This window comes from Oncorhynchus mykiss, chromosome 2 (genome assembly GCF_013265735.2).
Source record: "Oncorhynchus mykiss isolate Arlee chromosome 2, USDA_OmykA_1.1, whole genome shotgun sequence".
Lineage (NCBI taxonomy): Eukaryota > Metazoa > Chordata > Actinopteri > Salmoniformes > Salmonidae > Oncorhynchus > Oncorhynchus mykiss.
This window is the reverse complement of record NC_048566.1, coordinates 15093047-15164600: the sequence shown is the minus strand read 5'-3', so window position 1 is coordinate 15164600 and position 71554 is coordinate 15093047. Positions and strand designations below refer to the sequence as shown.

Sequence of the window (71554 nt, the reverse complement as noted above, 5' to 3'; positions counted from 1 at the left end):
CTGAATGTCTGTAGCTCAATGTCTGTATCTGAATGTCTGTAGCTCAATGTCTGTATCTGAATGTCTGTAGCTCAATGTCTGTATCTGAATGTCTGTAGCTCAATGTCTGTATCTGAATGTCTGTAGCTCAATGTCTGTAGCTCAATGTCTGTATCTGAATGTCTGTAGCTCAATGTCTGTATCTGAATGTCTGTAGCTCAATGTCTGTATCTGAATGTCTGTAGCTCAATGTCTGTATCTGAATGTCTGTAGCTCAATGTCTGTATCTGAATGTCTGTAGCTCAATGTCTGTAGCTCAATGTCTGTAGCTCAATGTCTGTAACTCAATGTCTGTAGCTCAATGTCTGTATCTCAATGTCTGTAGCTCAATGTCTGTAGCTCAATGTCTGTAGCTCAATGTCTGTATCTGAATGTCTGTAGCTCAATGTCTGTATCTGAATGTCTGTAGCTCAATGTCTGTATCTGAATGTCTGTAGCTCAATGTCTGTATCTGAATGTCTGTAGCTCAATGTCTGTATCTGAATGTCTGTATCTGAATGTCTGTAGCTCAATGTCTGTAGCTCAATGTCTGTATCTGAATGTCTGTAGCTCAATGTCTGTAGCTCAATGTCTGTATCTGAATGTCTGTAGCTCAATGTCTGTATCTGAATGTATGTAGCTCAATGTCTGTAGCTCAATGTCTGTAGCTCAATGTCTGTATCTGAATGTCTGTAGCTCAATGTCTGTATCTGAATGTCTGTAGCTCAATGTCTGTATCTGAATGTCTGTAGCTCAATGTCTGTATCTGAATGTCTGTAGCTCAATGTCTGTAGCTCAATGTCTGTAGCTCAATGTCTGTATCTGAATGTCTGTAGCTCAATGTCTGTATCTGAATGTCTGTAGCTCAATGTCTGTATCTGAATGTCTGTAGCTCAATGTCTGTATCTGAATGTCTGTAGCTCAATGTCTGTATCTGAATGTCTGTAGCTCAATGTCTGTATCTCAATGTCTGTAGCTCAATGTCTGTAGCTCAATGTCTGTAGCTCAATGTCTGTATCTCAATGTCTGTAGCTCAATGTCTGTAGCTCAATGTCTGTATCTCAATGTCTGTATCCAGATAGACGTGTAATGACAGAACAGAAAATACTGTCAGCTTGAGACCTAAATATCCCTGGATAAGCACTCACAATAATGTTAGTATTTACTAAATACAGTCATATAGGCCAATAAGTTACTTACTCAATGGGAGCTGGATGTGATTTTGATGCGCAGGCAGTCATCGATTGACTTATATGAAATATTTTTCCTGTCGTGAATCTATATTGCGTTCATAGAGGAAAATGAGGACTCACAGGTGTAAATCGATCCAAACATTGTTAGCAAATAAAATGCAAGTTACTTTATTGTGCTGTATTCCTCTGAGCATGCCACCCAAAACGCTACAAGGCCTCCGCACTCCTGAGCACATCCCTGCGAGGGTATTGTTTTCTTAACAAGGGAGGAGAATTCTCCACCTGTGCGGACTGTGAGAGGATCACGTAAAAACGCAATGATATCCGTGGGCATGGTGCAGTCTTCAAATCCCAGCCAAATCTGGTGGAGAAGTTGTCCCTCAGCTGGTTGATGAAATCTTGAAATCACATCTGTGACCATGCTGGGCATGGTCACTCTCCCTGTCGTTTATTCACTGTGCTGAAGTGCAGTAGCCTTCCAGATTATTAATCCAAATCGAACAACTCAATCTTCCTAGTAAAGGCCTCAAGTTTTTACACCATTTTCTACGACTGTTTTCCCTTTTACTTATAACTGCACTTTTAACCTGTTTAAGTGACAGAATATATCAGCTTGCCGTTAATGCTTCAGTGTTTCTACCTGGGCCTCTGTCTCGGGCGGGAAGGCCACTTTGAAAGTTACATGCTTAGATCCATAATGATCTCTGAGATTTAATTATTTCCAAACAGGGACATTTTCATCTCTCTGTACATTCTTCCTTGAAATTTCGATTTTCATTATCCAACTTTCTTTTGATACTTTTTAAGAGCAACATTTTGTCTTGATTTAAAGCTAATTGTTCTGAACGAATGTTGACTTAAAAGATTAGTGTAGCCTACAGTAGTCTATGTAGACCTGTTTTCCCCCACCAATCAACGCACCGAGAAATAGACAAAAATAACATGGTGATTTTTTTATTTTTATGTTATTTGTTGTTGTTTGGTTTGCAGAATACCCCTTTAAGAAACACCACCAATCTGAAAATACACTTTTCTTATATGTGGGGGAAAAGGGCACCCCTAGACCCCTATCTGTGTGTGCCTGAATAGGGGCCCTTATCCTTCCACAGTGTTACATTGAGCCTGATTAAAGTGTTTTCCACGCCATCTTGAGCTGTTGTCATCTGATCATAATTATAAGTAAACACAAAACATTGTGTGGGACCAAACACTTTACTTGCAGGTCAACAGGAATTTATGGACGTGTTGAAGTCAGTTGCAGGTCAAGTGGTTCTCTCTCAGGCCATGCATAGCTGACCTGGCTAGCATAGATAACGGTCCTCATAATAATATAGCACCATCTGCTCTGGTAGTTTTCCATCGTGAAAGGTTGGTTCTGAGTTCTGTTCTCAGTAAAAACCAGCACAAATCCTCTGTAGGTCAAATATTCCCAATCTCTGAATGGAGGGTGTCCTCTGATCACTTTTAAAAAATCTACAAAAAACTATTGTTGTCAATATCCTATTTGAATGAACACTGCACTATATTTCCTTGGATTGATCATTTCCAACAGACCCTAACACTCTGCTGCGTTAAGCCATTGGTTCATTATCCTTTGAGTAGGAGTCACCATATATATGGCTCTATATTTCAGAAAAGACAATGTGTCTAAATATGACAAAAACTAACAGTATCACCCTGAATGAATTATGACCTACTGCACTACTTACTGTAAGATACACATCACCCTGCCAAACAAACTGACTTCCTACATTTACATTTTGAGGATAACATTCCTTGTTTGCCCATCCCACCGTGGGTATCACTTAAAACGGTCTGAAACTAGAGAGGATTAGCCGAGTTCATGTCAGTCTGTTGATATTAAATACAACATTAAAGATAATGCAAAGAGCATTGTGATGAAGGATTGCCATAAGCTGAATTGAGAGACTGGGCTGTGTAGTTTAGTTATTATCTAGAATATGGATTTTCTCCTACATTTTCAAAAGTAAGTACAGTGCACTGGTCGACAATGCGCTTTTGACTCAATCCCGGCTGTTGTACTGTCTGGCTTTGACATCAGAAGAGGTATTTTATTAAAATGGCCACTGGTTGATTATCAAGGGGCCCAAGTAGGCTAGGGGGGGTGTTATACGAATTTCCAGGTGAACAAAAGGGAGAGCAGTGGTAGGTAAAGTCAATCAACAATCAATCCGGTTTATTTCAAGTTTCAAAAGGGAAACACCACCCAGCACAGAAACTTTCTCTGATTGCAGTGGTAGAAAAAGTACTACATTCTCAAGTAAAGCTCCCTTAATAGAAAATGACTCAAGTAAAGCTCCCTTAATAGAAAATGACTCAAGTAAAAGTGAAAGTCACCCAGTAAAATACTACTTGAGTAAAAGTATTTGGTTTTAAAAAAAATAATGTAGTTGCTAAAATATAATTAAGTATAAAAAGTTAAAGTTATATTATGAATAATTAAAAATTCCTTATATTAAGCAAACCAGACATCACAATGTTCTTGTTTTTTTTTATTTACGGATATCCAGGGTCACACTCCAACACTCAGACATCATTTACAAACAAAGCATTTGTGTTTAGTGAGACTGCCAGATCAGAGGCAGTTGGGATGGCGAGTGATGTTCTCTTGATAAGTGTACGAATTACCATTTTATGTCATGATACGCATTCAAAATGTAACGGGTACATTTGGGTTTCAGGGAAAATGTATGGAGTCAAATGTACATAATTTTCTTTAGGAATGTAGTGAAGTAAAATTAAAAGTTGTCAAAAAATATAAATAGTAAAGCAAAGTACAGATACCCCCAAAAAACTACATTTGTAGTACTTTAAAGTATTTTTACTTAAGTACTTTACACCATTGCTTGATTGATGGTGCTGCTGTCTGCATTAGGGCAAATAAGTCAGGCTGAGTTTCACCAGCCTGTGCGACAGGTCTAGGAGTGTTTTATACATGGCATGGAACATTAATAATAAAGTACTTACGGTCAAGTTGAAGACTGCTAAACACTGCTAAGCTTTACTTGACGCAGGATCACTGTTGAAGCAGGACCAGTGTCTTGAAAAGCAGGCTCACTTTGTCTTATTCTTTTCCTGTTCTTTTGTGTTTATTTTTTCCTCCGCACCACTCTGAACAGCATCAATAGTTAGGCTCAACTTTCGTTTCTTTCAACGCTGATCTTTCAGGGGGTTTCCAGTCCGCAAGCTGCAGTAGCCAATCACGTTCAGTATCTACATACCGTTACCGTGTTACCCTCACTGGCCAATGACAAGCTCATTGGCATTTCCTTTTGTCTACTTCAAACTTGCAGACGCTTTAACCGACTCCAAAACTATTTATACACCATGTTTTCAGCTTTACAAGGCCTGATGAAGACAATGCACAGTTGTGAATGCTACAGTAATTTTGTGAAAATGTATTATTTGTCTAAAAACATGTTTTTCTCGATGGGTACTCAGACTACTATAGGCTGTAGATATGCCATACCAGATCCCACATATGCTATACCAGCTCGCACTGAGGTAATATCAAGACGGCTATTTGGCCTTAGGTACTCAGACAAGGCTGTAGTAGAGTTGTGAATGCTACACTATTTTTGTGAACATTTTTCGCTTTTTGAAGAAAATTTAGAGTTTAGAATGCTTTTTTTGTGTGAAACGGATTGTGTGTCTGAAAGCATGCATTTTTCTAGCTCTGGGTACTCAGACAAGGCTGGAGATCAGGGTTCATCTACTAGGTTTGGCCTCGAGACAAAATATTTCTGAGCTAATATTCGGTGGGCCAGAACATAATTATTATATAATATTAGCACAATGAATTGCCCTACACTACAAATTCAACAACAATTTTAACACATCTGATTAGTACATAATACATTCAGTGGCAATAATATAATAATTTCGATCCGATAACGCTCATAAAATCACCATGTCTCTATTAAATAATTATTTGTGTCTATTTCTCTGTGAGTTGATTGCTGGGGGAAAACAGGTCTACATAGACTACTGTAGGCTACACTAATCTCTTTTAAGTCAACATTCGTTCAGAACAATTAGCTTGATAGAAAGATAAATTGTCCTCTTAAAAAGTATTAAAAGAAAGAAGGATAATGGAAAGTTTCAGGGAAAAATATACAGAGAGATATGCGTTCATCTTACCATATTATTTTCTCACTGCCAAGCCGGTGTGACTAATTTCTTTGCAATGAAAATGTCGCTGTTGTCAAATAATTCAATCTCAGACGTTATTATGAATCCAAGCATGGAACTTTCAAAGTGGCCTTCCCGCCCCAGAGGCCCGACGCAGAAACATTGAAGCATTAACTGCAAGCTAGACACACAGCTTTTTTGGCTGACATATTCTGTCACTTAAACGGGTTAAATCTGCAGTTACAAGTAAGAGGGAAAACAGTCGTGGGCATGGTGTAAAAACTTGAGGCCTTTACTAGGCAGCTTGAGTTGTTCGATTTGGACTTGTAATGTGGAAGGCTGCTGCACTTCTGCACACTGAAGAAACGACAGGGAGAGTGACCAGGCCCAGCATTGCCACAGATGTGACGCAAGATTTCGTCAAGCAGCTGAGGGACAACTTCTCCACCAGATTTGAAGACGACAGCAGGCCCAAGGATATCATTGCGTTTTACGTGATCCTCTCACAGTCCACCTTGGTAGAGAATTCCCCTCCCTTGCTAAGACGACCCTCGCTGGAAGAGGCCGCAATTCAAACTGAGCTGATTGAATTCCAGACATTGAGCCACATCAATGAGGTGCATTCGGAAAGTATTCAGACCCCTTGACTTTTTCCACATTTTGTTACTTTACAGCCTTATTCCAAAATTGATAAAAAAAATGTTTTCCCCTTATCAATCTACACACAATACCCCATTATGACAAAGCAAAAACAGGATTTTAGAAATGTTTGCAAATGTATTACAAATAAAAACTGAAATATCACATTTACATAAGTATTCAAACCATTTACTCAGTACTTTGTTGAAGCACCTTTGGCAGCTATTACAGCCTCAAGTCTTCTTGGGTATGACGCTATAAGCTTGGCACACCTGTATTTGGGGAGTTTCTCCCAGTCTTCTTTGCAGATCTTCTCAAGCTCTGTCAGGTTGGATGGGGAGCATCGCTGCACAGCTACTTTCAGGTCTCTCCAGAGATGTTCGATCGGGTTCAAGTCCGGGCTCTGGTTGGGCCACTCAAGAACATTCAGAGACTTGTCCTGAAGCCACTCCAGTGTTGTCTTGGCTGTGTGCTTAGGGTTGTTGTCCTGTTCGAAGGTGAACCTTCGCCACAGTCTGAGGTCCTCTGGAGCAGGTTTTCATCAAAGATCACTCTGTACATTGCTCCGTTAATCTTTCCGTCGATCGTGACTAGTCTCCCAGTCCCTGCCGCTGAAAAACATCCCCACAGGTGACGCTGCCACCACCGTGCTTCACCGTAGGAATGGTGCCAGGTTTCCTCCAGATGTGATGCTTGGTGTTCAGGCCAAAAAGTTAAATATTGGTTTCATCAGACCAGAATCTTGTTACTCATGGTCTGAATGTGCTTTAGGTGTCTTTTGGCAAACTCCAAACGAGCTGTCATGTGCCTTTTACTGAGGAGTGGCTTCCGTCTGGCCACCACTCTACCATAAAGGCCTTATAGGTGGAGTGCAGCAAAGAAGGTTGTCCTTCTGGAAGGTTCTCCCATCTCCACAGAGGAACTCTGGAGCTCTGTCAGAGTGATCATCGGGTTCTTGGTCACCTCCCTAACCAAGGCCCTTCTCGCCCGATTGCTCAGTAAGGCTGGGTGGCCAGCTCAAGGAAGAGTCTTTGTGGTTCTAAACTTCTTCCATTTAAGAATGATGGAGTCCGCTGTGTTCAATGCTGCAGAAATGTTTTGGTACCGTTTGCCTCGACACAATCCTGTCTCGGAGCTCTACGGAAAATTCCTTCGGCATCATGGCTTGGTTTTTTGCTCTGACATGCACTGTCAACTGTGGGACCTTATGTACATTTGTGTGCCTTTCCAAATCAAGTTGTAGAAACAGGAAGCACCTAAGCTAAATTTCGAGTCTCAATACTTAATACTTAAGGTATTTCTTAAAAAAAAATATATATTTTACCCCTTTTTTCTCCCCAATTTCATGGTATCCAATTGTTTTAGTAGCTACTATCTTGTCTCATCGCTACAACTCCCGTACTGGCTCGGAAGAGACGAAGGTTGAAAGTCATGCGTCCTCCGATACACAACCCAACCAAGCCGCACTGCTTCTTAACACAGCACGCATCCAACCTGGAAGCCAGCCGCACCAATGTGTCGGAGAAAACACTGTGCACCCGGCAACCTTGGTTAGCACACACTGCGCCCAGCCCGCCACAGGAGTCGCTGGTGTGCGATGAGACAACGATATCCCTAGGCCAAGCCCTCCCTAACCCGGACGACGCTAGGCCAATTGTGCATCGCCCCACAGACGCCCCACGGTCGCGGCCGGTTACGACAGAGCGTGGGCGCGAACCCGGGGTCTCTGGTGGCACAGCTGGCGCTGCAGTACAGCGCCCTTAACAACTGCGCCACCCGGGAGGCCTAAATAAGGTATTTCTGTTTCTATTTAATAAATTAGCTACACTTTCTAAAAACCTGCTTTTGCTTTGTCATTACGGGGTATTGTGTGTAGAGTGATGAGATTTTTTCTTTATTTAATCCATTTTAGAATAAGGCTCTAGCGTAACAAAATCTGGAAAAAGTCAAGCGGTCGGAATACTCTCCGAATGCACAATATACCGTGTTCTGCATTTTAAACAGTGGGAGGGCAGGTACCCTGTACACTGGTGTGGTAGCAATTATTTATTATTTTCCAACTGGTGTTTACCTGGTATTTAATAGGACATTATGTGGTACCAGTGTGTACTCTGGTGCTATATAACTACCTGGTGCCAAATGCTGCTTGGTGGTGCATGTTTTCAGTAATCCCAAAGAAACAACTGAGTAATTCCTATGTTATTACTGTGTAATTACATGTAATTTCTTAGTAAATAGCTGGTTGTTTTGTACCTTAGAATAAAGTGCTAGCCTGGATTTACAAAGACTATATGCCATTTAGCAGACACTTTCATCCAACACTACTTACAATCACGCGTGGACACATTTTACATATGGGTAGTCTTTGGACTCAAACCCAATACCCTAGCATTACAAGCACCATGCTCTACCATCTGAGCAACAGAGGACCACAACCAGTGTGTTCAACTAAGTGAGGCCCATAGAAGGCCCATGAGGAGCTTTGGCTGAAGTTTGTCCGCTCTCCTTCACTGAGAAGATATCCATATGGTTGGATAAAATACATTCAGATCTGACTGTATGCATTAGAACGTTACCAACAATGATGTATATAAACAATGATGTTATATAACATCATCATGTATATAACATCATTGGTTACCACTAGTTGAGTTCTGTACTCCAAACCTCCATTATCCTGAACGACTAGAGGGGGCCATACACTAACTTGCTGGCACCAAAACCCTCCCTGCAGAAAAAGATCAACACAAAGTTATATGGTGAATTTTTTAACCATTGCCCCCACCCACATAGTGTATAACCAACAACAATAAATAAGAATAAAATAAGATAATAGATACAAAACAAAACCGTGAAGAACATAAATCAATCAACTCTAATTAGCACATGAGGGACAGTATGCAAATGTATGTGTCAGGTGCGTGAATGAGGACCCAAAAGCGAATTAACAAACAGAGTTTCTTTAATGATGAACATACGTGGGCTCAGATGGACAGGTAGATTCCGACAGGACAGGACAAGGTTGCAGCAAACACGATGATAGTCTGGTTCAGGCATGAGACACACAAACAAGAATCCGACAAGGACAGGAACAAAAACAGAGAGGGATATAGAGGACCTAATCAGAGGGAAAAAGGGAACAGGTGGGAAAAGGGGTGAATGAGGTAGTTAGGAGGAGACAGGGAACAGCTGGGGGAAAGAGGAGAAAAGGTAACCTAACACGACCAGCAGAGGGAGACAGGGTGAAAGGAAAGGACAGAAACAAGACACAACATGACAATACATGACAGTACCCCCCCACTCACCGAGCGCCTCCTGGCGCACTCGAGGAGGAAACCTGGCGGCAACGGAGGAAATCCTCGATCAGCGCACGGTCCAGCACGTCCCGAGAGGGAACCCAACTCCTCTCCTCAGGACCGTACCCCTCCCAATCTACGAGGTATTGGTGACCACGGCCCCGAGGACGCATGTCCAAAATCCTACGGACCCTGTAGATGGGTGCGCCCTCGACAAGGATGGGGGGGGGGGGGGGGGAAGACGAGCGGGGGCGCGAAGAACGGGCTTGATACAGGAGACATGGAAGACCGGGTGGACGCGACGAAGGTATCGCGGAAGAAGAAGTCGAACTGCGACAGGATTAATGACCCGAGAAATACGGAACGGACCAATGAACCGCGGGGTCAACTTGCGAGAAGCCGTCTTAAGGGGAAGGTTCTGAGTGGAGAGCCAAACTCTCTGACCGCGACAATATCTAGGACTCTTAGTTCTACGCTTATTAGCAGCCCTCACAGTCTGCGTCCTATATCGGCAAAGTGCAGACCTGACCCTCTTCCAGGTGCGCTCGCAACGTTGGACAAAAGCCTGAGCGGAGGGGACGCTGGACTCGGCGAACTGAGATGAGAACAGCGGAGGCTGGTACCCGAGGCTACTCTGAAAAGGAGATAGCCCGGTCGCAGACGAAGGAAGCGAGTTGTGGGCGTATTCTGCCCAGGGGAGCTGTTCTGACCAAGACGCAGGGTTGCGAAAAGAAAGACTGCGTAAGATGCGACCAATAGTCTGATTGGCCCGTTCTGCTTGACCGTTAGACTGGGGGTGAAAGCCGGAAGAGAGACTGACGGAAGCCCCAATCAAACGGCAAAACTCCCTCCAAAATTGAGACGTGAATTGCGGACCTCTGTCCGAAACGACGTCTGACGGAAGGCCATGAATTCTGAAAACATTCTCGATGATGATTTGTGCCGTCTCTTTAGCAGAAGGAAGCTTAGCAAGGGGAATGAAATGAGCCGCCTTAGAGAACCTATCGACAACCGTAAGAATAACAGTCTTCCCCGCTGACGAAGGCAGTCCGGTGACAAAATCTAAGGCGATGTGAGACCACGGTCGAGAGGGAATGGGAAGCGGCCTGAGACGGCCGGCAGGAGGGGAGTTACCGGACTTAGTCTGCGCGCAGACCGAACAAGCAGCCACGAAACGACGCGTGTCATGCTCCCGGGTGGGCCACCAAAAACGCTGGCGAATGGAAGCAAGCGTACCCCGAACGCCAGGGTGGCCGGCTAACTTGGCAGAGTGAGCCCACTGAAGAACGGCCAGACGAGTAGGAACGGGAACGAAAAGAAGGTTCCTAGGACAAGCGCGCGGCGACGGAGTGTGAGTGAGCGCTTGCTTTACCTGCCTCTCAATTCCCCAGACAGTCAACCCGACAACACGCCCCTCAGGGAGAATCCCCTCGGGGTCAGTGGAGGCTACTGAAGAACTGAAGAGACGAGATAAAGCATCAGGCTTGGTGTTCTTAGAGCCCGGACGATAAGAAATCACGAACTCGAAACGAGCGAAAAACAGCGCCCAACGCGCCTGACGCGCATTAAGTCGTTTGGCAGAACGGATGTACTCAAGGTTCCTATGGTCAGTCCAAACGACAAAAGGAACGGTCGCCCCCTCCAACCACTGTCGCCATTCGCCTAGGGCTAACCGGATGGCGAGCAGTTCGCGGTTTCCCACATCATAGTTACGTTCCGACGGCGACAGGCGATGAGAAAAATACGCGCATGGGTGGACCTTGTCGTCAGAGAGGGAGCGCTGAGAAAGAATGGCTCCCACGCCCACCTCTGACGCGTCAACCTCGACAACGAACTGTCTAGAGACGTCAGGTGTAACAAGGATAGGAGCGGATGTAAAACGATTCTTGAGGAGATCAAAAGCTCCCTGGGCGGAAACGGACCACTTAAAGCACGTCTTGACAGAAGTAAGGGCTGTGAGAGGAGCTGCCACCTGACCGAAATTACGGATGAAACGACGATAGAAGTTCGCGAAGCCGAGAAAGCGCTGCAGCTCGACGCGTGACTTAGGGACGGGCCAATCAATGACAGCTTGGACCTTAGCGGGATCCATCTTAATGCCTTCAGCGGAAATAACAGAACCGAGAAATGTGACGGAGGAGGCATGAAAAGTGCACTTCTCAGCCTTCACAAAAAGACAATTCTCTAAAAGGCGCTGGAGGACACGTCGAACGTGCTGAACATGAATCTGGAGTGACGGTGAAAAAATCAGGATATCGTCAAGGTAAACGAAAACAAAGATGTTCAGCATGTCTCTCAGGACATCATTGACTAATGCCTGAAAGACAGCTGGAGCGTTAGCGAGGCCGAAAGGAAGAACCCGGTATTCAAAGTGCCCTAACGGAGTGTTAAACGCCGTCTTCCACTCGTCCCCCTCCCTGATGCGCACGAGATGGTAAGCGTTACGAAGGTCCAACTTAGTGAAAAACCTGGCTCCCTGCAGGATCTCGAAGGCTGAAGACATAAGAGGAAGCGGATAACGATTCTTCACTGTTATGTCATTCAGCCCTCGATAATCTATGCAGGGGCGCAGAGACCCGTCCTTCTTCTTGACAAAAAAAACCCCCGCTCCGGCGGGAGAGGAGGAGGGGACTATGGTACCGGCGTCAAGAGCTACAGACAAATAATCTTCGAGAGCCTTACGTTCGGGAGCCGACAGAGAGTATAGTCTACCCCGGGGGGGAGTGGTTCCCGGAAGGAGATCAATACTACAATCATACGACCGGTGTGGAGGAAGAGAGGTGGCCCTGGACCGACTGAACACCGTGCGCAGATCGTGATATTCCTCCGGCACCCCTGTCAAATCACCAGGCTCCTCCTGTGAAGAAGAGACAGAGGAAACAGGAGGGATAGCAGACATTAAACATTTCACATGACAAGAGACGTTCCAGGAGAGGATAGAATTACTAGACCAATTAATGGAAGGATTATGACAAACTAGCCAGGGATGGCCCAAAACAACAGGTGTAAAAGGTGAACGAAAAATTAAAAAAGAAATGGTTTCGCTATGATTACCAGAAACAGTGAGGGTTAAAGGTAGCGTCTCACGCTGAATCCTGGGGAGAGGACTACCATCCAGGGCGAACAAGGCCGTGGGCTCCCTTAACTGTCTGAGAGGAATGTCATGTTCCCGAGCCCAGGTCTCGTCCATAAAACAGCCCTCCGCCCCAGAGTCTATTAAGGCACTGCAGGAAGCTGACGAACCGGTCCAGCGTAGATGGACCGACAAGGTAGTGCAGGATCTTGAAGGAGAGACAGGAGTAGTAGCGCTCACCAGTAGCCCTCCGCTTACTGATGAGCTCTGGCTTTTACTGGACATGAAGTGACAAAATGACCAGCAGAACCGCAATAGAGACAGAGGCGGTTGGTGATTCTCCGTTCCCTCTCCTTAGTCGAGATGCGGATACCTCCCAGCTGCATAGGCTCAGCTCCCGAGCCGGCAGAGGAAGATGGTAGTGATGCGGAGAGGGGGGCAACGGAGAACGCGAGCTCCTTTCCACGAGCTCGGTGACGAAGATCAACCCGTCGCTCAATGCGACTAGCGAGTTCAATCAAGGAATCCACGCTGGAAGGAACCTCCCGGGAGAGAATCTCATCCTTTACCTCTGCGCGGAGACCCTCCAGAAAATGAGCGAGCAAAGCCGGCTCGTTCCAGCCACTGGAGGCAGCAAGAGTGCGAAACTCAATAGAGTAGTCTGTTATGGATCGATTACCTTGACATAGGGAAGACAGGGCCCTGGAAGCCTCCTCCCCAAAAACAGATCGATCAAAAACCCGTATCATCTCCTCCTTAAAGTCCTGATACTGGTTAGTACACTCAGCCCTTGCCTCCCAGATTGCCGTGCCCCACTCACGAGCCCGTCCAGTAAGGAGAGATATGACGTAGGCGACACGAGCAGTGCTCCTGGCGTAAGTGTTGGGCTGGAGAGAAAACACAATATCACACTGGGTGAGGAACGAGCGGCATTCAGTGGGCTCCCCAGAGTAACACGGCGGGTTATTGATTCTGGGCTCCGGAGATTCGAAAGCCCTGGAAGTGGCCGGTGGATCGAGGCGGAGATGGTGAACCTGTTCTGTGAGGTTGGAGACTTGGGTGGCCAGGGTCTCAACGGCATGTCGAGCAGCAGACAATTCCTGCTCGTGTCTGCCTAGCATCGCTCCCTGGATCTCGACGGCTGAGTGGAGAGGATCCGAAGTCGCTGGGTCCATTCTTGGTCGGATTCTTCTGTCAGGTGCGTGAATGAGGACCCAAAAGCGAATTAACAAACAGAGTTTCTTTAATGATGAACATACGTGGGCTCAGATGGACAGGTAGATTCCGACAGGACAGGACAAGGTTGCAGCAAACACGATGATAGTCTGGTTCAGGCATGAGACACACAAACAAGAATCCGACAAGGACAGGAACAAAAACAGAGAGGGATATAGAGGACCTAATCAGAGGGAAAAAGGGAACAGGTGGGAAAAGGGGTGAATGAGGTAGTTAGGAGGAGACAGGGAACAGCTGGGGGAAAGAGGAGAAAAGGTAACCTAACACGACCAGCAGAGGGAGACAGGGTGAAAGGAAAGGACAGAAACAAGACACAACATGACAATACATGACAGTACCCCCCCACTCACCGAGCGCCTCCTGGCGCACTCGAGGAGGAAACCTGGCGGCAACGGAGGAAATCCTCGATCAGCGCACGGTCCAGCACGTCCCGAGAGGGAACCCAACTCCTCTCCTCAGGACCGTACCCCTCCCAATCTACGAGGTATTGGTGACCACGGCCCCGAGGACGCATGTCCAAAATCCTACGGACCCTGTAGATGGGTGCGCCCTCGACAAGGATGGGGGGGGGGGGGGGGGAAGACGAGCGGGGGCGCGAAGAACGGGCTTGATACAGGAGACATGGAAGACCGGGTGGACGCGACGAAGGTATCGCGGAAGAAGAAGTCGAACTGCGACAGGATTAATGACCCGAGAAATACGGAACGGACCAATGAACCGCGGGGTCAACTTGCGAGAAGCCGTCTTAAGGGGAAGGTTCTGAGTGGAGAGCCAAACTCTCTGACCGCGACAATATCTAGGACTCTTAGTTCTACGCTTATTAGCAGCCCTCACAGTCTGCGTCCTATATCGGCAAAGTGCAGACCTGACCCTCTTCCAGGTGCGCTCGCAACGTTGGACAAAAGCCTGAGCGGAGGGGACGCTGGACTCGGCGAACTGAGATGAGAACAGCGGAGGCTGGTACCCGAGGCTACTCTGAAAAGGAGATAGCCCGGTCGCAGACGAAGGAAGCGAGTTGTGGGCGTATTCTGCCCAGGGGAGCTGTTCTGACCAAGACGCAGGGTTGCGAAAAGAAAGACTGCGTAAGATGCGACCAATAGTCTGATTGGCCCGTTCTGCTTGACCGTTAGACTGGGGGTGAAAGCCGGAAGAGAGACTGACGGAAGCCCCAATCAAACGGCAAAACTCCCTCCAAAATTGAGACGTGAATTGCGGACCTCTGTCCGAAACGACGTCTGACGGAAGGCCATGAATTCTGAAAACATTCTCGATGATGATTTGTGCCGTCTCTTTAGCAGAAGGAAGCTTAGCAAGGGGAATGAAATGAGCCGCCTTAGAGAACCTATCGACAACCGTAAGAATAACAGTCTTCCCCGCTGACGAAGGCAGTCCGGTGACAAAATCTAAGGCGATGTGAGACCACGGTCGAGAGGGAATGGGAAGCGGCCTGAGACGGCCGGCAGGAGGGGAGTTACCGGACTTAGTCTGCGCGCAGACCGAACAAGCAGCCACGAAACGACGCGTGTCATGCTCCCGGGTGGGCCACCAAAAACGCTGGCGAATGGAAGCAAGCGTACCCCGAACGCCAGGGTGGCCGGCTAACTTGGCAGAGTGAGCCCACTGAAGAACGGCCAGACGAGTAGGAACGGGAACGAAAAGAAGGTTCCTAGGACAAGCGCGCGGCGACGGAGTGTGAGTGAGCGCTTGCTTTACCTGCCTCTCAATTCCCCAGACAGTCAACCCGACAACACGCCCCTCAGGGAGAATCCCCTCGGGGTCAGTGGAGGCTACTGAAGAACTGAAGAGACGAGATAAAGCATCAGGCTTGGTGTTCTTAGAGCCCGGACGATAAGAAATCACGAACTCGAAACGAGCGAAAAACAGCGCCCAACGCGCCTGACGCGCATTAAGTCGTTTGGCAGAACGGATGTACTCAAGGTTCCTATGGTCAGTCCAAACGACAAAAGGAACGGTCGCCCCCTCCAACCACTGTCGCCATTCGCCTAGGGCTAACCGGATGGCGAGCAGTTCGCGGTTTCCCACATCATAGTTACGTTCCGACGGCGACAGGCGATGAGAAAAATACGCGCATGGGTGGACCTTGTCGTCAGAGAGGGAGCGCTGAGAAAGAATGGCTCCCACGCCCACCTCTGACGCGTCAACCTCGACAACGAACTGTCTAGAGACGTCAGGTGTAACAAGGATAGGAGCGGATGTAAAACGATTCTTGAGGAGATCAAAAGCTCCCTGGGCGGAAACGGACCACTTAAAGCACGTCTTGACAGAAGTAAGGGCTGTGAGAGGAGCTGCCACCTGACCGAAATTACGGATGAAACGACGATAGAAGTTCGCGAAGCCGAGAAAGCGCTGCAGCTCGACGCGTGACTTAGGGACGGGCCAATCAATGACAGCTTGGACCTTAGCGGGATCCATCTTAATGCCTTCAGCGGAAATAACAGAACCGAGAAATGTGACGGAGGAGGCATGAAAAGTGCACTTCTCAGCCTTCACAAAAAGACAATTCTCTAAAAGGCGCTGGAGGACACGTCGAACGTGCTGAACATGAATCTGGAGTGACGGTGAAAAAATCAGGATATCGTCAAGGTAAACGAAAACAAAGATGTTCAGCATGTCTCTCAGGACATCATTGACTAATGCCTGAAAGACAGCTGGAGCGTTAGCGAGGCCGAAAGGAAGAACCCGGTATTCAAAGTGCCCTAACGGAGTGTTAAACGCCGTCTTCCACTCGTCCCCCTCCCTGATGCGCACGAGATGGTAAGCGTTACGAAGGTCCAACTTAGTGAAAAACCTGGCTCCCTGCAGGATCTCGAAGGCTGAAGACATAAGAGGAAGCGGATAACGATTCTTCACTGTTATGTCATTCAGCCCTCGATAATCTATGCAGGGGCGCAGAGACCCGTCCTTCTTCTTGACAAAAAAAAACCCCCGCTCCGGCGGGAGAGGAGGAGGGGACTATGGTACCGGCGTCAAGAGCTACAGACAAATAATCTTCGAGAGCCTTACGTTCGGGAGCCGACAGAGAGTATAGTCTACCCCGGGGGGGAGTGGTTCCCGGAAGGAGATCAATACTACAATCATACGACCGGTGTGGAGGAAGAGAGGTGGCCCTGGACCGACTGAACACCGTGCGCAGATCGTGATATTCCTCCGGCACCCCTGTCAAATCACCAGGCTCCTCCTGTGAAGAAGAGACAGAGGAAACAGGAGGGATAGCAGACATTAAACATTTCACATGACAAGAGACGTTCCAGGAGAGGATAGAATTACTAGACCAATTAATGGAAGGATTATGACAAACTAGCCAGGGATGGCCCAAAACAACAGGTGTAAAAGGTGAACGAAAAATTAAAAAAGAAATGGTTTCGCTATGATTACCAGAAACAGTGAGGGTTAAAGGTAGCGTCTCACGCTGAATCCTGGGGAGAGGACTACCATCCAGGGCGAACAAGGCCGTGGGCTCCCTTAACTGTCTGAGAGGAATGTCATGTTCCCGAGCCCAGGTCTCGTCCATAAAACAGCCCTCCGCCCCAGAGTCTATTAAGGCACTGCAGGAAGCTGACGAACCGGTCCAGCGTAGATGGACCGACAAGGTAGTGCAGGATCTTGAAGGAGAGACAGGAGTAGTAGCGCTCACCAGTAGCCCTCCGCTTACTGATGAGCTCTGGCTTTTACTGGACATGAAGTGACAAAATGACCAGCAGAACCGCAATAGAGACAGAGGCGGTTGGTGATTCTCCGTTCCCTCTCCTTAGTCGAGATGCGGATACCTCCCAGCTGCATAGGCTCAGCTCCCGAGCCGGCAGAGGAAGATGGTAGTGATGCGGAGAGGGGGGCAACGGAGAACGCGAGCTCCTTTCCACGAGCTCGGTGACGAAGATCAACCCGTCGCTCAATGCGACTAGCGAGTTCAATCAAGGAATCCACGCTGGAAGGAACCTCCCGGGAGAGAATCTCATCCTTTACCTCTGCGCGGAGACCCTCCAGAAAATGAGCGAGCAAAGCCGGCTCGTTCCAGCCACTGGAGGCAGCAAGAGTGCGAAACTCAATAGAGTAGTCTGTTATGGATCGATTACCTTGACATAGGGAAGACAGGGCCCTGGAAGCCTCCTCCCCAAAAACAGATCGATCAAAAACCCGTATCATCTCCTCCTTAAAGTCCTGATACTGGTTAGTACACTCAGCCCTTGCCTCCCAGATTGCCGTGCCCCACTCACGAGCCCGTCCAGTAAGGAGAGATATGACGTAGGCGACACGAGCAGTGCTCCTGGCGTAAGTGTTGGGCTGGAGAGAAAACACAATATCACACTGGGTGAGGAACGAGCGGCATTCAGTGGGCTCCCCAGAGTAACACGGCGGGTTATTGATTCTGGGCTCCGGAGATTCGAAAGCCCTGGAAGTGGCCGGTGGATCGAGGCGGAGATGGTGAACCTGTTCTGTGAGGTTGGAGACTTGGGTGGCCAGGGTCTCAACGGCATGTCGAGCAGCAGACAATTCCTGCTCGTGTCTGCCTAGCATCGCTCCCTGGATCTCGACGGCTGAGTGGAGAGGATCCGAAGTCGCTGGGTCCATTCTTGGTCGGATTCTTCTGTCAGGTGCGTGAATGAGGACCCAAAAGCGAATTAACAAACAGAGTTTCTTTAATGATGAACATACGTGGGCTCAGATGGACAGGTAGATTCCGACAGGACAGGACAAGGTTGCAGCAAACACGATGATAGTCTGGTTCAGGCATGAGACACACAAACAAGAATCCGACAAGGACAGGAACAAAAACAGAGAGGGATATAGAGGACCTAATCAGAGGGAAAAAGGGAACAGGTGGGAAAAGGGGTGAATGAGGTAGTTAGGAGGAGACAGGGAACAGCTGGGGGAAAGAGGAGAAAAGGTAACCTAACACGACCAGCAGAGGGAGACAGGGTGAAAGGAAAGGACAGAAACAAGACACAACATGACAATACATGACAGTACCCCCCCACTCACCGAGCGCCTCCTGGCGCACTCGAGGAGGAAACCTGGCGGCAACGGAGGAAATCCTCGATCAGCGCACGGTCCAGCACGTCCCGAGAGGGAACCCAACTCCTCTCCTCAGGACCGTACCCCTCCCAATCTACGAGGTATTGGTGACCACGGCCCCGAGGACGCATGTCCAAAATCCTACGGACCCTGTAGATGGGTGCGCCCTCGACAAGGATGGGGGGGGGGGGGGGGGAAGACGAGCGGGGGCGCGAAGAACGGGCTTGATACAGGAGACATGGAAGACCGGGTGGACGCGACGAAGGTATCGCGGAAGAAGAAGTCGAACTGCGACAGGATTAATGACCCGAGAAATACGGAACGGACCAATGAACCGCGGGGTCAACTTGCGAGAAGCCGTCTTAAGGGGAAGGTTCTGAGTGGAGAGCCAAACTCTCTGACCGCGACAATATCTAGGACTCTTAGTTCTACGCTTATTAGCAGCCCTCACAGTCTGCGTCCTATATCGGCAAAGTGCAGACCTGACCCTCTTCCAGGTGCGCTCGCAACGTTGGACAAAAGCCTGAGCGGAGGGGACGCTGGACTCGGCGAACTGAGATGAGAACAGCGGAGGCTGGTACCCGAGGCTACTCTGAAAAGGAGATAGCCCGGTCGCAGACGAAGGAAGCGAGTTGTGGGCGTATTCTGCCCAGGGGAGCTGTTCTGACCAAGACGCAGGGTTGCGAAAAGAAAGACTGCGTAAGATGCGACCAATAGTCTGATTGGCCCGTTCTGCTTGACCGTTAGACTGGGGGTGAAAGCCGGAAGAGAGACTGACGGAAGCCCCAATCAAACGGCAAAACTCCCTCCAAAATTGAGACGTGAATTGCGGACCTCTGTCCGAAACGACGTCTGACGGAAGGCCATGAATTCTGAAAACATTCTCGATGATGATTTGTGCCGTCTCTTTAGCAGAAGGAAGCTTAGCAAGGGGAATGAAATGAGCCGCCTTAGAGAACCTATCGACAACCGTAAGAATAACAGTCTTCCCCGCTGACGAAGGCAGTCCGGTGACAAAATCTAAGGCGATGTGAGACCACGGTCGAGAGGGAATGGGAAGCGGCCTGAGACGGCCGGCAGGAGGGGAGTTACCGGACTTAGTCTGCGCGCAGACCGAACAAGCAGCCACGAAACGACGCGTGTCATGCTCCCGGGTGGGCCACCAAAAACGCTGGCGAATGGAAGCAAGCGTACCCCGAACGCCAGGGTGGCCGGCTAACTTGGCAGAGTGAGCCCACTGAAGAACGGCCAGACGAGTAGGAACGGGAACGAAAAGAAGGTTCCTAGGACAAGCGCGCGGCGACGGAGTGTGAGTGAGCGCTTGCTTTACCTGCCTCTCAATTCCCCAGACAGTCAACCCGACAACACGCCCCTCAGGGAGAATCCCCTCGGGGTCAGTGGAGGCTACTGAAGAACTGAAGAGACGAGATAAAGCATCAGGCTTGGTGTTCTTAGAGCCCGGACGATAAGAAATCACGAACTCGAAACGAGCGAAAAACAGCGCCCAACGCGCCTGACGCGCATTAAGTCGTTTGGCAGAACGGATGTACTCAAGGTTCCTATGGTCAGTCCAAACGACAAAAGGAACGGTCGCCCCCTCCAACCACTGTCGCCATTCGCCTAGGGCTAACCGGATGGCGAGCAGTTCGCGGTTTCCCACATCATAGTTACGTTCCGACGGCGACAGGCGATGAGAAAAATACGCGCATGGGTGGACCTTGTCGTCAGAGAGGGAGCGCTGAGAAAGAATGGCTCCCACGCCCACCTCTGACGCGTCAACCTCGACAACGAACTGTCTAGAGACGTCAGGTGTAACAAGGATAGGAGCGGATGTAAAACGATTCTTGAGGAGATCAAAAGCTCCCTGGGCGGAAACGGACCACTTAAAGCACGTCTTGACAGAAGTAAGGGCTGTGAGAGGAGCTGCCACCTGACCGAAATTACGGATGAAACGACGATAGAAGTTCGCGAAGCCGAGAAAGCGCTGCAGCTCGACGCGTGACTTAGGGACGGGCCAATCAATGACAGCTTGGACCTTAGCGGGATCCATCTTAATGCCTTCAGCGGAAATAACAGAACCGAGAAATGTGACGGAGGAGGCATGAAAAGTGCACTTCTCAGCCTTCACAAAAAGACAATTCTCTAAAAGGCGCTGGAGGACACGTCGAACGTGCTGAACATGAATCTGGAGTGACGGTGAAAAAATCAGGATATCGTCAAGGTAAACGAAAACAAAGATGTTCAGCATGTCTCTCAGGACATCATTGACTAATGCCTGAAAGACAGCTGGAGCGTTAGCGAGGCCGAAAGGAAGAACCCGGTATTCAAAGTGCCCTAACGGAGTGTTAAACGCCGTCTTCCACTCGTCCCCCTCCCTGATGCGCACGAGATGGTAAGCGTTACGAAGGTCCAACTTAGTGAAAAACCTGGCTCCCTGCAGGATCTCGAAGGCTGAAGACATAAGAGGAAGCGGATAACGATTCTTCACTGTTATGTCATTCAGCCCTCGATAATCTATGCAGGGGCGCAGAGACCCGTCCTTCTTCTTGACAAAAAAAACCCCCGCTCCGGCGGGAGAGGAGGAGGGGACTATGGTACCGGCGTCAAGAGCTACAGACAAATAATCTTCGAGAGCCTTACGTTCGGGAGCCGACAGAGAGTATAGTCTACCCCGGGGGGGAGTGGTTCCCGGAAGGAGATCAATACTACAATCATACGACCGGTGTGGAGGAAGAGAGGTGGCCCTGGACCGACTGAACACCGTGCGCAGATCGTGATATTCCTCCGGCACCCCTGTCAAATCACCAGGCTCCTCCTGTGAAGAAGAGACAGAGGAAACAGGAGGGATAGCAGACATTAAACATTTCACATGACAAGAGACGTTCCAGGAGAGGATAGAATTACTAGACCAATTAATGGAAGGATTATGACAAACTAGCCAGGGATGGCCCAAAACAACAGGTGTAAAAGGTGAACGAAAAATTAAAAAAGAAATGGTTTCGCTATGATTACCAGAAACAGTGAGGGTTAAAGGTAGCGTCTCACGCTGAATCCTGGGGAGAGGACTACCATCCAGGGCGAACAAGGCCGTGGGCTCCCTTAACTGTCTGAGAGGAATGTCATGTTCCCGAGCCCAGGTCTCGTCCATAAAACAGCCCTCCGCCCCAGAGTCTATTAAGGCACTGCAGGAAGCTGACGAACCGGTCCAGCGTAGATGGACCGACAAGGTAGTGCAGGATCTTGAAGGAGAGACAGGAGTAGTAGCGCTCACCAGTAGCCCTCCGCTTACTGATGAGCTCTGGCTTTTACTGGACATGAAGTGACAAAATGACCAGCAGAACCGCAATAGAGACAGAGGCGGTTGGTGATTCTCCGTTCCCTCTCCTTAGTCGAGATGCGGATACCTCCCAGCTGCATAGGCTCAGCTCCCGAGCCGGCAGAGGAAGATGGTAGTGATGCGGAGAGGGGGGCAACGGAGAACGCGAGCTCCTTTCCACGAGCTCGGTGACGAAGATCAACCCGTCGCTCAATGCGACTAGCGAGTTCAATCAAGGAATCCACGCTGGAAGGAACCTCCCGGGAGAGAATCTCATCCTTTACCTCTGCGCGGAGACCCTCCAGAAAATGAGCGAGCAAAGCCGGCTCGTTCCAGCCACTGGAGGCAGCAAGAGTGCGAAACTCAATAGAGTAGTCTGTTATGGATCGATTACCTTGACATAGGGAAGACAGGGCCCTGGAAGCCTCCTCCCCAAAAACAGATCGATCAAAAACCCGTATCATCTCCTCCTTAAAGTCCTGATACTGGTTAGTACACTCAGCCCTTGCCTCCCAGATTGCCGTGCCCCACTCACGAGCCCGTCCAGTAAGGAGAGATATGACGTAGGCGACACGAGCAGTGCTCCTGGCGTAAGTGTTGGGCTGGAGAGAAAACACAATATCACACTGGGTGAGGAACGAGCGGCATTCAGTGGGCTCCCCAGAGTAACACGGCGGGTTATTGATTCTGGGCTCCGGAGATTCGAAAGCCCTGGAAGTGGCCGGTGGATCGAGGCGGAGATGGTGAACCTGTTCTGTGAGGTTGGAGACTTGGGTGGCCAGGGTCTCAACGGCATGTCGAGCAGCAGACAATTCCTGCTCGTGTCTGCCTAGCATCGCTCCCTGGATCTCGACGGCTGAGTGGAGAGGATCCGAAGTCGCTGGGTCCATTCTTGGTCGGATTCTTCTGTCAGGTGCGTGAATGAGGACCCAAAAGCGAATTAACAAACAGAGTTTCTTTAATGATGAACATACGTGGGCTCAGATGGACAGGTAGATTCCGACAGGACAGGACAAGGTTGCAGCAAACACGATGATAGTCTGGTTCAGGCATGAGACACACAAACAAGAATCCGACAAGGACAGGAACAAAAACAGAGAGGGATATAGAGGACCTAATCAGAGGGAAAAAGGGAACAGGTGGGAAAAGGGGTGAATGAGGTAGTTAGGAGGAGACAGGGAACAGCTGGGGGAAAGAGGAGAAAAGGTAACCTAACACGACCAGCAGAGGGAGACAGGGTGAAAGGAAAGGACAGAAACAAGACACAACATGACAATACATGACAGTATGTGCATGGACGTTGCAGATGTATTTCTCACATGTGCAGCACATATTATTTATTTTACAGTCCTTTGGGTGGCAGAATTGGCATCTCCTCTTGCCTGCCCCAGCTGCAGCCTCAGGTGGATCAGGACAAGAATCAGAACAAGATTCAGCCCCCTGAACAGCTTTCACAAGCGCTGCAGAGGCTGTTGTCTTTTTTTGAATGTGTAGGGTTACAAGTGCCTTTCCGAGCTGCTCCAGGAACACCCTCCTCTTGTTCCGCTTATCAGGCATCCAGGTAGGGTTGATCTTGTTCCATATCATGAAGGCATTGTATGAGGACACATCAATGATGTTATGGAAGATGACCAGGGGCCAGCGGGCAGTCATCTTCCTGCAGCTGTAAGTTCCAATCACTTTATCCAGGTCGTCTATGGCTCCTTTGTTGTGGTTGTAGTCCAAGATGATGACTGGCTTCCTGTCCTCCCGATCACTGATCTCAGCCGTCTTGTGCAGTGTGCTCAGAAGGACCACATTCTTGTTGCTGTTTGGGAGGTAAGAAACTAGAGTGGTGGTGAAGACAAACTTTGATGAGAAGGCCTCTCTCACCCTTGTTGCGAGGAGTGCAGGGGGGAGCTTAGGCTTGTTCTTTCTAACTGTACCAATCATGGTGATCTTCCTCTTCAGGAGCTGCTGGCTGAGTTCATAAGAGGTGAAGAAATTGTCACACGTGACATTGTGCCCTCTCAGTCCATCTGTCACATCAACCGCAACCCTCATCTCCTGGTTCTTCTCCGGGCCTCCACTGGTCGGCTTCCCTGTGAAGACTTGCATCTTCCAAGCTGGATTGTGTGTCACAGGCCACCCATATCTTGATGCCATACTTTGCTGGCTTGCTGGGCATATACTGCCGGAAAAGACAGCGACCTTTTGACAAAAGAGATTACTATCAGTAATTAGTATCAGTGTCACAGAAAACAATCAAATAAATCAATGATATTACAACAAAACATAATAAAGTTAACAGTGAAAATCACTTACATTACAGAGATGAAAATAAAATGTACCTCTGAAGGGAACCAATTGCTCATCCACTGTTACTTCAGGCCCAGGATTGTAGAGGTACAGTACGGCAGACGCTCCACCCATTTCTCCCAGACCTCTCTGGACCATGTTATTTTGCTGTTATTTGACAAAAATTTCTCTCTTTCAGCTTGGGGGATTTCTTCTTCATCTGAAGATGATGCATTGTGCTCTGGGTTATATTCTTCTTCAGATACCTCCTCCTCTTCTAAATTATTGTTCTCTTGTTCCTCCTGGACATCTGAAAAAATCAGATCTACGACCTGTTCTGCACTGAAACATGCACTCATGGCTTCAGCAGAGAGAGAACTGGGAGGACTGTCATCTGCAGCACCTTTATAGCCTCTGACTGCATTCCCCATTAGTAAACAACGCTTTCAAATTTTATTCATTTTGTCAGAAATTTGTTTATTTTGTCTGAAATGGTTTCTCATTATGTCTGTGAACTTGGGTCATGTGTGGGGTCGTGGAGGGGAGATGCTGCACAAGCACAAGAAAGTTTTGTCTGAGTTCAATCAGTAGCACACATAATCTCAATTTCTAATTTTGTGTGTGTGTGTGTGTGTGTGTGTGTGTGTGTGTGTGTGTGTGTGTGTGTGTGTGTGTGTGTGTGTGTGTGTGTGTGTGTGTGTGTGTGTGTGTGTGTGTGAGTGAGTGTGTGTGTGTCTTTGTGGTTTTCGTGGTGTGTAAATTATTTTATAACTGCCAGGTCAGAAATGACCTTAAGACAATCTTTGTACCCTGGTGGTGTACAGCTTTCATGTAAATTTGAACAAAGGCAATGTTTCACTTTTTCTAATGTTGGGGTCACTCTAGGAAAAGTCATCAAATTTTCTCTGCTGTTAAACATAGTGGCGGGTCATTTCTGACCCTTAAGACAACACAAGGGTCAATACATGACTCTGCTATGCCATTGTGCTGTATAATTTCTGAATTTTGTGGCCTATATCAAATAAAATGTATTTATATAGCCCTGCGTACATCAGCTGATATCTCAAAGTGCTGTACAGAAACCCAGCCTAAAACCCCAAACAGCAAGCAATGCAGGTGTAGAAGCACGGTGGCTAGGAAAAACTCCCTAGAAAGGCCAAAACCTAGGAAGAAACCTAGAGAGGAACCAGGCTATGTGGGGTGGCCAGTCCTCTTCTGGCTGTGCCGGGTGGAGATTATAACAGAACATGGCAAAGATGTTCAAATGTTCATAAATGACCAGCATGGACAAATAATAATAAGGCAGAACAGTTGAAACTGGAGCAGCAGCACGGTCAGGTGGACTGGGGACAGCAAGGAGTCATCATGTCAGGTAGTCCTGGGGCATGGTCCTAGGGCTCAGGTCCTCCGAGAGAGAGAAAGAAAGAGAGAAGGAGAGAATTAGAGAACGCACACTTAGATTCACACAGGACACAGAATAGGACAGGAGAAGTACTCCAGATATAACAAACTGACCCTAGCCCCCCGACACATAAACTACTGCAGCATAAATACTGGAGGCTGAGACAGGAGGGGTCAGGAGACACTGTGGCCCCATCCGAGGACACCCCCAGACAGGGCCAAACAGGAAGGATATAACCCCACCCACTTTGCCAAAGCACAGCCCCCACACCACTAGAGGGATATCTTCAACCACCAACTAACCACCAACCAACTATATGTGATTCACTTTACAAATATGCATAGTCACTTTACAAATTACCTCGACTAACCTGTACCCCAGCACATTGACTAGGTACCGGTGCCCCCTGTATATAGCCTTGTTATTGTTATGTAATTGTCTTGTATTACTTTTGGATTTGATCTTTTTACTTTAGATTATTTAGTAAATATCTTCTTAACTCTATTTCTTGAACTGCATTGTTGGTTAAGGGCTTGTAAGTTAGCATTTCACTGTAAAGTCTACACTTGTTGTATTCAGCGCATGTGACAAATGAAATTGATTTGATAATAAATTCTAGACATTTGTTTATACTGGACTAAGCATACTGTCATGACGTTGGTCTGAGGGGGAGGTTTATGACCAACCATAAATACCTTTCCCCTTTTTCCTCTCTCTACTCCACCAATGTGACTATTGAAAATCCCTTTGTTAACATTGAGAGAGTCTGGTGATATCAAAAGATGGGAAACGGAACCATATTTCGGTAATCCAACCAGTTGAAAATATGCTTTGGGACTTAATGAATATGATGTCAGTTCAGTTGGCAACTGAGACATGATTACTGATGATAGGACGACATAAACTGTATCTTGGAAAATCTACACATTCTAGTTATCAGATTCACATGGAATTGTTGTGCAATTTAAATGTTTAAATATTGAACTATTTGTGAAAAGATTAAATTAAATTTTTAGCTCCTAAATGAGAGAATTGGTTTTCATGAGTAAACTATGCTCAACTCAGTGGCCCCGCCCATGTGTACAAACACTGGTTGTAAAACTATGAAACACGGCCCTCTCTCCCAATCCTACAGTGCCTTGCGAAAGTATTCGGCCCCCTTGAACTTTGCGATCTTTTGTCACATTTCAGGCTTCAAACATAAAGATATAAAACTGTATTTTTTTGTGAAGAATCAACAACAAGTGGGACACAATCATGAAGTGGAACGACATTTATTGGATATTTCAAACTTTTTTAACAAATCAAAAACTGAAAAATTGGGCGTGCAAAATTATTCAGCCCCCTTAAGTTAATACTTTGTAGCGCCACCTTTTGCTGCGATTACAGCTGTAAGTCGCTTGGGGTATGTCTCTATCAGTTTTGCACATCGAGAGACTTACATTTTTTTCCCATTCCTCCTTGCAAAACAGCTCGAGCTCAGTGAGGTTGGATGGAGAGCATTTGTGAACAGCAGTTTTCAGTTCTTTCCACAGATTCTCGATTGGATTCAGGTCTGGACTTTGACTTGGCCATTCTAACACCTGGATATGTTTATTTTTGAACCATTCCATTGTAGATTTTGCTTTATGTTTTGGATCATTGTCTTGTTGGAAGACAAATCTCAATCCCAGTCTCAGGTCTTTTGCAGACTCCATCAGGTTTTCTTCCAGAATGGTCCTGTATTTGGCTCCATCCATCTTCCCATCAATTTTAACCATCTTCCCTGTCCCTGCTGAAGAAAAGCAGGCCCAAACCATGATGCTGCCACCACCATGTTTGACAGTGGGGATGGTGTGTTCAAGGTGATGAGCTGTGTTGCTTTTACGCCATTGCATTGTTGCCAAAAAGTTCAATTTTGGTTTCATCTGACCAGAGCACCTTCTTCCACATGTTTGGTGTGTCTCCCAGGTGGCTTGTGGCAAACTTTAACCGACACTTTTTATGGATATCTTTAAGAAATGGCTTTCTTCTTGCCACTCTTCCATAAAGGCCAGATTTGTGCAATATACGACTGATTGTTGTCCTATGGACAGAGTCTCCCACCTCAGCTGTAGATCTCTGCAGTTCATCCAGAGTGATCATGGGCCTCTTGGCTGCATCTCTGATCAGTCTTCTCCTTGTATGAGCTGAAAGTTTAGAGGGACGGCCAGGTCTTGGTAGATTTGCAGTGGTCTGATACTCCTTCCATTTCAATATTATCGCTTGCACAGTGCTCCTTGGGATGTTTAAAGCTTGGGAAATCTTTTTGTATCCAAATCCGGCTTTAAACTTCTTCACAACAGTATCTCGGACCTGCCTGGTGTGTTCCTTGTTCTTCATGATGCTCTCTGCGCTTTTAACGGACCTCTGAGACTATCACAGTGCAGGTGCATTTATACGGAGACTTGATTACACACAGGTGGATTGTATTTATCATCATTAGTCATTTAGGTCAACGTTGGATCATTCAGAGATCCTCACTGAACTTCTGGAGAGAGTTTGCTGCACTGAAAGTAAAGGGGCTGAATAATTTTGCACGCCCAATTTTTCAGTTTTGATTTGTTAAAAAGGTTTGAAATATCCAATAAATGTCGTTCCACTTCATGATTGTGTCCCACTTGTTGTTGATTCTTCACAAAAAAATACAGTTTTATATCTTTATGTTTGAAGCCTGAAATGTGGCAAAAGGTCGCAAAGTTCAAGGGGGCCGAATACTTTCGCAAGGCACTGTATATAAGCCCCTTGACTAAAATGTAACTTTCTGTTCCAAGGACGTGTGGACTTACCATCCCCACATTGAAAGGACAAAGACCACCTACAGAACTAAGCCAACATCAGCAAGAACCTAACGCAATTGGCATCGAATTTCAATGTGAAGGTGACGACCTTCACGACACAAGGATGAATTTCAACTATACCAACCAGAATATAGCATGAGCTTAAAGTATGGCAACTTGGTATAAACTTTGAACTCTTATTCACGAAAGAAGTGCTACCCCCTCTGCATTCTAAACGTGGGCTAGGAGAGGACGGACAGAGTATCCATTCTACCACACTCCAGTTCATCCCTAGACAGTCTTCAGAGGACCAGAGATCCATGCTGGACCACCCGGCCTTCCATCTACGAACAATCTACCGAATCGCAGCTCAGAGTAAATATTTATTGCATTCTCCTTTTTCAAATGGGCTCTTATTTAGAATGCATAAGATACTCTATTTACGATAGCATAGCTGCCTACGTCCCGATTGAGACACAAAACCTTTTTTGCTCCTCAGTCTTCCCGCACTTTCATTCAAACCCAACCCCCTCTCTTTGTGTAACCAGCCGTTGTATCTGTTCCGTCCTCTAGGGGCATTTTCCTTTATGACATAATTTGTAATCAATGTATGATACATTCTGTGTATATGTAATTCTGTGTGATTATTTAGATATTTAGTAAATAAATAATTAAACCAAATTTTGTATTGCTGATTCAACTTGTTAGCCAGGGTTCGTGAAGATAACCAAGAACTTACAACTTTCAGATGAGACTGAATAAGGCGATTAAATATTGACTGCTACTGATGTAAAAGATTACTAGGTTTTTAAGAGTTTATTCGGAAGATAACAGCTCTATAAACATTATTTTGTGGTGTCCCGACTTTCTAGTTAATTACATTCACCTGATTAACTTAATCAGGTAATATTAATTACAGAGAAATTATTTTATAGAATAGCATGCCATGTCACTTAATCCGGCATAGCCAAAGACACGACAGTATATTTTCATTAACTGTCATTTTCGTTAACGGTCCCTCCATCTTGTGCTAACGTCAGTTATTTTTAAATCTTGGCTGCAATAGTTAATATTTTTTTCTACGTGTTTGTCAGTTGGGTATGCGCTCTGCAAGGTTTTGTTACTTATCATATGAACATCATTTTCTGAATCAAATAAAATTCCCTTAAGGTTTCAAATTTTAAATTATAGAGAATGCGTTTTGTTAAAATACTAACAATCTTTGCTCTTGAGAGGAATGAAACAATATATCAACTTATTATTATCACTGCTTCAGCGTCTCCTTGTATGTTTACCACTCAACCGTAAAATGAGGTCTGGGAGGCCTGGGAGTTCGGTTTAGTCTAGTCGACAACCTTGTTAACAAAAACCCTTTCATCAAAGCAATGAGACAAAAACATACAGAAGAGGAAAAAAGTAACAATAGTTGTGCTCTGTACATACCTACATGTGTGTGGTTGAATTACAAATTAAAAAGGTTTTGAAAAGGCTTGTCAAATATAAAGCATGGAAGTGAATTCATCAGCTTTACTTGACTTAAAAATAGTCATTTATAGAAGAGCTAACAAAGAATGTGTGATAAAGTAAAGATTGTCCTTGCTGAAGATGTCATATAAAGATAGATAAACTATGCAAATAGTTTACTATAAATAGTTTACTATACATTACAGTCTATGACTCAGTTGCACTGGCTTCCATTAATGAGGAGGAATGTTCCAGTAGCCACCCACAGCAGCCCCTGAGTCAGGCCCACTCCAGAGAATACAGCAGGACTAGCACTGGACCCACTCAGTTTTGGTTCTGGAGGAAAGGAGTAGGACACATTTAATCCATGTTTAATTTCACATGCTCAAATACTTCATTATATCATTCATCTATAAATTAATGGAAATCAGATCGCCTGAATATAACATCCATAGATTAATAGAACCTGCTCCCCCGTATCTCTCACCCCAGAACCTGTTGGGAGTGTATAGTCCCACGGTCACTCCCTCAGTCACCTCCAGGTTGTTCCTGGTCCATCTGACTCTGACAGGCAGGGTTAGAAATTGTTCCTAAAGTAGAAGAGGGAGCTGCTCCTTCCCAGATCCACCTCATCCTCTGGGTACAGAACAACCTCAGGGGGCAGTAAATGAGGCTGAATGAACTGTTTCGCTGCCTGACAAGGCTCCGCTGATAGCAAGGTGTAGCAGTTGTAAGGTGTTGGGACTGCTGTTGGGACTCTTCTGTTGGGACAGCTTTATGTAGGCCCTAACAGTTTGTGGGCACCGTTTGTCACTGTTATAGTGCAATTAATGTACTGTTTAGTGTTGTGTTGCGTAGTGGCTTTGCTGTCATCCAACATTTTTGTTTTTTGTTTGCCCCACCAAGATTTACATGCTAAAATCGCCACTGACTTAGTGTGAAATGCAGTTCCCTATCACAACTGGCAGCACTGCCGTAGCTTGCCTAAGTCCTCCGACGGTGATACCTTGGTTATACAGTCGGAAACAAAACACTGAATAAAAAAAAAACATGCCAGAATGTTCAATAAAATCCCATTTGAACTTACTCTATTGGTTGTCTGTGTGATTGGTCCTTTTCAAATCAAATCAAATCAAAGTGTATTTGTCACGTTCGCCGAATACAACAGGTGTAGTAGACCTTACAGTGAAATGCTTACTTACAGGTTCTAACCAATAGTGCAAAAAAAGGTATTAGGTGAACAATAGGTAGGTAAAGAAATAAAAACAACAGTAAAAAAGACAGGCTATACACAGTAGCAAGGCTATAAAAGTAGCGAGGCTACATACAGACACCAGTTAGTCAGCCTGATTGAGGTAGTATGTACATGTAGATATGGTGACTATGCATATATGATGAACAGAGAGTAGCAGTAGCGTCTTTGTCTCTCTAAATTTGACAAAAATGTACAGCTAGCTAGCACTGCAGTGCATAAAATGTGGTGAGTAGTTTTCTCAAAGAGAAAGACAATAGTTGATCAGTTTTGAACAAATAAAGAAGAAATAGAGAGAGAGAGAGAGAGATTTCATCATTTTTTCCCACTTTCAGTTTCACAAACTTAGCTAGCAAATGCAGCTAGCTAGTTTAGCCTACTCAAACACCCTGCTCAAATAGAGGGACGCTATGTTAGCTAGCTGGCTATACATTTCCAACAATACACTGGAACTCTTCCAAGTCAAGGTAAGCTTTTGGTTTTACAAATGTTTTGCCACCAGGGCCTGTCGGTTTAACTGTTAAACTGCTTACTGACTATTAAGTGTAATGTTGCTGCATGATTGTAGCGGGTTACTAATGTGTTAGTTATATTGGGCTATGTTGACTATGATGTTACTTTAGCTAATATGGTGACTCCTATATAAGTTGTGTGTAACGGTTATGATATGGTTTGGCTTGGAAATATTTATTTGCCTGGTCACATACAGCAGATGTGTTGTGCAAAGAAGTCCACAAATGAAGGGGAGAGTGCATAGATGCAAGAAGGAATACAATGTAGCTGCTATGAAAGTGAACTGTGTTTATGGGTGATCATGGGTGTATTCATTCCACTGATTCTGTTTAAAAACGTTTCTTAAACAGAAGCAAACAGAACGAAACAGGGCGAAACATTCCTGAATTTGTCCAATAGAAACCCTTGTTTGCAACTGTTGGACTAATAATTACACCCTAGATCCACTAGATGTAGGCAAGAGTGGGCAAGGCGGTATTGAATATGTCACTGTCTGTCCATGTGTGTGCACTTGCTACTGTGTGCACCTGCATTGTAAACTTTCATTCATAGACTAGGTTGGAACAATGGGTATAGGGAAAATTAGATTGTCATGTAGGAGCCTATGTAACCTGCGAACTAAAATAGTGATTCAGTCGGAGACCTTGAAGTAGTGTTTCCCCAGCAGTTTTTTGTGGAGCGATGGGTAACGATGCTTCGTGGGTGATTGTTGTTGATGTGTACAGAGGGTTCCTGGTTCGCACCCGGGTATTTTTTATTTTTTTTTTACCTTTATTTAACCAGGCAAGTCAGTTAAGAACAAATTCTTATTTTCAATGACGGCCTAGGAACAGTGGGTTAACTGCCTGTTCAGGGGCAGAACGACAGATTTGTACCTTGTCAGCTCGGGGGTTTGAACTTGCAACCTTCCGGTTACTAGTCCAACGCTCTAACCACTAGGCTACCCTGCCGCCCGGGTATGGGCGAGGGTTCAGTTCAATGTAACATTGATAGGTTCAGGTGTAACAGGTGACAGTCATCCAATATGCTATAATAGAAAAAAGGCCATTCTCATTAAGAAAAAATTGTCCTCCCCAGTTTAAACTGCACCGAACGCCACTGTTTGCTAACATGTCCTTTATAAATTAAAAACAACGTTAAAAACAGCTTACTGTTGAGATCATGATGGAAGTGTGTGAGCTGTAGGCTATAACTGCTATTGTAAACGAATAGTTTACCTATTGAACTACAGACAAGAAAATAAACTCGGAAAATAACCAGCGACTACCTAGAGGACGCACAGAAGCTGACATTCTTTCTGCGCATGCTCTCTCTCGCTCTCTCTATGAGCCGATTCTGGTTCTATCTTCTTTTTATCTTTTTATCAATTAAAAGCCCTAGCCTCATCCTCTTCATCTGTTTCGCGGTGTATTTGTTCATCCACTACAGGACGCGATAGAGAAAGATGCGAAGAAAGGGAGGGAGCGATGGAGAAAGAGGAGAGGGGGGTGAGGGAGGGAGGGAGGGAGGGAGCCAGCCAGTAGGGAAGGAATAGGCCTATAGGCTAATATACAGTCGATGTGAGAAAGGCTGTTGACGTTTTAATACGCAATCATGCATGATGCATGCATCAAACTGTAGCAGACAAAATTGTAGAATGCAAATTATGTTTACCCCCTATTATGACATACTATCCGTTGTTTGTGTCAAAATCTCACGCATATCCATCATCAATTCACTACTTAGGTCACAGAATCTCGTGCCCTTGCACTGGCAATCTGTGTGACGTGGTTCCGTGATTTCGGAACGTGCTGTTCTCTCCGCCGAGGTCGTCAGACTCACTGGACGGCATGGTTACGTTACCGTCCCGCTAGTGTCCGGTGGGGGGAGCGTAAGAGGAGTTAAAACATGGTCATGAGGGACCATGTCCATTACTACGAAGGGCAAGAGAGAGAGAACGTGTGGTAAGCTACTATCTATTTACCTAAACAAGTTAGCCTACGTTTATTTATCCAACGACAATTACTCCAAACAATCACCATCTGATTAACCTGATCTAATGTGAAACATTCTGGGAGAGATTATAGTGATGTCAATTTTGTATGACTGATTTTTTTTTAATTAAAGGAGCTATATGTAATTCTTTGCATTGCAATTTCACAAAATATATCTACAGTAATACTAGGATGTTAGTGTTTCACAATATTTCACCCCCCAAAAAAGTAATTGGGACCTCACAAAATTGCATTTAAATGGTGCAGCCTTCATATTGGTCAACAAAAGACAGACCTTTTCTTGTTGTCAAAATGATTGGGGCCAGCAAATCTCTTGTTGTCAATGCAACAAAGGACCAGCCAATTTAACAAGAGATTTGCGGCACCAGTAAATTTGACAAAAAGAGATGGTTCATTGTTGAATTGTTACATGAGGTCTAGTACCTTTAAATTGTATGAATAATACTTTAGGACTTTGGCCAGTCTTGATTCAAAATCTTGCTGTCATGACTCATGTCAAGACAGAAAAGTATTTATAGGCTACCTCAGTACTAGTTATAAATTCGTCCCTTATGTTATTATCATAGGAACGCCATGATACTGTGTGTAAGGATAAGATAACGTTTTATTATATCGTTTTTTTTACTCTCGTTTCTCCCCAATTTCGTGATATCCAATTGGTAGTTACAGTCTTGTCCCATCACTGCAACTCCCGTACGGACTCGGGAGAGGCATGCGTCCTCCGAAGCACGACCCTGCCAGCACTGCTTCTTGACACACTGCTCGCTTAACCCGGAAGCCAGCCGCACCAATGTGTCGGAAGAAACAGCGTACAGTTGGCGACTGAAGTCAGCTTGCAAGCACCCGGCTTGCCACAAGGAGTCGCTAGAGCGTGATGGGACAAGGAAACCCCGGACGGCCAAACCCTCCCCTAACCCAGATGACAGTGGGCCAATTGTGTGCCGCCTCATGGGTCTCCCGATCACGGCCGGCTGTGACACAGCCTGGGATCAAACCTGGGTCTGTAGGAACACTTCAAGCATTGCAATGCATTGCCTTAGACCTCTGCGCCACTCGGGAGGCCCAAGGATGGGATCTTTAACTTGTGATGAATGACATCACTATGCAATGTGGATTGCTCGATTGAGAATAACAGTCTAACATGATTTCTGTTTTCTCCACAGCCTTGAAAAACCCTAGCTCAGCCAGTGTCTGAGTAGTGAATATTGTGTGTGTGTGTGTGTGTAGGCTATAATGGGTCTGTCACTGTCTGGATGGCTGGGTGGCATCCCAGCCAAGATGAAGAAGGATGCTCCCTCCTCTTCCTCCTTCCTCCCACTGTCCATCCCTACCTCCTCCCGCCTTTCACTCCTCCTAAACTCCTCTCCCGTTGACCCTGGAGACCCCCGGTGCCGCTGGAGCCCCACACACTGTTCACCTCACTTCCTGCTGTCCCAGTGCGGGGAGGAAGTGACACGCGCACCCACCCAGCAGATCAGCGACGGGGCTCGGGGGGAGAAGGGGGAAAGGGGAGGAATGCACGTCTGGGAGGTGCTCTGGTGCCCCACCCACAGAGGAAGTCATGCTGTGATTGGTGTATCCACAGAGCACTGCCCGCTACAAACCTCTGGTTACACTGCACTGATGGGCGGAGACTCACAGTCCTGGGGATGGGAACTCACAAACAATCAGCTGTGGCATGCAGGGCAAGCCCTGGGGAGATACCCCGGGGAGAGAGGGGTGCAGGCGGAAGAGCAATCTGTGTCCCCCCCTCACCCTGTCCCGGAGCGCGTGCTGCTGGTTCTGGACGCGGACACAGGAACTCTGGGATATGTAGTAGATGACTGCTTCCTGGGCATGGCCTTTAAGGACCTCCCCCAAGGGGTGGAGCTTTTCCCAGCCATTAGCAGCGTAAGGGGTGGAGCCTTCATACGACTACGCTACCTCAACGGAGCTACCCGTGAGTATAACTTCATTATTATAATACAATTTAACTTTATTATCCCTTGGCATGTTGCTTGGCTTTTAGCATCAACACAGACAGGCAACATTTAGCACAGTTTTACAGCTCTCAAACTGAACACAAATAACACAACTAAAACAGTTCAGAACTATTCATGATGCCCTTAAACCCAAACGTGCCCACACCAAGTACTTATGTTTGCAGGTATGTTTATTACATTTCTCTTTCCTTCCCTTTATTTCTCTCAGGTGAGCCTCCTGCACTGATGGCTCTCTGTGGTCTGTCCATCCATGTGTCCATGGGGAAAGAGAGAGAGACTCAGACAGACAGACTGCCTCTGCCTCCTCCTCTTCAACGCTACATCCTGCCCAGCATGTGACACACACACCCACACACAAACTATAGAGTAAATAGGAACGTTCTCACTGACCCAAGGTCCATATACGGCTAAATTACAGCTTTTAATTGAATTAAGCAAGTCATCCATAAAATAAATTAGCCTCTGTATTGTAGGGGCCAATGAGTGGTTTGTGTAACAGCAACCATCATTGGCCAGTGCTGCACACATTGTGATGTTATCTCCTCTCTGGCCTGGGACATCCACGGTTACTCTCTGTCCAATCACATTTCTTGCCCTGCATCGGGTTTTTGCCATGTCGAATCCAGCTTCATCCACAAAGATGAATGTATGTGCAGGTTGCCTGGCTTCCATCTCCATAACTCTCTAAAATACAGTAAATCCACAGTTTTACAGTACTTTACATTATGCATAGCTGTGTATATACCCTGTTTAGTTATTGAACAGACATCTTAGCTGGACATTGATACCAGAGTTCTGTCACACATTCACCATTTCTCTCAAAGGGTACAGTGTACAACTGCTTCATCGTTATTTTATGTTTCTCTAGGACACTTGGGTAGGCTTTCAGCTGAAATTGCAATCAGCTGTGTTTGGAATGATTACATATGCTGCTGAGATGTTCTATATGTTTCTATCTGGTTACTGGAGAAATGCACAACATTTACCATCATCCTGTTTTGAATGTGTTTTGAACAGTTTTGGAAACAGTGTGTTAGTGGGAATAAAAAGAATGTGAACTATACCTGGATTTTTGCATAAATTGGTCATAAAATGTTATCTGATCTTAATCTAGGTCACAACAATAGACAAACATGGTCTGCTTAAACCTATAACACACAAACAATTATATGTTTTCGTGTATTTATTGAACACACCATGTAAACATTCACAGTGTAGGGTGGGGAAAGTACGTGAACCCTTGGATTTAATAACTGTTTGACCCTCCTTTGGCAGAAATAACCGCAACCAAACGTTTTCTGTGGTTGCAGATCAGACCTGCACAACGGTCAGGAGGAATTTTGGAGCATTCCTCTTTACAAAACTGTTTCAGTTCAGCAATTTTCTTAAGATGTCTGGTGTAAACTGCTCTCTTGTGGTCATGCCAATCATATCCAAGATGACGTAGCAGTTCAGCCGTCTTTGTTTTGTCGTGTCCCTTGTATATATATTTTTTTTCCTTTGTATATATTTTGTGTATATTTTTAACCTCAATTTCAACATACTCTCCTGTAACCCGCCTCACCCAATGTGGTATGGATCTGCTATTTTCTATACTTTAGAACCGGAACCCCCAACAGAAGCTAACCAGCTAACTAGCTACTAGCTAGTAGTCAGTTAGCCACTGCTAGCGTTCATCAACTAACCATAGCCCGGTCAACTCCTGCCAGTCTACATAGCGCGATTCAACCCAGAGCATACCAGACTGCTTTTTCTCCACATCTCCGGATTCCTACCGCAAGCTCTGAACCTTTTCACCTGGATCATCGCAGCTAGCTAGCTGCTATCCGAGTGGCTACTCCTGGCTAACATCTCTGTCCCGAAACAGGCTCAAGTTAGCCTGGAACTAGCTTTATGCAAGGCCCATCTCCCGGCTATCTGAAGAGGTCCATCAGCCACTCCTTGGGCTACAATGCCTATTTTGCCAATTGGCCTGGACCCCTTTTACTGCCGACACAGAGCCCCGCCGATCCATTACAACTGGTCTACCGACATAATCCGCCCGAGGGGGTTTCAACAGGCTCCTCCGTCGCAACGTCCCCTGAAGGCCCATCTGCTAGCCGCGTCCGGCTAGCTCTCTAGAGCATATCAGACTGTTAGCTAAAGAGGTCCATCAGCATTTCTTGGGCTACAATACCTATTTTGCCAATTGGCCTGGACCCTTTTACTGCCTACACAGAGCCCTGCCGATCCATCACGACTGGTCTGCCGACGTAACCGTCCGAGGGGGGTGCAACAGACTCTTCCGTCGCGATGTCCCCCTAAGGCCCTTTTGCTAGCCTGCTAGCCCTGGACCGCTAGCTGTCTGAATTGCCGTGTCTCCAGCTCGCCTAGCTACTCACTGGTCCCGATGATCACTCAGCTACGCATGCCTCTCCCTAATGTCAATATGCCTTATCCATTGCTGTTTTGGTTAGTGATTATTGTCTTATTTCACTGTAGAGCCTTCAGCCCTGCTCAATATGCCTTAGCTAGCCCTTTTGTTCCATCTCCCACACATGCAGTGACCTCACCTGGTTTAAATGGTGTCTCTAGAGACAAAACCTCTCTCATTGTCAGTCAATGCCTAGGTTTACCTCCACTGTATTCACATCCTACCATACCCTTGTCTGTACATTATGCCTTGAATCTATTATTCCGCATCCAGAAACCTGCTCCTTTAACTCTCTGTTCCGAATTCATTAGACGTCCAGTTCTTATAGCCTTTAGCTGTACCCTTATCCTACTCCTCCTCTGTTCCTCTGGTGATGTAGAGGTTAATCCAGGCCCTGCACTGCATAGCTCCACTCCCATTCCCCAGGCGCTCTCATTTGTTGACTTCTGGTTTCATACATGTTAACATTAGAAGCCTCCTCCCTAAGTTTGTTTAATTCACTGCTTTAGCACACTCTGCCAACCGGGATGTCCTAGCCATGTCTTTATCCTGGCTTAGCAAGGCCACCAAAAATCCAGAAATGTCCATCCCTAACTATAATATTTTCCGACAAGATAGAACTGCCAAAGGGGGCAGAGTTAGCCTGCAGAGTTCTGGTATACTATCCAGGTCTGTGCCAAAACAATTCAAACTTCTACTTCTAAAAATTCACCTTTCCAAAAACAAGTCTCTCACCTGTCTCCCCAAATGTATTTTACCCTTATTGGAATGTATTGGCCACCTTCCACCAAAAGTGTGTTTTTGATCAGTTTAATAACATGCTTAGGGAATGTGATTTTGGGAAAGAGGTCATCTTGATGGGAGATTTTAATATTAATTATGAAGACAAGTCTTGTAGGAAAACCCTCAAACGGATCACTAATATCTTTGACCTTACACAGCTAGTTAAAGGGCCAACCAGGGTGACTTGTTGCTCTAAAACACAGATTGATTTGGTGTCCAGTAATAAACCAGAGAGAGTGACTAAATCATTCAATATGGTTACTGGGCTATCTGATCATAATCTGACACTTATAGCCAGAAAGCTGTCTAAGAGCAGGTTTAACCTCTCTACTGTTAGAAAGCCGGATCAACCAAGAATACCTAAGAGTGAATTAAACTATTTTGAAAATGCAATTAAGGGAATAAACTGGAATGATCTCTTGTCCTATACAGACGTGGAAGCTGATAGTCAGGTTTTTCTATCCACAATCCAGACTACAATAAATGGTTTCCTAAAGAAAATCAAATCCAAACCTGGCCAAAAGAGCACTCTTCCTTGGCTAAATGGAGAAATCTGGAAATTGATGAAAGAACAAGATTATGCTCTTAAAAACAGCCCTAAGATCCAAATTATAGCATGACAGACGTAGGTTTACCATGTTGAGAAATAAGGTGATGAAAGAAATCAGACAGGCCAAGGCAAAACCTTTTATTAACATAACTGGTGAAGCAAAGGGAAATTATAAATTGATCTGGGAGAATTGAAAAAAGTTAACAGGGAAAGACCATAGTAACACTGCAAAAAGACTAGAAATCATGGTGAATAACAATCTAACACAAGATGCAGTCAAAATAGCAATAGCCTTCAATTCCTACTTTATTGACTCTGTCCGGGTACTGACACAGAACCCCTCAATTGGTTTCTTGGGCTCAGTGCTAGTAAATGACACTCAACCTGTCTTCATCATAAGGGAGGTTTCTGAGTCCAAGGTGAACAAGGTGATTAGCTCACTAAAGAACTCTAAAGCCAAATATGTGTTTTGGCTGGACTCTACCTTTCTCAAAAACTACAAAGAGTCACTCATTGGCCCCATTACTAAGGTCACCAACACATCTATTGGTCAGGGGGTGTTTCCAATGGTATAGAAGTCGGCCATAATAACGGCCATCTTTAAATCGGGCGACCCTGCTGACGTGAGTAACTACAGGCCCATTAGTATACTACCTGTGGTGTCAAATGTTGCTGAAAAGTGTGTAGCAGAACAACTGATTGCCCACCTCTACAAAAGCCCCTTCACATTACACTCCATGCAGTTTGGCTTCAGAGCGAAACACTCCACAGAAACGGCCAACTGCTTTCTTCTGGAAAATGTGAAGTCCAAGATGGACAAAGGGGGCATTGTTGGGGCTGTGTTTCTGGACCTAAGGAAGGCTTTTGATACTGTTAACCATGAGATTGGATGAAATCATACCTTGAAGGCAGAACTCAGTGTGTCAGAGTGAGCAATGAGCTGTCGCCCACTCTTAGCTATGATGTGGGCGTGCCCCAAGGGTCAATACTGGGGCCCCTCCTGTTCAGCCTGTACAGTAATGATCTGCCTTCTGTCTGTACTGGGTCTGAAGTTCAAATGTATGTAGATGATACAGTGATATATGTGCATGCAAAGAGCAAACAACAAGCTGCACAAGAACTCACTACTGTAATGATCCAGGTTACAAAGTGGCTCAGTGACTCGTGTTTGCATCTCAATGTGAAAAAAACTGTTTGCATGTTCTTCACAAAGAGGGCAACAGATGCTACAGAGCCAGATGTCTATGTGTCAGGGGAGAAGCTCCAGGTGGTATCTGATTTTAAGTACCTTGGCATCATACTTGATTCCAACCTCTCTTTTAAAAAGCATGTGAAAAAGGTATTTCAGATAACCAAATTCAACCTAGCTAATTTCCGATTTATACGAAATTGTTTGACTACAGAGGTAGCAAAACTGTACTTCAAATCTATTATACTCCCCCACTTAACATACTGCTTGACTAGTTGGGCCCAAGCTTGCTATACAACATTAAAACCTATTCAGTCTGTCTACAAACAGGCTCTCAAAGTGCTTGATAGGACGCCCAATAGCCATCATCACTGTTACATCCTCAGAAAGCATGAGCTCCTGAGTTGGGAAAATCTTGTGCAATACACCAACGCGGATCTTGAATACAAGACATTAAATGGCCTGGCTCCCCCTCCACTCAGTATTTTTGTTAAACAGAAAACCCAAACATATTGCAGCAGATCCACAAGGTCTGCCATGAGAGGTGACTCTATAGTTCCCTTAAGGAAAAGCACCTTTAGTAAATCCGCTTTCTCTGTGAGAGCTTCTCATGTCTGGAATACACTGCCATCAGACACACATAACTGCACCACATATCACACTTTCACAAAATGCATGAAGACATGGCTAAAGGTCAATCAGATTTGTGAACATGGTCCCTAGCTGTGTATTGCCGCTTTCCATGTGGTCTGTTGTCTGTAGCTTGTGAGGTGTGGAAACAGTTTGTTGCTTTTATGAATTTTGTCTTGCTGCTTTTTGTTCTATGTTGCTCTGTCTGTATGCTACGTCTTGCTTGTCCTATGTTGCTCTGTCTGTATGTTATGTCTTGCTTGTCCTATGTTGCTCTGCGTGTGCTCACTGCTCAATGATTGTCTATATTGTAATTGTTTTTAATAACCTGCCCTGGGACTGCGGTTGAAAATTAGCCGGCTGGCTAAAACCAGCACTTTTACTGAAACGTTGATTAATGTGCACTGTCCCTGTAAAAACAAACTCAAACCATTGCCGCTTGTTATAGACCACCTTCAGCCCCCAGCTGTTCCCTGGACGAACACCATATGTGAATTGATTGCCCCCCATCTATCTTCAGAGCTCATAATGTTAGGTGACCTAAACTGGGACATGCTTAACACCCTGGCCATCCTACAATCTAAGCTAGATGCCCTCAATCTCACACAAATTATCAATGAACCTACCAGGTACAACCCCAAATCCGTAAACACGGGCACCCTCATAGATATCATCCTGACCAACCTGCCCTCTAAATACACCTCTGCTGTCTTCAACCGATCACTGCCTCATTGCCTGTGACCGTAATGGGTCTGCAGTAAAACAACCACCCCTCATCACTGTCAAATCTTCCCTAAAACACTTCAGCGAGCAGGCCTTTCTAATCGACCTGGCCCGGGTATCCTGGAAGGATATTGACCTCATTCCGTCAGTAGAGGATGCCTGGTTATTCTTTAAAAGTGTTTTCCTCACCCTCTTAAATAAGCATGCCCCATTAAAAAATGTAGAACCAGGAACAGACATAGTCCTTGGTTCACTGACTGCCTGACCTGACTGCCCTTGACCAGCACAAAAACATCCTGTGGCGTACTGCATTAGCATCTAATAGCCCTGCAACTTTTCAGAGAAGTTAGGAACCAATATACACAGGCAGTTAGGAATGCAAAAGCCATTTTTCAAACAGAAATTTGCATCCTGTAGCACAAACTCCAAAAAGTTCTGGGACACTGTGAAGTCCATGGAGAATAAGAGCACCTCCTCCCAGCTGCCCACTGCACTGAGGCTAGGAAACACTGTCACCACCGATAAATCCACGATCATTGACAATTTCAATAAGCATTTTTCTATGGCTGGCCATGCTTTCCACCTGGCTACTCCTACCCCGGTCAACTGCCCTGCACCCCCCACAGCAACTTGCCCAAGCCTCCCCATTTCTCCTTTACCCAAATCCAGATAGCTGATGTTCTGAAAGAATTGCAAAATCTGGACCACTACAAATCAGCTGGGCTAGACAATCTGGACCCTCGCTTTCTAAAATGATCCGCCGCAATTGTTGCAACCCCTATTCCTAGAAGGTTCAACCTCTCTTATCGTCTGAGATCCCCAAAGATTGGAAAGCTGCCGCGGTCATCCCCCTCTTCAAAGGGGGAGACACTCTAGACCCAAACTGTTACAGACCTATATCTATCCTACCCCGCCTTTCTAAGATCTTCGAAAGCCAAGTTAACAAACAGATCACCAACCATTTTGAATCCCACCCTACCTTCTCCGCTATGCAATCTGGTTTCAGAGCTGGTCATGGTTGCACCTCAGCCACGCTCAAGGTCCTAAACAATATCATAACCGCCATCGATAAAAGACAATACTGTGCAGCCATATTCATTGATCTGGCCAAGGCTTTCGACTCTGTCAATCACAATATTCTTATCGGCAGACTCAACAGCCTTAGTTTCTCAAATGACTGCCTCGCCTGGTTCACCAACTACTTCTCAGACAGAGTTCAGTGGGTCATGTTGTCCTGACCTCTGGCATTCTCTATGGGGGTGCCACAGGGTTCAATTCTTGGGCCAACTCTTTTCTCTGTATACATCAATGATGTCGCTCTTGCTGCTGGTGATTCTCTGATCCACCTCTACGCAGACGACACCATTCTGTATACTTCTGGCCCTTCTTTGGACACTGTGTTAACTAACTTCCAGACGAGCTTCAATGCCATACAACTCTCCTTCCATGGCCTCCAACTGCTTTTAAATGCAAGTAAAACTAAATGCATGCTCTTCAACCGATCGTTGCCCGCACCTGCCCGCCCGTCTAGCATCACTACTCTGGACGGTTCTGACTTAAAATATGTGGACAACTACAAATACCTAGGTGTCTGGTTAGACTGTAACCTCTCCTTCCAGACTCACATTAAGCATCTCCAATAAAAAATTAAATATTGAATCGGCTTCCTATTTCGCAACAAAGCATCCTTCACTCATGCTGCCAAACATACCCTTGTAAAACTTACTATCCTACCGATCCTTGATTTCGGCAATGTCATTTACAAAAGAGCCTCCAACACTCTACTCAGCAAAAATAAAGATATACCTGCTGGAGCGTGTGCTACGGGTGGGTGCTGCTATGGTGACCAGTGAGCTGAGATAAGGCGATGCTTTACCTAGCAAAGAGTTATAGATGACCTGGAGCCAGTGGGTTTGGCGACGAATATGAAGCGAGGGCCAGCCAACGAGAGCATACAGGTCGCAGTGGTGGATAGTATATGGGGCTTTGGTGACAAAACAGATGGCACTGTGATAGACTGCATCCAATTTGATGAGTAGAGTAGAAAGAGGAGGAAGGGAAGCACTACTAAGCTACACAATAGTACATTTTGGTAGACAGAAGGTGCTCTTTTGTAAAAGGGGTGAATTGGTCATCAAAAAGAAAGGAGGACCAAGGCACTCTTCATATAATTAATTAAAATGCCTTTATTTGTATGGCATGTTCAATAGAAACAAAGTTTTACAAATCTGACGCGTTTCGGCTGCATGGCCTTCGTCAGGAAGTACAAAGAAATAATACAATGTCCTCTATTGAACAGCTTTTCCAATTAGCCCTAATTTGAAGAGGGAGAACACTATAACACAGCAAACATGACCAACAACAGTCTAAACATAGCTGAGGACAATTGAGCAAAATGTCCACTAGAAGACAGCAAATGAACCTATCACGAACCTACAGGAAGGGTGAGAAATCCAGGTTTGTGATAGGTCCATTTGCTGTCATCTAGTGGACATTTTGCTCAATTGCCCTCAGCTATTTTTAGACTGTTGTTGTTCATGTTTGCTTTGTTCTAGTGTACTATGGAATATATTGCTTTCTTATTCTTGACACTTCTCCCAGTCATATCTAAGTGTTCTGATACTTCTAGCTTGGAGTTTTATTTTTTGACAACATAGCTACAGTATTTCACTTTTTAATGTGTATAGTATTGCTTACTAGGTGTGTCCAATCAATTTTGTAACCACTCCCTCTTCAATTACTATTTGTTGCCTTACCTTCATAATCTTACCTCATTTGCACGCACTGTATATGGATTTGTTCTATTGTGTTATTGACTGTGCGTTTGTTTATTCCATTGAGAACTTTGTGTTGTTGTTTGTGTCGCACTGCTTTGCTTTATCTTGGCCAGGTCGCAGTTGTAAATGAGAACTTGTTCTCAACTGGCCTACCTGGTTAAATAAAGGTGAAAAAAAACGTTATGGATGTGTCCCTGCAACCATAAAGGTCCTCAATGATGTCACCATTGCCCTTGATTCTAAGCAATATTGTGCTGCTATTTTTATTGACTTGGCAAAAGTCTTTGATACGGTAGACCATTCCATAATAAAAAGGTCAGTACTCTGACTGGGCCACTCCAGAAGGCGAATTTTCTGTTGTTGATTTTCTTCTGTGTTTTGGGTAGTTGCCCTGTTGCATTACCCAACTTCCGTTGATCTTCAATTGGTGAAGAGAGAGCCTAACATTCTCCTGCAAAATGTCTTGATAAACCTGGGAATTCATTTTTCTGTCGATGATAGCAAGCTAGCCAGGACCTGAGGCAGCAAAGCAACCCCAAACCATGATGCTCCCTCCGCAATACTTTACAGTTGAGGTCTTGATGTTGGTGTGCTGTGCCTTTTTTCTATTTTTTTTCTCCATATATAGTAGGATACATATTTGGCTTTAATTCTGCTGCAGCCAGGACAGCGCACGTGGGGATGAATTTAGCGCGCTTGACATGCCTCGCGCCCGGTGCCAGATCACCCTGAGAGACGCGCTTAAAATCAACTACTCACACAGCAGCAAAAAGCCGAGTAAACGTTAAAGTCAGTTGTGATAGACCACCGGTAAATTGCTAACTAACGGACATGCCATAACTGAGGCGCACATTATATATGTCTGTAAACGGAAAGGGCTAGGTCTACTACATAAGTGAAATTCAAAGTAGTTTACGTTAGCAAACTAGCCAAATTATGATATAATGATTGACGTGACAAAGTTCAGGCCAAAGTTGTCTGCGTGTCTTTGTGTAGCCTAGAGAGTATATGGCGGTGCCTGGTGATGTCACAGTAAGATGCCTGTCAGGGCTCCCAAATATGAATGGAGAAGAGGAGGAGGAGGAAGAATCACATGAGGTGAGAGCAACAGTGAACACACACACACACACATGTCATGTGGGCTATACAAACTACAAACAATGGGCCAAGGCAGATTAAGATAATGTGTGTGTGTGTGTCCAGGTGTTGCTGAGTGTGTTTGCCCAGCATGGGCAGTTGGGGTTGTGTTTCTATGACAGCAGAGACTTCACTCTGCACTACATGCCTGACACCTCAGACAACCACGAGCTCCAACTTTTGGCCAGAGGTATATACTAAAGTTAAACACATACACTTACATACACTAACCAGAGGTAGTCAGTACCCACCTAAACTACTAACTGACCCAAACACATTTCTCCGTCCCCCTGTCCCTCTCCCCCCTCCCCCCTCTCCCCCTCCCTCCCCCTGGTCCCCTTCTCCCCTGTCTCCTTCTCCTCTCCCTCCCCCGTCCTCTCCCCCTCCCCCCGTTCTCTTCTTCTCCTCTCCTTTCCCCGGTCCCCTGACTCTACCCCCTCCCCTCTCCCCCTCCCTCTCTCAGTGGTCCAGGAGGTGAGCCCTCATGTGATCATTACCAGTGCTAAGCAGGAACGCTGCATGGTCCAGTTCATGCAGGGACTGGGTGAGGAGGAGCACCGCACAGGGAGGACTGGGGAAGGGAAAACTTTAGGCTGGCCGGGGAGGGGTGATGGTTAAGGTGGAGGGTAAAGGTTAATGCTAAAAAATCTTTATACATTTGCACCCTCTCTCTTTCTGACTCCCTCTCTCCTCCCTGCTTCCAGGAGCCAACCCAGACTACAGGCCTGAGGTGGTGACCTATCCCTATGTGGACTTTGGTAAGAACAGCTGCCTTGCCTGTGGTAATACACTAGGTATTGTTCTCAGTGTAACTTTTGAACATCAATAGTCAAGTTTTCAGTTACAGATTCTCTCTCTCCCTCTTTTTACCACAGGTCTGGAGGTCAGTAAGCAGAGGCTGTTGTCTGCCCATTTTCCCTTCCTTCCTCCCGCTGTCTCCGAGAGAGAGAGAATCTCCTACCTCTCCTCCTGCATCTCCTTCTCCTCCCCCCTCATGGTGAGTTCTCCTCCCCCCTCATGGTGAGTTCTCCTCCCCCCTCATGGTGAGTTCTCCTCCCCCCTCATGGTGAGTTCTCCTCCCCCCTCATGGTGAGTTCTCCCCCTTGTTCCAGGAAAATAACCTCACACTGACATTTGAGATTAAATTGAAAATGTTGTGCGTGTGTGTGTTTTTATTTGTATGTGTGTCATAGCTGCGGTCAGTAGGTGCGTTGCTGAAGTGTCTGGACAAGAGGAGAGTGGGAGTGGAGCTAGAGGACAGCAGTGTGGGAGTCCCCATCTTACAGTTCCACACCTACACACTGTAAGACACACACATACAGAGAGATCAGGTCAGTTGTGTATAGGTATTGTGGTTGAATGTTTTTTTCACATCTGAATTTTATTCCTCTTACAGGAAAGACGTAGTGTACGTGGACCAGGATACTTACAGGTCAGTCCCCCTGGAGACAAACACAAACACACACACACACTCTCTGCCATGTTTGTTGTGTGTGTGTGTGTTCCAGCGTGCTGCAGATCTTCAAGTCGGAGCTGCACCCCTCTGTGTACAAGCTGCAGTCTGGGGAGAAGGAAGGGCTCAGTCTCTATGGTAACACACATTATGGGAAGTTAATGATCTGATGTGATGTCAGTACATTCTCACACTCGCATTATGAGAAGTGGTGATCTCTCAGTTGTGTTTCCTGTAGTGATGATGTCATGGGTGTTGGTGTCTCTGTTTCAGGGATACTGAATCACTGCAGGTGCAAGTTTGGCTCCAAACTGCTTCGGTGAGGAAAACCTGTTCTCATGGTTGAAGTGTCAGAAACCAACCACACACAGATTATATCTGAGAAACATAATCAATACCTCAGTACCTGTTTGTGGTGCGTAGTCATAATCTCTATCCCTCCTTGTTCTGCTAGATGTTGGTTATTGTGAAATCCTCTCTCCCTCTCAGCCAGTGGTTTCTGAGGCCTACTCGTGACCTGGCGGTGTTAAACAGGAGACAGGAAGTTGTGAGATTCTTCTCCTGTCCACGCAACTCTGACTCCCTAAACACTTTGCAGTCCTCCCTACGCAACATCAGGAACATCCCGGTAACCATGGCCTGTGAACTTTACCCCTCAGCGCCATGCACGCCTCAGTCTGCAACATCAGTGATGAGTATGAATTTTCTGTAATAAAGAGTATTATTTCTCCTGCTGTAGACTCTCCTGCGTTCGATGTCTCTGTCTCACACCAAAGTCTCTGACTGGCAGGGTCTCTACAAGGTAGGAGTTCTACGGCCATCTATCTATATGAATAGCATGTCTGTATGTGTATTAGACAATCTACGGTGCATTGTGAATAGTGTGTGTTTGTGTGTGTGTCTGTGTTGTAGACAGTGTATAGTGCGGTGTGTATCAGGGACACAGTGCGCTCCCTGCCTCAGTCCATCCAACTCTTCCAGGAGATCAGTGAGGGATTCTCAGATGACCTTTACTACATCGCCTCGCTCATCAGCAGAGTGGTGGGACACACAGTACACACGTCAGGTGCAGCTCCCATGTTCTGGATGTCAATGTGTTTCATTCTCATTTTATTCTGTGATTTGTGTCTTGTATAGGTGGACTTTGAGGGCAGTTTAGCAGAAAACCGTTTCACTGTCAAACCCAATGTGGACCCTGCTATAGACGAGAGTGAGTGTTCATAACATTAGGGAATGATAAAGGTTAGAGTTATGTTAGGGTTATGTTTGTTGAAGGTTAGGGTTATGTTTGTTGAAGGTTAGGGTTATGTTTGTTGAAGGTTAGGGTTATGTTTGTTGAAGGTTAGGGTTATGTTTGTTGAAGGTTAGGGTTATGTTAGTTGAAGGTTAGGGTTAGCTGATGGTTAAGGTAAGGAGAAGGTTAGGGTAATCTTACTCACCTCCGTCTTCTTTCTCTGCCAGAGAAGAGGAGGATGATGGGACTGTCTGACTTCCTGACGGACGTGGCTCGCAGAGAGCTGGAGCACCTGGACACCCGCATCCCCTCCTGCTGCGTCATCTACATCCCCCTGGTCTGACATCTACTATTGCTGTCTGTCTACATTCCACTGGTCTGACATCTACTACTATTGTCTGTCTACATCCCCCTGTTCTGACATCTACTACTACTGTTTGTCTACATCCCCCTGGTCTGACATCTACTACTACTACTGTCTGTCTACATCCCCCTGGTCTGACATCTACTACTACGGTCTGTCTACATCCCCCTGATCTGACATCCATCATGGGGTCACCCATCCCTGGTTTACATGCTAACAAGGATGCTAAATGCTAAACAAATACATCTAAAGTGTACCTTGCTGACTGTCAGGATCAACAGGATGCCAATGCTTTCTAAATATCCATAAAATGAGGTTAAATTGTAATCTGGATGTCCTATCCTATCAACATAATTTATTTATTTATTTATTTCTCTCTCAGATAGGGTTCCTGCTCTCGGTCCCTCGGTTGCCCAGCATGGTGGAGAAAGAGGACTTTGAGATAGAGGGCCTTGACTTCATGGTGCGTGTATGATACATGTGTATGTTTGCTCCCACTGTGAGTGTGAGTTTATGATGTGTGTATGTTCTCACTGTGTGTGTTTAGTTTCTGTCTGAGGAGCGTCTGCACTACCGCAGTCAGAGAACCAAGGAGCTAGATGACCTGCTGGGAGACTTACACTGTGACACCAAAGGTCAGGCTGTCAGCCCTCCGCCCTCTTTCTCTCGCTCCTTTTCTTGTCTCTCTCTCTGTCCTCTCTAAAATGGGGACACACATAATCCAGAAAAATACATATCAGAACAAGCAATGTCAGAGACCGGAATATAAATATATATACCACGGGGTTGGTGGCACCTACACCAAGTCAAAGCTGTAGGATAAATAAAGGGGGCATATATAAGCAGACAATGAAAGGTCTTACAATATTCAATGATTACATTTCTAAAAAACAGGTTATAGGCTACATGTGCACCTCCAAGTCAGAACAAAATTAAGTGAAAATAGACCAAATTATTTGGGTGAGGCACATGGGCTGCTAATGTCTTACTACACAACATACACTTAGTATTACTTTCTTAGCTATAGTATACATATCTCCCTGCCATATTACATAATTTATGCAGCAGCATACAAGACATTTTCGGACTCACCTTGTTGTGCTGTGCTCACTTGAACAGGAAGGTGGCGCGGCGGTCCTTTGTGGGCAAATTTTGTCATCAGTCTGGCATTCTCTGGATTTATGGTGCTTTCAAGACAACTGGGACTATAGGAAAAGGAGGACCGAACAGGCCCCTATTAATATCGCGGGGCTGAAGTGGAGCGGGTCGAGAGTTTTAAGTTCCTTGGTGTCCACATCACCAACAAACTATCATGGTCCAAACTCACCAAGACACTTGTGAAGAGGGCACGACAACACCTTTTCCCCCTCAGGAGAATGAAAAGATTTAGCATGGGTCCCCAGATCCTCAAAAAGTTCTACAGCTGCATTCTAACTGGTTGCATCACCACCTGGTATAGCAACTGCTCGACATCTGACCATAAGGCTCTACAGAGGGTAGTGCGTACGGCCTTGTACATCATTGGGACAATCTTCCTGACATCTAGGACCTATATACTAGGCGGTGTCAGAGGAAGGCCCAAAAAATTGTCAAAGACTCCGGTCCCACCCAAGTCAAAGTCCTCTCTGTTCTCTCTGCTACCACATGGCAAGTGGTACCGGGGCTCCAAGTCTAGGACCAAAAGGCTCCTTAACAGCTTCTACCCCCAAGCCATAAGACTGCTATTATTAACAATTAATCAAATAACCACCTGGACTATTTACATTGTTTATTTTCTATGCACTTTACAAATTACCTCGACTAACCTGTATCCCCGCACGTTGACACGGTACCGGTACCCCCTGTATATAGCCTCGTTATTGTTATGTCATTTTCTTATTATCTTTTAAGATTTTTTTTATTTTTTACATTAGTTTATTTAGTAAATATTTTCTTAACTCTATTTCTTGAACTGCAGTGTTGGTTAAGGGCTTGTTGTTTTCAGTGCATATGACAAATACAATTTGATTTGATCCAATATGATTACGTAGTACCAGTCTTGGACGAAATCAAACCAGGACGAGAAGCTAGTAACGTTAGCTAGCTATGCTAACTGATGCTGCAGTGCGTGCGCGTTCTCATCCTACAGTTACAAATAACATAAACTCTTTTCAAAATATTAAGGAGCAGTCTGCCTTTTAAGTAGCAGTCTGCCTTTTAATTCCATCTTCCTTTGATTAGATATCTCCTAACTTTTGCCTCACATGGAGACTATGACTGTAGCCTATTGGCACTTTGATAACTTATGATTGGCCAACAACAAGCTACACGCACCAATCTCCACTCTTCTGAAAAGCATGACCAGCAGCATAAATTATACAATTTCTGTCTTGCCTCTCTGCTGCAGCAGTCGCGTTCTGATATTTACAGGCCCTTCCGGACAAGTCAGTTAAAATTACACGTACCCAAGACCTGTGACAATCATGAGATCAGACCCGTGACGTTATTTACAATTCAGGATCCGTACCTGCTCGGGTCCCGGATCGGGTATTCGGGTACAGGTTGAAACGTGAAGATCTCTAGGGTACAACCAAAGAAACTCTTTTGGAAAAAAAGTAGACCATACTTTCTACATGTCTGAATCTCTCTCTCTCTCTCTCTCTCTCTCAGACATGGAGACAGCGGTTATGACACAGCTACAGACCACAGTGCTGGGGAGAAGCGCCTGTCTGTACAAGGTGTGCGTCTTTAAGCGGTATCTCTGTGTGCACACTTACCTTTTTGTGGGATTATGCTACGTGTGTGTGTGTAGGTTCTGGATCTGAGTGCTGAGCTGGACTGTCTGATGGCACTGAGCCATGCCTCCCAGGAGTATGGATACACTACCCCCACTCTGGCCAACCACCACAGGATAACACTCAGACAGGCCAGGTACGCACACTCGGACCCCATTCCAGCTGGCTAGACGCCTGTATGAACCCCTAGGGTATCCAGGGAGGCGGTTAGAGAGGCAGATAAGGGTTGTTGTTGCTCAGATCTCTCTTTCTCTCACTCTCTCAGACACCCTCTGTTGGAGTTGTGTTCTCCTATGTTTGTGTCTAACTCCTTCCTGAGTTCTGAGACTCGTGGACGGGTCAAGATCATCACCGGGCCCAACTCATCTGGCAAGAGCATCTACCTCAAACAGGCAAGGACACACACACACTCACTCACTCACTTACTCACACTCACTCTCACACACACAGAAAGTGTCAAAGACAGATAAAGTTCTTGAGTTGTTTCAGGATAGATTGTTTCCTCTTCCTTCTGATTGGCTGGGTCAGGTGGGTCTGATTGTGTTCATGGCTCTGATTGGTTCTGACGTGCCAGCGAAGGAGGCAGAGATTGGTCTGGTGGACGGAATCTTCACACGCATGCAGAGCAGAGAATCTGTGTCTGTAGGACTCAGCACCTTCATGATAGACCTCAACCAGGTACACACACACATACACACTATGCCAATGGTGGAAAAAGTACCAAATTGTCATAATTGAGTAAAAGTAAATATACCTTAATAGAAAATGACGAGAGAGAGAGAGAGAGAGAGAGAGAGAGAGAGAGAGAGAGAGAGAGAGAGAGAGAGAGAGAGAGAGAGAGAGAGAGAGAGAGAGAGAGAGAGAGAGAGAGAGAGAGAGAGAGAGAGAGAGAGAGAGAGAGAGAGAGAGAGAGAGAGAGAGAGAGAGAGAGAGAGAGAGAGAGAGAGAATGCTTAAATTCACACAGGACACCAGATAAGACAGGAGAATTACACCAGATATAACAGACTGACCCTAGCCCCCCCGGCACATAGACTATTGCAGTATAGATACTGGAGTTTGAGACGTGGGGGGGGGAACACTGTCCCTGTCCAACGATAGCCCCGGTCAGGGCCAACCAGGCAGGATATAAATACTACTTGAGTAAAATTATAAAAGTATTTGGTTTTAAATGTACTTAAGTATTAAAATGACATGTAATTGCTAAAATATACTTAAAGATCAAGATGCACTATTCATAAATCGCTCCACCATTTCCTGGATGCTAAAATCCAAATAGTTTGCCTTCAGTTTATGTGACAAAACAAGCAGTCATTGTGTAGAGAATCATTGTATCATCTAAACCGCTGTGAAATATATTTTCCGTAACCAAAACTATTGTATATTCAGCTTTTTGAAGCTGGTGTACAAAACCAAAAGTGAAAGACGCAAAAACAAATTTAAGAACGCGAAGCATAGAAATAGCCCACATACAACAGATCTATCGCTTCCTAGACTTGCTTTCAATGGGAATGAAAGATCTATAACTCACAATTCTATGTGAATTTGGTCAGATCAACCAAAAAAATTACATTATGTATCAAAAGTAAAAGTATAAATAATTTCAAATTCCTTATATTATGCAAACCAGACGGCACAATTATTATTATTTATTTTTTAATATTGATAGCCAGAGGCACACTCCAACACTCAGACATCATTTACAAACAAAGTATGTGTGTTTAGTGAGTCCGCCAGATCAGAGGCAGTATGTAGGCAGGGACGTTCTCTTGATAAGTGCGTTTATTTGACTATTTTCCTGTCTTGCTAATAATTTAAAATGTAACAAGTACTTTTGGGTGTCCAGGAAAATGTATGGGAGTAAAACTTACATTATTTTCATTAGGAATGTAGTGGAGTAAAGGTTTCACAAATATAAATAGTAAAGTACAGATACCCCCCAAAAAACTACTTAAGTAGTACTTTAAAGTATTTTTACTTAAATACTTTACACCACTGCACTACAGACACACATGCATTTACTTATTCTCAGTGTGTCATACACGTATGTGTGTGTATGTCTGCTACAGATGGCTCATGCTCTGAACCACAGCAGCGGTCACTCACTGGTCCTGATTGATGAGTTTGGGAAAGGAACTAACACGGTGAGAGAGAGGGAAAGAGGGAGGAAACACGTGAGAGACATGAAAGGAGGGATGGAGGAGAAAGGTCTCTCTTACACTGCCCAGTTATTTGCCTTTCTTTGGGTCTTTCTATGTTTCAGTGTTTCAATGTGGGTCCAAGTAAACTGTTGAACTGTTTCTCACCAGGTGGATGGGCTTTCCCTTCTGGCGGCATCTATCTCTCATTGGCTGAAAAGAGTTCCAGCCGAGGTTCCTCACATTCTATTGGCCACTAACTTCCACAGTCTGCTACAGCTGGGTCTCCTACCTTCCTCAGGCCTGCTGTCACTACTGGTGTGTGTGTGTGTGTGTGTGTGTGTGTGTGTGTGTGTGTGTGTGTGTGTGTGTGTGTGTGTGTGTGTGTGTGTGTGTGTCTTTCAGTATGTAAGGCTGGGATTTGTTGGGGGAAAACCCTTTAAAAAGTGTATTGTCTGCCCTAAGCATGCCTTGGACTGAATCCCAGCCTTGATTTTTGTGTGTGTGTGTAGACTCTGGAGACAGCGGTGGATGGGGATGAATTGGTGTTTCTGTACCAGCTGAAGGAGGGGATCTGTCGCTCCAGCTACGCAGCCAACATCGCTACACTGGCAGGCCTTCCCCCCAGCCTCGTACGGAGAGGAGTGGAGGTACGCTACACCACACACACACTAGCATAGCTGTGGGATTTAGGGGTGCATATATATATAGAGAGTGTATTCGGAAAGTATTCAGACCTTGACTTTTTCCACGTTTTGTTACATTACAGCCTTAAATACACACAATACCCCATAATGACAAAGCGAAAACAGCTTTTTAAAAACATTTTTGCACATTTATTACAAATAAAAAACATACCTTATTTACATAAGTATTCAGACGCTTTTGCTATGAGACTCGAAATTGAGCTCAGGCGCATTCTGTTTCCATTTGTTGAAAAGAAAAATGCAATTGCAACCTATTTGCAATTATGAATTGAGACCAAAAGCTCAAGAGAAGTTAAGTGTTTAATACCAAGGATACAGTCAGCTGAGTGCATGCATTTAGAAAGTTCACAAAACATCTTATACTCTTCCCTCCTTTTGGTCCCCACCCTCTTGCAGGTGTCACCTCCCCAGCTATACATTTTATAACCCCAATGAGTTTCCCTGTTTTCCCCTGTGGAATCTCCATGGTGCTCACTTTGTTTAGCTAGATGTCAGAATCACACCCCGTCCATCTTCATTGTCCTGGGCCTGACCCTGCTATTTGATCCTAGGCAATTTCCTCTTATCTGATTAGGTCAACCTTTCTAAATGAGCATCCACACAGTTTCATGGCCTAAACTCCATTAATACTCACAGTAATCATTCACTAAACAGGATACAAACTATATTTATTTTTTTCTCCACAAAAGTAGTGCACTCCATCTTTAATAGTTCTGTATTAACGGACTGATATAGCATCTGTAATGCAGCCAAAAAATATTTTTCCAGCACCCACCCTCAAATATTTTTTTAAACAATTTTATTTCTACCAAAAATGAATATATAACGCAGCCCCCACACTCCCAAACTACTTCCTGTGTCTATGCACACAAGTACAATAAGGCATCACATTTTTTTCAACAGAAATGCAAACTAAGAGTAAGTTATGTATGTGTTTGTGTAGGTATCTGAACTGTACAGAACAGGAAAGACCATTAAACGCATCGACCGACCATCTACAGAGGAGCTGGCAAACAAGTAAGTCACACACTCACAGTGAACACACACACAAAGTCAAATCAAATGTTCTTGGCCGAATACAACAGGGGTAGACAGTGTAAGGCTTACTGACGAGCCCATTCCCAACAGTGCAGAGTTAGAATAAAGCAAATATTTCCTCAGTAAAAAGGAAATAGTAACACAATAACAACAATAACGAGGCTAAATACGAGGAGTACCTGTACCGGGTCAATGTGCAGGTGAGACTCTAAAGCCAGATTTTACATTTAAATAAGTTGAGATAAAAGAATGCATGTAAATGTGAACATGAATGAATGCCTCCACTTCAGTTTACTCTTAATATTTTTTCTTGCACTGTAACCAATGATTTATGAATCGATGTCCTCATTGTGGTTTTACACACGTTATTAGAATAGTTATGAAATAAATGCACATTGTTATATTTGGTAACACTTGCTTATTTTCCCTCGACAACAACCCCATTTGATGCATTGAACGGATGTGGGGGGGATCAATGTCTACGTAAGGTGGCTAATTATAAACACTCACAAACGCTCTGAGGAAGGTCTAGAAGTCGATACGTAAAGTTTTTAAAGAGCAGTGATACTATCAAGATCAGTGATACTATCAAGATCAGTGATACTATCAAGATCAGTGATACTATCAAGATCAGTGATACTATCAAGAGCAGTGATACTATCAAGATCAGTGTGCAGGTTTCTTCTTTTTCTCATCTTATTCAGCTGTTACCATTCACCTGGAACAAAGATGGCTCAGATGAACATTTATATAAGTTATTCTGCCTGCAATACATACGCATAATCACCCACAGGTGTTTTCTTTGTGTGTGTGTCCCTGTCAGGTGTGTTTGTGTGGTGAAGAAGTTTCTGTGTGTGAACCTTGAGGACCAGAGTGTGGATCTGCAGCGCTACATGAAGGAGGAGTTGCTTCCCTCTGGAGGAGACCTGCTCTAACAGCAACACTACTGTTGTCTGTCTAACATCAACACTACTGTATACCAACCAGTATGACCTCAGCTTCACTGACTGTAGGAGGAAGTTGCCCCAAGATGCTGATGGTTTTAGAGAGGTTAAGATGATCCTAGATCTGTGAATATGGGTCTGAGAGATTGATGCATACTACTTTAGGATTTACCATAACACTAAAGTCAATGGGAAATACTGTAGTATTCTCTATGGAAATATTTCGGTTTGGAGGAGAACATAAAAGTAATTTTGACGTGTTTAAAATATCCCAACCAAGATTGAGGACAATGTAAATTCAAATTATGTTATTCAGTTACAATTCAAAATGTTCAATAAATATGATTGGATTTTATTTTCTGTCTCCTTTTCTAGTTTATGCCAACAACAGAATGAGAAAATTACATTTATTCAAAATTGAATTCCATATAACCATCTAACCAATTTTCCCAAGCCCAGAGACAGCTTCTAACATGAGACTTTTGTCTCAATCTGGCACATCTACATATGTTAATTACTGTCCATATTCCTTGACAAATAAACACAGAATATTAACAGAATTAAGAAAATTGAATAAATGTGTGCTGCTGGGGACTTTATGATGCATGGTGGTTATTGTAGTCTGTTGAAGGTGAGGATCATGGTTATTGTAGTCACTGTCAGGGAGAGGAGAGGTGGATGATGGTTATTGTAGTCAGTGACAGGGAGAGGAGTGTGTTGAGGGGTAGTGTGTGTCCGGTGTTGCAGAAGTGTGTGTTGCAGCAGTGCCTGGTCATCATGTAAATGGTTGTGTTGGAGAAGAGCTCCACATTGGTCACCAGCTCACACTCCTTCGCCTTGACACAGCCCAGCAACTTAACTTCCAACACATCACCTACAGAAACACACACACAGTTAACACACATAGACACTGTCAACACACTAATATGCTCTGCTTCACACTTCTCTGCCAAAAATCCACAAAACCCAGCACCGTAATGTCCCACACACCAGAAAACACACACACAGCACCCGCCGGCCATGTCTATCCATGTGACCCACCTGCCTTCCCTCGGCCAGTGTAGCACTTCTCTCCGATATTGCAGTTGGTTTTGGTGGTGTAGCAGGCATCCCAGAAGCCCAGGTCACAGCGGAAACACTGCAGAGGCCCCTCCTCCCGTTGCTCCTCCTGATCATCTTCATCTGGGACCACAGGGTAATATCATATACAGTACCCTCTCATACAGGGACATAATCGCTACAAGTCATGAGTGTTTTATTGATAGAATTGATCATTTAAAGTCGAAGGCTGCTCCTGACGGAGACAACATTACAGACATGAAAAAAGATTGAAGGTTTATTTCTATTGTGACCCTCTTTGGCAAATAATATGAAAGGTGGGCAAGATCGCATTGTACACACTGTGACTGACTATCTTATTCTCAGTGGTGTAACATACTTGAAGTAAAAATACCTGAAAGTACTACTTCAGTAGTTTTTGGGGGTATCTGTACTTTACTATTTATGACAACTTTTACTTCACTACATTCCTAAAGAAAATGATGTACTTTTTACTCCGTACATTTTCCCTGACACCCAAATAAATGTAGGACAGGAAAATGGTCTAATTCACAAACTTATCAAGAGAACATCCCTGGTCATCCCTACTGACTCTGATCTGGTAAACACACGTTTCATTTGTAAATGATGTCTGAGTGTTGGAGTGTGTCCCTGGCTATCCGTAAATTAAAAATATAAGAAAAGGGTGCCGTCTTTGCTTAATATAAGGAATTTGAAATTATTTATACTTTGACTTTTGATACTTAAGTATATTTTAGCAATTACATGTACTTTTGATACTTAAGTATATTTTAGCAATTACATGTACTTTTGATACTTAAGTATATTTTAGCAATTACATGTACTTTTGATACTTAAGTATATTGAAAACCAAATAATTTTAGACTTTGAATCAAGTATTTTACTGGGTGACTCACCTTAATATAAAATGACTCAATTAAAAGTATCTTAACTTTTACTCAAGTATGACAATTGGGTACTTTTTCCACCACTGCTTATTCTTAGTTTTCTGAAGCTTATTCGAGGCACACACATAATCAATTATCGAATCAAAATGACACTCCACAAGGGGCCCTGCCAGTGTCTACAGTATTTTCCTATCATGAAAACATTATCTCCTTGGCAGAAACCTTACTTTTTGGTTAACCTTTGTGAGAGATAAAGGCCATACTCTCACCTGATGGGTCACTATCTTACTCACATCCAAGGTAGCTCACGGCATCTTTGGCGGTACCCACTGCGTCTATAGTAGACTGCAGAAGACTGCGTCTATAGTAGACTACAGAAGACTGCGTCTATAGTAGACTGCAGAAGACTGCGTCTATAGTAGACTACAGAAGACTGCGTCTATAGTAGACTACAGAAGACTGTGTGTATAGTAGACTGCGTCTATAGTAGACTACAGAAGACTGCGTCTATAGTAGACTACAGAAGACTGCGTCTATAGTAGACTGCGTCTATAGTAGACTGCAGAAGACTGCGTCTATAGTAGACTACAGAAGACTGCGTGTATAGTAGACTGCGTGTATAGTAGACTGCGTCTATAGTAGACTACAGAAGACTGCGTCTATAGTAGACTACAGAAGACTGTGTCTATAGTAGACTACAGAAGACTGCGTCTATAGTAGACTACAGAAGACTGCGTCTATAGTAGACTGCAGAAGACTGCGTCTATAGTAGACTACAGAAGACTGCGTCTATAGTAGACTACAGAAGACTGCGTCTATAGTAGACTACAGAAGACTGCGTCTATAGTAGACTGCAGAAGACTGCGTCTATAGTAGACTGCAGAAGACTGCGTCTATAGTAGACTACAGAAGACTGCGTCTATAGTAGACTACAGAAGACTGCGTCTATAGTAGACTACAGAAGGCTGTGTCTATAGTAGACTACAGAAGGTTGTGTCTATAGTAGACTGCGTCTATAGTAGACTACAGAAGACTGCGTCTATAGTAGACTGCAGAAGACTGCGTCTATAGTAGACTGCAGAAGACTGCGTCTATAGTAGACTACAGAAGACTGCGTCTATAGTAGACTACAGAAGACTGCGTCTATAGTAGACTACAGAAGACTGCGTCTATAGTAGACTACAGAAGACTGCGTCTATAGTAGACTACAGAAGACTGCGTCTATAGTAGACTGCAGAAGACTGCGTCTATAGTAGACTACAGAAGACTGCGTCTATAGTAGACTACAGAAGACTGCGTCTATAGTAGACTGCAGAAGACTGCGTCTATAGTAGACTACAGAAGACTGCATCTATAGTAGACTACAGAAGACTGCGTCTATAGTAGACTACAGAAGACTGCGTCTATAGTAGACTACAGAAGACTGCGTCTATAGTAGACTACAGAAGACTGCGTCTATAGTAGACTACAGAAGACTGCGTCTATAGTAGACTACAGAAGACTGCGTCTATAGTAGACTGCGTCTATAGTAGACTGCGTCTATAGTAGACTGCAGAAGACTGCGTCTATAGTAGACTACAGAAGACTGCGTCTATAGTAGACTGCAGAAGACTGCGTCTATAGTAGACTACAGAAGACTGCGTCTATAGTAGACTGCAGAAGACTGCGTCTATAGTAGACTGCAGAAGACTGCGTCTATAGTAGACTACAGAAGACTGCGTCTATAGTAGACTACAGAAGACTGCATCTATAGTAGACTACAGAAGACTGCGTCTATAGTAGACTACAGAAGACTGCGTGTATAGTAGACTGCGTCTATAGTAGACTACAGAAGACTGCGTCTATAGTAGACTACAGAAGACTGCGTCTATAGTAGACTACAGAAGACTGCGTCTATAGTAGACTACAGAAGGCTGCGTCTATAGTAGACTACAGAAGACTGCGTGTATAGTAGACTGCGTCTATAGTAGACTGCGTCTATAGTAGACTACAGAAGGCTGTGTCTATAGTAGACTACAGAAGACTGTCTCTATAGAGCACCAAGATGTTACAGTAAGAGGGGAAACTAAAGTAGTTTAGTCAGGTAACGTTCTTAGGTAGCTGTGTCTTGTGTTCATCTGCCAGCAGCATACCACAATGCATCCCTCTACTGAAAAGCATTAATGGTGGATGAGGTAAGTTTGTAAAGCACTTTGAGCACCTAAAGTAGGTGGAAATTAGGTTTAGGTGGTAAGTCTAACCCTATGTACAAATTCGGGTTAGACTTATTACTTATAGCTAGCTAGTCCAGCTATACTGTTGCTCCATTAACACCTGGCATGGCTATCCACCTCTGGTGGGAGCAGCTCCTAGTGCTAATCCAAACCCTGAGTTTCAGTGATGTTCCTAATCTCTGGTCATCAGCCCCTCTCATCCTGTTAGCTTGTTAGCCCCTGCCAGCTCAGGTGAACACTAATTGGCTAGAGGGTTGTGTTTGCACAAACTCACCAACTAGAACTAGGAAGTATTTCATCCAGTGTTTGTTATATCACTGGGTTGGAACAAAGACCTGCATGCACACACCAGGACTACAGTGGACCTAACGATTACTATATGGATTACAATAGCTACCTAAAACTAATTCCAGTAATCATCCTAAACCAGAGGAGGCTGGTGGAAGGAGCTATTGGAGGATGGGCTCAATGTGATGTCTGGAATGGAATCAATGGATTGGTATCAAACATATGAAAACCATGTTTGACTCTGTTCCATTCATTCCATTCCTCCTATAGCTCATCCCACCAGCCTCCTCTGTCCCAAACATAGAGTCACCCAACTCAACCTCAACTTAACTCTCTTCCAGTAATTATCTTCTCTTCCAGTAATCATCCCAAACATAGAGTCACCCAACTCAACCTCAACTTAACTCTCTTCCAGTAATTATCTTCTCTTCCAGTAATCATCCCAAACATAGAGTCACCCAACCCAACCTTTTTTCAGTAAAAAAAGCACAACTACCTTCAGGAGAGCGACTGCAGGACTGGTGGAGGTGTTTAAAGACATGAAAAGCCCATCCTCTTCAATCAGAACAATCCCAGTATTTGTATAAAACTGATACTGACATTTGTATGACATCATAATATAATTATTTTCGTAGTGAATATGTTCATGGAGGCTCTGTGTAGCTACAATGTCATGTTTATGTTCTTATTGACGTGTTATGTATGCTTTATGAACACACATTTAAATATATATATATCTTATGTGCTGTAGCAGTTGAGTTTTTTATTTGATGTATTTAACAAGGCAAGTCAGCTAAGAACAAAATCTTATTTACAATGACCCGGGTCTGTAGTTGGTGTTAAACAACATAACATTTCAATTTTATGTCCCCCACATTCTGTGTGAAAATCTTCACATCCCATACCTAAAGTATAGCCTACCTAAATACTATGACCCAGATCAGAGAAAGACCAATTCATCTCGATTTACCTGCAGAAGCTGTTAACATCGCCAGGGCAAAAACACAGAGCATCAATCCCCTCATTTCAGAAATAAATCCTTCAAACTATCCAGAGAAGGGCCAGTTGAGACCACAAAATGAGGAGTGTCCCTGAGGAAGTCAATGAGCTCCATTGTGACAGTAGGAGTAGGCACCCCTGTAGCTAGAATTGGATTAAGACGCATTATACCTGTCTATTCTCACAGACCAATCACTGTTGTTGTCAGAGGCAGCACTGCGCAGTGGACCAGCCATCCGGAGCAGAGAGGTAAAGACAGAGGCTCTCTATAAGCTGTCTAAATATATATATACAGTATATAGATAGCTCTGATCCGGGGCATGTTATTGCAGTAGTGGAAAAAGTACCCAATTGTCATACTTGAGTAAAAGTAAAGATACCGTAATACAAAATGACGTGAGTAAAAGTCACCCAGTAAAATATTACTTGAGTATCAAAAGTAAATGTAATTGCTCAATTATACTTAAATATCAAAAGTATAAATAATTTCATATTCCTTATAATAAGCAAACCAGATGGCATAATTTCCTTGTTTTTTTAATAGTCAGGTCACACTGCTAAATAGTAAAGTATAGATACCCCTCAAAACGACTTCATTAGTACTTTAAAGTATTTTTACTTAAGTACTTAACTGTGTTATTGTAAAGCTAAGACATTTAGTTAACCAATCAGCTCAGACAAAGATCTGTCTGTAACTAGTCTGGGCTACTTTGACTAGTCACTATTCACTAGCTCATGAAAATATCTGCACTTCCCCCCATATTAAACTAACACCGTAGCATCATCAGAGAGAATGTTTTTTGAGAAACAGCTGTTGGATTCTTAGAAATGCTCCTTATGTGGGATCTAAATATTTGTTTGATTTCACCTTTATTTTGACAGGGAGTCATGCTGAGACCAGGGTTTATTTTACAGATGAGCCGTGTAATTACAAAAATACACTACGAAAAGCAAAAAAATATTAATTTAAAGTTACAAAGGAAAGAACAGGTGGGGAGGATTAGGTTATCTCGCAGGGCCGCTGGAAAAAGCCTGTTACACTTCATTATTTCATGAACATGTTTAAACACCTCAAAGGGAATAATGAGATGTCCTAAATCAACAATGAGGGTTAGATGACTAATGGACATCTGTACTTGACTGAATGGTCTACCACATGAAGGGGGGCGCTATTGAAATCCTACTTTATGTGAAGGTGTTGTTGCTGTGGGTCCCAGGTGTTGTTGCTGTGGGTCACAGATGTCCCAGGTGTTGTTGCTGTGGGTCCCAGGTGTTGTTGCTGTGGGTCACAGATGTCCCAGGTGTTGTTGCTGTGGGTCACAGGTGTCCCAGGTGTTGTTGCTGTGAATCCCAGGTGCCCCAGGTGTTGTTGCTGTGAATCCCAGGTGTTGTTGCTGTGGGTCACAGGTGTCCCAGGTGTTGTTGCGGTGCCAAGTTGAAACACTAACTTGAGATCCTGACTATCTACTGATCAATGGGATATTTGCACAAAGTTGTGATTTGCATGTTAGGATTGATGTTAGGATTCAGCACTCTGTCTCTGGTCCTGTAACCCCAGTAGGGTCTCCCTCCTCGGTAAAACACACGTGTCTGACTCAGCGAGGAGTTAAGCAGCTTAGAGACAGTGCTCCTAGTCCCACAGTACTGATCCTGCATAAACTCTAATAAAATGTATGACTGACATTAGAGGGAGACTAAAACAACTGTCCTGTTTGTGGGATTGCGTAACACAGAGACAGACTGAGACAGTTAAACAAACCTAGGCAACAGCAAGAGTAGAAATACAATGCACAGGTTATCTCCGTGTGGGACAGAGGGTGTGTGCTTGTGTGTGTTATGGGAGGCCATAGGTGGAGCATTGTGAGAGTAAGTGTTAGGGTCAGGCAGGGATTACATGTGAATTTAATCTGATGTTCAGGATTACAGTCCAGCAATCAAACACTGACTGACCACATAATTCAGCTGCTGCATTAAACTCACAAAAAACACACACTTCCCAGTTTTAGCATAGTCAGAAGTGAGAAACCAAGTACTGGTCTATCCCTGGTAGTGTCACTGGTGGTGAACAGGGGTTAATGGGTTCAAAAGCAGTACGAGGTGTGAGAGGTTTAGCATGTGTGAAAGCATGCATGCGGTTGTGTGTGTGTGTTGTGCCTGTGTCGTGTACATGTGTCTGGCCGTGCAGGGCAAGGCAGTCTTGGCGTTCCTCACTAATCTCAATGGCATTATCCCAGCATGTGTCTGAACAACAGAGGAAATACTCTGCAGTCCTGAAATACCAATAAAAAACCCTTGGTCGGTTCTACAGTGTAATTGGAGGCTGGAGGAGAACACTCAGGACAATTAAACCCCCCCCTCCCTCTCTCCCCTTCATCTCTCCCTCCTCCTCCCCCCTTTTACTGCATCTGTGTCTGTGGGCTCTATTCAATTAAACCCAGTCTAACTTCCTAATGGTTTTGTGTACCTTAAAGACCAAAGTTTTGCTGCATACACACTGCAAAGATATACTTCATATATGCACTGCAAACAGACTGGGCACATTTGGTAGAGTTGTCAGCTAACGTGAATTCAACAAAACAAATTCACAATGACATTGGATTTGGGTTAAAAGTTGGGAAAATTACGCAATTGCCTTACGTTGATGACTTTTTGCAAATGTTTTGTTGAAATGAAGTGGAACAACGTGGATTCGACCAGTTATTGGCCAGTGGGTAGTAACATCTAACTCAAGTAAAGAGTAAGCATGTAGACAGCCAACAGCCAACTATGAGAAGGCATTAACTTTGTTTTCATTGCTATGATTTCCGTCCATCTCTTGAGCCAAGTTTGGGTGTGTGTAAACAGAAACCCTATAGCAGAACAGCCATGACAAACAGAGTCACTAATATTAGATAAAACTTTGAGTTACAGTTAAAACGACATCATGAATCAAAGTTCTCCAAAGCAGCCTGTTCCATAGTGGAATGTCTGGCCGTATTTAGTGTGTGTGCGTGCATCATTCAGGATGGCACTACAGTCACTGTCTGCAGTGGAATCCTCCCCTAAGCCCAAATACAGTCAAACACCCCTGAGAGAGACTTTACTACACAACAACTAGCTGACGTCACCTAGCCCTGTCTCCCCCTGGCCCTGCCCATCCTAGAGGGGTAGAGAGAGATGCCCAACACACTCCACTGCATCTACAGCCTATAGAAACCACAGAGAGAGATGGAGAAATATGTGGTGCATTTATTTAGAAAAGCGTGTACAGATGTGAGTACAGTAGTATCTCAGAGTTGGAGAATAGAGTGGATAGGGGAGCCTGTCTGAACGTTATAGTTGATCTCACTGGAGTTACAGGAGTCAGAGTACACAGAGGAAGGGGCTGGGGAGGGACAGGAGGAGGGGGGGTCCTGGTGGTGCAGGACTCTGGTCAGCAGGGTTGACCCCCCTTTACCCCCCACCTCTCTGACTCTCTCTTCACGCCCCTGTCCCTCCCCTGGTAGCAGTGAGCTCAGCGCCCCCACAGAGAGAACGTTCAACTCTGACCCCTCCTGTCTAGGCACTCTGGGAGGCAGGGGGGGCGGGCACTCCTCAGGGAGAGGGGAGTGTCTGTCTGAGGGCTCTCTCTGGTTCCCCTGTTCCACATCCTCATAATTACGGTTCTCCCGGCGCCATTCCCTTGTTTTCTTGTGTTTGCGTTTCCCCTGCTCCTCAGGGTTCTCAAGGTTCTCACGCTCTCGGTTCTCACGGTCCCGGTTCTCATACAGCAAGGTTCCAGCACAGATGAAGATGAACAGGCCGATGCCCATCACGACAGGGCCGAGCAGTTTCATTCGCTCGCTGTGGGAGCTGCCTCGCCCACCCACAGGGTTAGGGGTGGAGCTAGCATACCCGGCCACGGCCACAAACATTCCCACCATCACCACGACAACGCCCGCTAGTAGCCACGCCCCAGGAGGGGAGCGGAGGCGGAGTCTGACTTCGAGCTCATCCTTCTGTTGCCGTGGGAAGCAGAGTGGGCAGGGCCATGTGGTTTGTGGGCAGGTTGTCTTAGGTGAGTGGGAGGAGTCTTGGGTGCAGACGGCGTTGACCGCTCCACTGGACCCCGCTGCTGTCATCCTCTACCACAGACTGGATAGACAGAGGACAAGTACAGGAGACAGAGAGAAGACGAGGACAGGAGAAAGAGAGAGAGAGAGGATGAGGACAGGAGAGAAAGCAAGGACAAAGACAGGATAGACATGGAGAGAAGACGAGGACAGGAGAAAGAGGGAGAATGAAGACAGGAGAGAGAGAGGATGAGTACAGGAGAGTGAGAAGACGAGGACAGGAGAGAGAAGAGACGAGGACAGGAGAGAGAGGGAGGGAGGACAGGAGAGAGAGGACAGGAGAGACAGGGACGGAGGACAGGAGAGAGGACGAGGACAGGAGCGAGAGAGGACGAGGACAGGAGAGAGAGAAGACGAGGACAGGAGAGAGCGAAGACGAGGACAGGAGAGAGAGGGAGTGAGGACGAGGACAGGAGAGAGAGGGAGTGAGGACGAGGACAGGAGAGAGAGGGAGTGAGGACGAGGACAGGAGAGAGGATGAGGACAGGAGAGAGGATGAGGACAGGAGAGAGAGTGAGGACGAGGACAGGAGTGGGAGGGAGGACGAGGACAGGATAGGAGAAAGAGGGAGGGTGAGGACAGGAGAGAGGATGAGGACAGGACAGAGGATGAGGACAGGAGAGAGAGGATGAGGACAGGAGAGAGAGAAAGAGGACAGGAGAGAGAGAAAGAGGACAGGAGAGAGAGAAAGAGGACAGGAGAGAGAGAAAGAGGACAGGAGAGAGAGAAAGAGGACAGGAGAGAGAGAAAGAGGACAGGAGAGAGAGAAAGAGGACAGGAGAGAGAGAAAGATGACGAGGACAGGAGAGAGAGGGAGTGAGGACGAGGACAGGAGAGAGAGAAAGATGACGAGGACGAGAGAGGGAGTGAGGACGAGGACAGGGAGAGAGAAGACGAGAACAGGAGAGAGAGGGAGGGCAAGGACAGGAGAGAGGACGAGGACAGGAGAGAGGGAGGCGAGGACAGGGGAGAGAGAGGACGAGGACAGGAGAGAGAGGACGAGGACAGGAGAGAGATGAAGGGAGAGAGGATGAGGACAGGACAGAGAAAGGCTAGAGAGAGAGAGGTAGAGGACAGGACAGAGGACGAGGACAGGAGAAAGAGGGAGGCGAGGACAGGGGAGAGAGAGGACGAGGACAGGGGAGAGAGAGGACGAGGACAGGGGAGAGAGAGGACGTTGACAGGAGAGAGAGAAAGAGGACAGGAGAGAGGGGACGAGGACAAGAGAGAGAGAAGACGAGAACAGGAGAGAGAGGGAGGCGAGGACAGGGGAGAGAGAGGACGAGGACAGGAGAGAGAGGACGATGACAGGAGAAAAAAGAGAGGACAGGAGAGGAAGGGAGAGAGGATGAGGACAGGACAGAGAAAGGATGAGGACAGGACAGAGAGAGAGGTAGAGGACAGGACAGAGGACAGGAGAAAGAGAGAGGACGAGGACAGGGGAGAGAGAGGACGAGGACAGGGGAGAGAGAGGACGAGGACAGGAGAGAGAGGACGATGACAGGAGAAAAAAGGGAGGACGAGGACAGGAGAGGGAGGAAGGGAGAGAGGATGAGGAAAGGACAGAGAAAGGATGAGGACAGGACAGAGAGAGAGGTAGAGGACAGGACAAAGAGGGAGGACGAGGACAGGGGAGAGAGAGGACGAGGACAGGGGAGAGAGAGGACGAGGACAGGAGAGAGAGGATGAAGACAGGAGAAAAAAGGGAGGACGAGGACAGGAGAGGGAGGAAGGGAGAGAGGATGAGGACAGGACAGAGAAAGGATGAGGACAGGACAGAGAGAGAGGTAGAGGACAGGACAGAGGACAGGAGAAAGAGGGAGGACGAGGACAGGGGAGAGAGAGGACGAGGACAGGAGAGAGAGGACGATGACAGGAGAAAAAAGGGAAGACGAGGGCAGGAGAGGGAGGAAGGGAGAGAGGATGAGGACAGGACAGAGAAAGGATGAGGACAGGACAGAGAGAGAGGTAGAGGACAGGAGAGAGGACGAGGACAGGAGAAAGAGGGAGGCGAGGACAGGAGAGAGAGGACGTTGACAGGAGAGAGAGAAAGAGGACAGGAAAGAGGGGACGAGGACAAGAGAGAGAAGACGAGGACAGGAGAGAGAGGGAGGGCAAGGACAGGAGAGAGGACAAGGACAGGAGAGAGGACGAGGACAGGAGAAAGAGGGAGGACGAGGACAGGGGAGAGAGAGGACGAGGACAGGAGAAAAAAGGGAGGACGAGGACAGGAGAGGGAGGAAGGGAGAGAGGATGAGGACAGGACAGAGAGAGGATGAGGACAGGACAGAGAGGGTGGTAATGGGGAAGAGAAAGGGGTTAAATCAGAGGAAGAGAAAAAAGACAGGGGGAAAAGGGTGGGGTGAGAGTTGTTGAGAGTTGACTTTGTAAACAACAGGAAGTGACAGAGGTGATAAGAACCCCAGGAGTTAATGAGATGCAGTATGTGAGTCTCTCGCGCCCCCTTCTAAACTCCACGCTAGATTACCCTGTACACAAGCCCGTTCACTGTAGCCGTCACATTTAAACTCGAACTAAATATTCCACAATAGCCTATGTAAACAATTAAATAAAGCACTGTCAAGACAGACATATCAATGGCGTCCAATTCTGACCTAAATTGATAATATATGGTCCCAGTGGTAACTCTCAATTGACCAAGTCCCAGATGTAGCTTCTATTAGATTTCACATAAAGTAATTTCGTCTGATTTGGGGCTTTCCTTGAACATAACATTCAATCATTCCGTCACTTAAACAAAGAACATGAATGCAAAAAAACGAGACATTTAGTAAAGATTACAAAAAGTTCAGAAATTGTAGATTTTACATAACATTGTATAAATGATGGCAATAACATCGGTCAAAAACGTTAATCGAAGGGTTGAACTTGTGCAACATTGTAGCAGACCCTCGACAACTTTTCTCGAGAGAGAGCGGAGTTGCGTTGTCCGATTCCGTATGCAATGTAACGGTAATCTTTTAATTTATGGTTATCTGACGCTAAAGCCTTTTTGACATTGGGGATGTCTGAATAATGTTTTAAAAAGTAAGTCAACACTATTGACCAAATACAAACTAAAATTAACAAGTAACACTTGCTTTTCATGTGCTGCGCTCTGATTTTTGAGAACGTTCCGATAATGGTTACTTGCCTCGATTTGGCTGTTGCTCGGTTGTGGACATTTCCGCGTCGCTCCTGCTGTTGACATATCTGGAACTATTTTCTCAACATGATGCCCGTTATTTATTTTGTCCCTACATTAATATGGTCAGCGTTGACTCTTCAGCTCCCTCTTTAAAATCTTTTCCCGAAGTTTCACCCCTCAACCAGGCTGCTTAACATCTGTCCAGCCTTGGTTTAAAGCGGCGAGTAGGCTACTACGGCGCATGCGAGATCTTGGTCCTCATTAATTCCCGATAAGTAAATATGCCAAAATGTTTGTTGCCTTTTGACTTGACTCTATACTATGCGCACACTTTTCTTTTTGGAGTAGTTTGATGTTTCAGAAGCAGTAAGCCAGAGCATTACGCTCTGTGTGTGTTTTTTTGGTTTTAATATCCCAACTAGGGTCATTTTGCTGGACCCCACAAGGAAGATTCTACTTTAGGTTTAGGGTTTACAGTTAGAATTAGGGATTAGGTCTAGGGGGTTAAGGTTAGGTTAATTAGATTTTTGAATATGAATCAATTGTTTGGTCCCCACAAGGATAGTTAAACAAGACTGTGTGTGTCTGTTAGCAAAATAAGCTGTGTCTGGTTGTGAGGGGTCGTGGGAATCGTTGGCTGGTTTGGGCCAGTCCCCAGGGATCCTAGTAGTTATTATTAGTTAGAACAGCAGCATACTGGGGGGGGATGAAGGGAGGAGAAGAGGGATTGATAAATAGATTGGTGTGGGTCGGGATGGAGAAAGGCTTATGACATAACCAGGAGTATCCGTAGACAGGACAGGTGTGGTGTCAGTTCCTGTGAATCTGAGACATGATACAGACATCACTGACACAAGGTAATGATGACCACAGATCAGAAGAGTGGATAACCAAGCCCTCAGGCAGTATGCACATTAGAAGAATATACAACCCCAGAGACTGCCTTTCATTTATTCCATTCCCTCACACACTCCAGCAAACACAAGCCAACATGCACCTACACCACTCACACCATCTCACAAGTCAACAGCACTTATCAATGCCCCTTAAATTAAAATACAGAAATCCCGGTTTTGAATATAAACTATATTGTTGATAAACACATTTAAGCTCATTGCAACACACTTCCAAGGTATCGCACGGAGATTGACAAAAAAAATAGTTTACAAAATTTCACTAAAGCTTTAAAAGATGAATTCCTCAGTTCAATGAAAAAAAAGTACATTTTTAATTTCTTGGAAAAGATTGGTATTGATTTGCATAAGCTTCCAAATAACCACTTCCTATAGGGATGCAGGGTGTCACAACCCCAGAGCTATAATACACTATTTACACTGTGTACACAAAGATGAATGAAACAGGAAACAATATTCATTCAGAACAAATGGATGAATTTTGTCTTTCTTTCTTTACGTTCCAATTTCATTAGTGTTTTACCATTGGCTCTAAAGCAGGTACATATAAAAACATCTCTCTTCAGTTGAATTAGTCCTGAAGTCCAGCTTTCCTTAAAGTTCCAATGCTATAACATTCACCCTTTTAAATAAACATCTGACAGGCGCGCGCGCGCACACACACACACACACACACACACACACACACACACACAAACCAATCCTCTCCCTCCCTCCACCCAAGCCTTGAGACGTGCCAACCTCTTCCTGCCCTGGACATGTAGAGGAATGTATCCATCTGACAGAGAGGTAAACTACATGGTGAGTTTCTTTCACAACAATAAATAAGAAATCAACAAGTATTCAAGTAAAAACATGTATGGACTAATCTGGTTCCATTTGCTCAGGGCTGAGCACCATTTCCTCAACTATTATTACTTCAAAAATTATAATATTAAAGGTGGACGCAGCGATATGACGTAGATGCTGAAAGTAAACAGCATTGTGGATCAATTCCCACAACAACTACGAGCGTTTGATTCCCGGTAGCCAGGCCAGGGAACAGTGTGAAGCGAACCCATCCGCAACTGAGGGGAGGACGGCTCATAGTAATGTCTGGAATGGAGTGAATGCAATGCTATCAAACACATGGAAACCAATACCATTCCATTGATTCCGTTCCAGCCGTTACTATGAGCCCGTTTTCCCCAATTAAAAAGCCACCAGCCTCCTGCTCCGCAGACACTGTGTGTGAGGTCCTGCATCTCACTCATCTCAATATCTGTGGTGCTGCTCGTGGCAACGCCATTTCACTGAGTCTACCTTAACATTGAATTCAATATCAATACTTTAAAGATGAATGAACTTTAAAGGTGCCCACTGCTCATTTCTTACTCACTCAGAAAAACATTTAGGTTCATGGGGCAATCTGCAGTTGCTACATACATTTTTGATTCTGGAAG

At 45.3% G+C, this 71554-nt stretch overlaps 4 protein-coding genes across 5 annotated transcripts in view; 2 read left to right on the top strand and 2 right to left on the bottom strand.

The window, feature by feature from the left end:
- LOC110507970 overlaps positions 1 to 4429 on the bottom strand; it is a 10262-nt gene extending 5833 nt beyond the window's left edge. The window contains exon 1 of the mRNA XM_021588400.2: positions 4200 to 4429. The gene's annotated coding sequence lies outside the window, so the exon portion shown is untranslated. The remainder of the gene's footprint in view (positions 1 to 4199) is intronic.
- A 30334-nt stretch (positions 4430 to 34763) lies between these two features.
- On the top strand, positions 34764 to 36700 carry LOC110507996 (SPRY domain-containing SOCS box protein 2). The gene is made up of 2 exons (XM_021588434.2): positions 34764 to 35596; positions 35848 to 36700. The coding sequence occupies exons 1-2, from the start codon at positions 34891 to 34893 to the stop codon at positions 35976 to 35978; spliced, it is 837 nt and encodes a 278-aa protein (XP_021444109.1). The 5' UTR covers positions 34764 to 34890; the 3' UTR covers positions 35979 to 36700.
- Positions 36701 to 45159: 8459 nt separating this feature from the next.
- Positions 45160 to 56847, top strand: LOC110520773 (mutS protein homolog 5). Its single transcript, XM_036938789.1, has 26 exons — positions 45160 to 45514; positions 45701 to 45802; positions 45908 to 46031; positions 46305 to 46385; positions 46546 to 46599; positions 46717 to 46838; positions 47035 to 47144; positions 47238 to 47273; positions 47350 to 47432; positions 47568 to 47613; positions 47784 to 47922; positions 48034 to 48096; positions 48207 to 48335; positions 48432 to 48504; positions 48756 to 48865; positions 49275 to 49355; positions 49440 to 49527; positions 51542 to 51609; positions 51684 to 51802; positions 51932 to 52058; positions 52195 to 52344; positions 53735 to 53809; positions 53975 to 54121; positions 54316 to 54453; positions 55454 to 55527; positions 56372 to 56847. Exons 2-26 carry the CDS (start codon positions 45713 to 45715, stop codon positions 56481 to 56483), a joined length of 2439 nt encoding a protein of 812 aa, XP_036794684.1. The 5' UTR covers positions 45160 to 45514; positions 45701 to 45712; the 3' UTR covers positions 56484 to 56847.
- LOC110508003 lies at positions 56121 to 69705 on the bottom strand. 2 transcript variants are annotated; one of them, XM_021588447.2, is made up of 4 exons: positions 69205 to 69705; positions 63144 to 66072; positions 57534 to 57674; positions 56121 to 57366 (listed from the first exon to the last, which is right to left on the bottom strand). In XM_021588447.2, the coding sequence occupies exon 2, from the start codon at positions 66057 to 66059 to the stop codon at positions 65229 to 65231; it is 831 nt and encodes a 276-aa protein (XP_021444122.2). In that variant the 5' UTR covers positions 66060 to 66072; positions 69205 to 69705; the 3' UTR covers positions 56121 to 57366; positions 57534 to 57674; positions 63144 to 65228. The 2 variants fall into 2 exon arrangements, with proteins under 2 accessions (XP_021444122.2, XP_036794635.1); XM_036938740.1 differs by lacking the exon at positions 69205 to 69705 and having other exon boundaries at positions 63144 to 66182.
- Positions 69706 to 71554: the final 1849 nt, after the last annotated feature.

Coding starts and splice junctions, on each gene's coding strand:
- LOC110508003 (XM_021588447.2), bottom strand. CDS start 66,059: ATGACAGCAGCGGGGTCCAGTGGAGCGGTCAACGCCGTCTGCACCCAA.
- LOC110520773 (XM_036938789.1), top strand. CDS start 45,713: ATGGCGGTGCCTGGTGATGTCACAGTAAGATGCCTGTCAGGGCTCCCA. Junction 46,386..46,545: donor CCAGTTCATGCAGGGACTGG/GTGAGGAGGAGC, acceptor CCCTGCTTCCAG/GAGCCAACCCAGACTACAGG. Junction 47,923..48,033: donor GCAACATCAGGAACATCCCG/GTAACCATGGCC, acceptor CTCCTGCTGTAG/ACTCTCCTGCGTTCGATGTC.
- LOC110507996 (XM_021588434.2), top strand. CDS start 34,891: ATGGGTCTGTCACTGTCTGGATGGCTGGGTGGCATCCCAGCCAAGATG. Junction 35,597..35,847: donor CTACCTCAACGGAGCTACCC/GTGAGTATAACT, acceptor TATTTCTCTCAG/GTGAGCCTCCTGCACTGATG.